This window comes from Coffea arabica, chromosome 10e, assembly GCF_036785885.1.
Source record: "Coffea arabica cultivar ET-39 chromosome 10e, Coffea Arabica ET-39 HiFi, whole genome shotgun sequence".
Lineage (NCBI taxonomy): Eukaryota > Viridiplantae > Streptophyta > Magnoliopsida > Gentianales > Rubiaceae > Coffea > Coffea arabica.
Window position 1 is genome coordinate 43,169,266 of NC_092328.1, and position 69,888 is coordinate 43,239,153.

Genomic DNA, 69,888 nt, shown 5'->3' on the forward strand with positions numbered 1-69,888 from the left:
TTTAAGAATTGAAATGTCCCATTTTAAAGTCTAGAAGCTAAAATAAGAATCAAGATATAGTTTAGAAACTTAAATGTCACAATTTAAAGTTTAGAAACTAAAGTGAGAATCGAAAGAAGAAAAATGAGATTAACCCTTTGCCGCTCATGTTAGCTACCAATACCTAATGTTTTAGATTGTAAACTCTAACCAACATTATTGGAGATTGACGGTTCGCATACCTTGCATGCGGTTCATACGGTAGTAGGTTAATTACTTTTAACTGCATAAGGGTTATTAAGAGCCCGGTACCTTCATTTCAGAGGTTGCCCTCCCCTGAAAGTGAAACTCGTTCTTAGTATTAAGTTAAGGCGGATTAGGTCGGTTAACAGTGTCAAGTTTGGCGGATTAGATTTTATTTCTGTGGTTAGAGAATCATTTTATCAAGAGTGACGACAGTTTGTTTGGTTAAAGATTAGGAAAAGACAAATTGAAGTCTGTTAGGATGATTAAACAGCAGATGGTACTGTTCTAATATTCAAGAACCAGTTAGATTAGCAAAACTAGTTGCATACTAGTCATTTGAGCAGCATGGTTGCATGTTCCAAGGTCTAGAAGGAAAATTGGATTAAATTATAACAAAAAATTTCAAAATTAGAGGGAAGAAATGATTTAGGGGATCTGAAGTGAGAATCATGATATAATTTAGGGATCGGAGTGTTCCATTTTAGAGTTTGGGGACCAAAATAAAAAATAAAGTATAATTTATAATTTAGAAACTTAAATATCACAATTTAAAGTTTTGAAACTAAAGTGAGAATAGAAAAGGAAAAATGAGATTAACCCCTTGCTACTTGTGTAAGCTGCCAATACCTTATTTTTTGGATAGTGAACACTACGCGACTTTAGTAGAAATTGACGGTTCGAATGTCCTGAATCGGTTCGTATATTAGTAGTTTATTATTATTATTTTTAATAGTATGAGTAAGAAGAGTCGAGTTCGAAATCTCTTATTTACACACTCTCTCGTTCGAAGCACCCAATTCATCCCTCCCTCCATATTACCTTTGATTGCATAAGGGTTGTTCAGAGCCCTGTACCTTCATTTCAAAGGTTGCCCTCCCTTTAAAGTGTGACTTGTTATTAGTGTTAAGTTAGGAGGACTAGGTCGGTTAATAGTGTCAAATTTGTCGGATTAGCTTAGGTAAAGACAGTTTGTTTGCTTAAAGATTAGGTAAAGACAATTTGAAGTTTGTTAGGAGGATTATACGACAGATGGTACTGTTTTAATATTCAAGAACTATTTCGATTACCAATTATCTACTCAATAAAAAAACAAGAAGAAAAATGGAACAAAATAGGAAGATGCTGAGCCTGTAACTACAAGTACAGAAACCCACATTTTTTTAAACCAAAAAATTGTCTTCCTCAAAGGGTTAATTAGGAAAAGACACAGTTTCAAGTTTGTTTGTGACGGCTAATTGATAAAAAGATCTATCAACCACAAGAAAAAAAAAATCAAAAAGCAAGTGGATGACGATGTGACTGGAATGTGCTCAAATTGTGAAAAGTGTGGAATGAATGCAAACTGTATACTAAGCACTTGTGGTGCATGCGGGCCAGAGTTCATCTTATAAATGCTTCCTTCTACTGCAAGCGTTGCAATTCTCAGCGGCTATCAGCTAAAAATCCCATAAAAAGTTTCTTCAGCTAAGAAAAAAGACCAAAGAATTTCCAAGAACTTAGCAACTATAATGATGATCTCATCACTAAATCCCTTATTCACTACCCACAGAAGTGGTGTTATAGCCCAACAATTTTTTGCATCTTCAGCTGCAGCCTCAATTAACAGTGTCTCATCTCTTAAAATCGCAGCATGCAGCAAAACAAAGCTTGTTGATCAGTCACCATTAAGACAATCAGGAAACCACCAGCTTCTGAGTTGGGATTTCAATCATTTGCAGTCACTAAGGAATGACTATGCTGTAAGTAATAATCATTTCCAACTTCTTTAATAATTTTAAGTTGTAATTCGTTGTTTTCTTTGCTTAATGATGATGAAATGCATTTGCATAATGCAGGAGGAAAAGTACGTAAGTCGGTGTGAAGTGCTTAAGGAGCAAGTGAAGATGATGCTAGATCAAGAAATGGAGGTGGTAAATCAGTTAGAGTTAATTGACGACTTACAACGGCTTGGATTATCTTACCATTTTGGAGACGAAATCACCTCAGTTTTAAGTGGAATTTACAACCGGAAGTCGATGAATAAAATGCGGAACCAATGGGGATTATATGCAACATGTCTTGAGTTCAGACTCCTTAGGCAGCATGGTTTTGATGTCTCTCAAGGTTCGGATATACCTCCCATGCAACTTTCATTCTTTCAACCAACCTAATTAGGAGTATTTCTTGGGAAAATTTTGAAGCTGTAACGTGTGCGTTATGTTTCCAATGGTTGCAGAGATTTTTGATTGTTTCAAGGATGAAAAAGGGGATTTTAGGCCTAGTCTTTGCGAGGATTCGAAGGGAATGCTGTACTTGTATGAAGCTTCATACCTCGAATCAGAAAATGAAGAGAGCAATCTGGAAATGGCAGGAAAGTTTGCTGCAAAAACTCTTAAGAAGAATTTAGATGAAAAGAGAGTTGATCAAGACCTTGTAGCATTAGTTCAACATGCCCTGGAGCTTCCACTCCATTGGAGGATGATGCGTTTGGAGGCAAGGTGGTTCATAGACATATACGAGGAAAGATCAAACAGGAATCCTATTCTGCTTGAGCTTGCAAAACTAGATTTTAATATTGTCCAAGCAGCACATCAGAATGATCTCACATCTACATTAAGGCAAGAGTTTAATCATAAGCATGTAGGACAAAAGTTTCCATTGCATATGCTAGAATTTTAGGTATATTTTAGCGTATGATGAAGCCTCTTGATTTTGGCCAGATGGTGGAGAAGTACATGTCTAGCAGAAAAATTGACATTTGCCAGGGACATGATGGTAGAAAATTTCTTCTGGACTGTCGGAATAATTTCAGACCCTCAACATGGAAATGGTAGAAGACTATTGACAAAAGTTGTTGCTTTGATAACTGCTATAGATGATATATATGATTGTTATGGTACTTTGGATGAACTGGAAATCTTCACTACTGCTGTTGAAAGGTCAGAATTTTATCTAAGCCACTTGGTTTCCTTCTGTCCAAATCACTTCATTCATTTTTTTTTTTTTTGTCTAACTAGCTTCCTGTTTTCATATACAATATAATAATTGCATCATAAATTTCATGATGAATTGTTTTGAGATATCAAGTGTAAAAATTTTGCTTTTGATTTGTCAGATGGGATGTCAACTCAATTGATCAACTTCCAGATTGCATGAAAATATGTTTTCTTGCACTCTACAACTTTGTCAATGAAATGGCCTATGATGCTCTAAAAGAACAAGGAGTCAACATCATCCCATACCTAAGAAAATCAGTTAAGTTTCTTTTAAATTGAAATTTTTTTTTTTTTGGTGAATTAATGCTTTCTCCTGCTAATTTTCTGACTCCAACATCATTTGATATTTTAGTGGGCCGATTTATGCAAAGCATACTTGCAAGAGGCAAAATGGTTTTTCAGTGGAGAAGTACCAACCCTACAGCAATACCTCAATAATGCCTGGATTTCAATATCAGCTCCAGCATTTCTAGTCCATGCTTATTTTTGTGTTGATTATCCCATCAACAAGGATCACCTGCAATACTTGGATAACTACCACAAGATTATTCGTTGTTCAGCAATGATTTTACGGCTCACAAATGATTTAGGAACATCTCCAGAATCGGTATGTGCGAAGGCCAGAGTTTTAGTTTGTTTCATAAATTTGAAATCCTATTAAAATTATCATTATCTCTACTTTCATTCAAATCGAATATGCCTTAAACTTGATTGACCACAGGATTTACCAACGAGTTAAAAACTTTGTTAGTTGAAAGTTTAGAAGAAAGCTAGAATTATGCTGGTGTACCATTATAACTAGTTAAAGTTTTAAAAAAGAAAGTTGGGTGAGGCTAATCCGTATGCTTATAAAGTATTTAAAGAAAAGAAAGAGATTTCAATCAAAAGCCTCTACTCAAAGAAACTGAGTATTGTCTTCCTATGCATAGAGTGGGAGGAAGAGGTTTGGTGTAAATAGACCGTGTCATTTAATGTATTGTCTAATTTACCCTTAATTTTAAAGTCAATTACATCATTTGAGCTGTTGACTTCTTTATAGCCATTTCAAATTTGTTGAATTAACTATCACTTTCTTAATAAAAACTACCATTTCTTTAAAGAATAGTTTTTTTTATACATTATCAGTGTATGCACAAATAGGTGTAGATGCATGCCACGTAGTCCAATTTTAAGTTTAAAATTCACTTTTTGCATAAGTGGCATGTATCTACACCTGTTGGTATAACAAATCTACTATGCTGACAGCGGATAAAAATAGAATTCTTCTTTAAAATACTAAAATGTTGTTAAACTATTTTAAATCACTAATATTCAACTAAAAAATAACTCTAATCTTATTTAATATTTTTTTTTAGTTACACACACATTGGATGTGGCTCAACCACCAGTTACTATCATTGAAACTCAATAATACATGTACCTTATTTAATTTTTTTTTTTTTTGGTGAAAAGTAACTTATTTAATAACTCTCTATTTCAGGAGGTGTTGAATGTCGGTGATGTACCAAAATCGATACGATGCTATATGAAGGAGACAGGTGCATGTGAAGAAAAGGCACGTGAACACCTAAGGTTTCTGATTATTGAGGCATGGAAGCAAATGGAAGAAGCTCAAACTTTAGACTCTCCCTTTTCGTCTACATTTAATGGAATTGCAGTTAATCTTGCAAGGATGGGACTATGCATGTACCAGCATGGAGATGGCCATGGCCATCAAAATTCTGAGCCTAGGGATCGTATATTCGCACTGCTCTTTGAGCCCATATGTTGTCTTGCTTAGGCCTAATTTTGGGTTCGCAGTTAAATAACAATTTTCAGGAAATTGAATAGCTTTTAAATATATGAAGAAACTAAGTTCCTGTTTGGATAGCAAGTCTTGGAGTTTTTATAGAAAAATATATTGTAGTGACGTTAATGATATGATGTATATGAAATAAAAATGTATGTAAAAAATATATCGAGAGAATAAGATTTCCTGTACGTGCCCCCCAGGGTTAGCTCAGAAGGTATCTATAATCTCCTCTTTAGGAGCAGGTCTCAGGTTTGACTCTCGGGAGCTACCGTGCTGTGATTCTTGGGGCGGGCTCTTACAGTTTGGAAGAAGTAGCCTGGCCCGCTCAGGTGATTCTGGCCAAGTCAGGATGAAAAAAAAAAAAAAAGATTTGCTGTACGAACAATAGGTGGCAACTTTTGTATTGAACGAAAATTGGCTGGCTTTAAGCCTTTACCCGACCAGGCTTTTATAGCCCTTCAAGAATCGAATACATGACATGCTTATTTAATGCACTGAAAACTATATTCAAACGAAATAATATGTCCTCAAATCAATGAAGAGTAGAACTACTTTTCCTCTTCATGCTAGGTGCCTTATCTGTTCATTAATCTTGAATCCCATCTTGACACTGTTTATTGGTCATGAAAACATATTTTCTTGCACTCTACAACTTTGTTAATGAAATGGCGTATGATGCTCTAAAAGAAAAAGGAGTCAACTTCATCCGATACCTAAGAAAATCAGTTACATTTTTTAAATTGAAATTTTTTTTGGAGAATTAATGCTTTGTCCTGCTAAACAATGATCCTTGGAATACTTGGATAACTATCACAAGATTATTCGTTGTTCAGCAATTATTTTACGGCTAGCAAATGATTTAGGAACATCTTCAGAATCGTATTTGCACAAGCTAGAGCTTTAACTTAATTTGATTCATAAATTTCAAATCTGACAGATGTCGAACCAGTGCAATAATAAATACCTGCTCGAGAAAAATATAAATTATCTGTGTATGGTAGTGAGCAGGGTCGAATCCACAGGGACTGGAAAAAATTCGATTCTTTTCAAGTTCGAGACACGGGGGATTTTTATCAGAATGAAACTAGAAATAATAAAACAATTTACCCAAAAATAAATGATTAATTAATTAATACGAATGTAAATAGAAATTAAATAAATAATAAATAAATTCTAGCCAAGGATATAACTACGCAGACACGGTCCATTCATCTGATCATTGATTCAAAGAAGGTTCACTTAATTTTATTAACAGGTTAGTTATAATCACCAATAAACTTTGACGACCAGCTTTTCCTTAATTTATTGATAACCAAGGTACGACCTTGATTACTCCTAACCAGGAAATACTCCTAGGTACGACCGTAGGAATTAATTTCCTAATTGCCTTAAAAACTAGAAAAGCCTAATCCAAATTAATAACACGCTACGAGGGTTATTTAAATCAGATTGCACGTTCCCCTAGTATGTGAAAATACTAGTTGTCACTAATATTAACCAATTAAACAATTACGGATTTAATTGATTAATTTAACAGGAGATTAATAAGTCAAATTGCACATCGGACCCTTGATATCCAATTAACAAAATAATCTCATGAAAATTAAAATAGAAAACATGCAAATATTAACAAATTAAGGAACACTTAAAATTAATTAGATCTCACAGACATTTGGGACTGCGTCTTCGCGTTGATCCTTGACTAGATGAGAAAATTAGCCACGCCTCACAAGAAAATTCCCACACAATTTAATTGAATTCAAAGACATAAATAACTCTTGAAGAAAACCTGCACACCACGAACAAGAGAAGGAACAAGTTCCTTTCTAAAAACTAAAACTCCTATCTTTTCCTCCGTAGAGAGAAAACTAGTCTAATGTTCTCTGCAAAACATAAAACAAGCCAAATGAAAACTTCACTCTCCGTCCACAAAAGAAACCATTCTTTTTTTCTATCTAATCAATCCCACCGAAAACAAAAGCCAACTTTTGTTTGTCGGATATCCTTTCACCAAAATGCACACGATTACAAGAAAGCAATTATCCTACTACTATAAGAAACCAAACAAAAGGCACACTATCTTCAGACAATACTAATTCTTCGCGGTCCCCACCAAATTGAGATGTTGGCCAGCCAAATGCAATTCAATTATTCTTCATCATAAAAAGGAATGGACGTTGGTTTACACCATGCATGTGGGCCAATTGTGTAGAGCTTCACAATAATCTTCTCAAGAAGGTTTCTGCTCCACTTTCTGAAATTGGGTTCAAATACCAAATATAAGTATATGTCACAATTAAAGCAATATTTGGCAAGGTTAAAGAGGAAAATTAATAATAAAATTACTAACAATTGACACCCTATCAAAATCCTATTAAAATTATCTCTACTTTCATTCCAAATTGAATATGCCTTAAAATTTATTGACCATAGGCTCTACCAAAGAGTTAAAAAAAAAAAACCAATTGTTACATGTAATTTTAGAAGAAAGCTAGAATTACACTAGTGTACCATTTTGAATAGTTTAAGTTTTAAAATAGAAAGCGGATTGAGGCTAATTTTTTGCTTATAAAGTTTTTGAATACAAGGAAGAGGTTTGCTTATAAAGTATTTTTGCTTCTAGTCAAAGAAACTAAGTATTATCTAATCTTACTGTGTATAAAGTGAGAGTAAGAGGTTTGATATGAACAAATTGTGTTATTTAATGTATTATTTAATCTATCCTTAATTCCAAAGACTATTAAATCATTTGGACTACCCATTTTAATTTCCCTATAATCACTTCAAGTTCCTTAGCAAAACACTACCACTCCTCTAAAAATACTAAAATATAGTTGAACTATTTTAAACTATTATCTTCTAACAAAAGAATGATTTTAATCTTATTTAAATTTTTTTCTTAGTTGAACCCAAATTGAATGTGGCTCAACCACTAGTTATTATTACAGAAACTCAGTGTTGAAAAGTGCAGATGAACCAAAATCGATACAGTGCTAGCTATATGGAGGAGACAGGTCCATGTGAAGAAAAGGCACGTGAACATGTCTAAACGGACATGATGATTACTCACCATATCAATCATCACTTTCAGCCTGGTGATCTTCAATCTACTTCCACCGACAAGAAGTTTATTCACCCTCATTAATCATCACCTTAGTGAAGCACTCAAGCATGAGCCTAATTTAGCTGGGACTCGAATTGTGGAATGGAGAGACAGAGAGAGACAGAGAGAGAGAGAGAGAGAGAGGGGTGGCGTAGCCACATACAGGAAGCAAAGAGAAAGGCAAAAAAAAAAAAAAAAAAAAGAAAAGGAAAAATGTTGAGGGGAAAAAAAGGACGAGGGATAGGAGATGGGGAGGTCAGTTGGGTGGTGGCCTACTGGGGAAATAAGAAAGGTTTATTTATAATTTCATTAATAACAAAATATAAATCAAATATATATGAATATTCGATTAGACTCGTGAGCACTCAAGACTAGTATTTTTGAGCTAAAGGATGACTCGACTTTGTTAATTGAGTGATTTAAACCTTGACTTGAATTATATAAAATTAAGTTGAATTGAGTTAAGTCGAGTTTTTTTTTTTTTTTTTTTTGAGTCGAATACGGACTTACTCATCTCAGTTCACTTGCATGCACAAGCCCGCCCATTGGTTTACAAACGAAAATGAAAAGGTTTCAGTTATTCTTCTATACATGCCACAAAAGAACATATGAGCTTTTGGGTTGAACATTTAAGACCGTAGCGTTGGATTCAATTATTGTTGCCTGCAAATAGGAATTATAGGATGATGCTTTGCATGAAATTTCTTTATGTATTGTTTGGTTGTACCCTAGCCTAAAATCCATTTTGACCAAACTAGAATTTTGATAAGTGGGAACAATTTTGATTAAATTATAATTCTATTAAAAAGGGAACAATCTGCGGGTCTTGAAAGATGAATTTTGTGAAAGTAATACTTTGGCCCTTTGTTTTTGAAATAATTGTACTGGCGTTGTAATTAACGTTATTTTTCTTTAATATTTTTGGTTAGTGCCTAAAATTTGTTTTTTTGGTTAACCCAATTTCACAAATTTTGGAGACAAGAGAGGGCCATACGTATGATAAGTGGACGGACCATTTATTTGAAGGACCTTTTTAACTTAAAATTAAGACCTAATTACCTACAACGTGCACTTGAATTCAGGTGAATTTGGATTTCAAATCCGGTTATTTAGATAACTTAAGAAAATTTTGAAATTCTACCTTCTCAACTACTTGTCTCTCTAAAATAAATTCTCTCTTTCTTCTCTATAAAATCTCCTTCCAACACTTCTTCCCATGGAAGAAGGACCAAATTCATTTGGACTTTATCCATGGAAGAAGCCCTCTCTCTAGTTTATTTTGGTTTGTTTGAATAAAGTTTCTCTTAGGGTTTCCTATTAAGAGTTTCATTTCCCTTAGAATATCCTAGGGAGTGTTTCTTCTCTTTTAGTTCAGTTTAGTTTAGTGTGAGTTTTATTCTCTTCTAGATTTCTCGGTGAGAATTTTGCTACTTTTTGAGTTATTTTTCTATGGGATCTGAGATTTTGCGAATCTTATTTTGCAATTATGGATTTTCTTTTGGCTTTGAAACAATTTTTTTTTATCAAATTTTACTGGTAAAAAACATGTATAGATTTATTGGACTGCTGCGATTTATATGGCTTGAAGATATTTTGGAGTTTACAGTATTAATTTTAGAATTCTTATTTTTTCTTAAATGTATTGTATCTCATGATTTTTAGATGTCTATATATCTGTGGTATGTTGAGAAGAACTTGAATTTGAAAGCTATCAAAATCTTTATCAACATATAAGACTAACAGCCGAAGGATGGTTACTGTTCATAAGCTTTTCGTCGTCCTCACGTGCCGAAGGAAGGTCCTCACGTGGTTCTTTTTTTTTTTCTTTATCTTCCCTTTCCGTCTCGTCTCATCTCATTAATGCACCCACCTGCTTTTCCGTCTCCTCTGGTTCTTTTTCTTAATATCTTCCCTTTCACCTCTTTTCATATCTTCCCTTTCACCTCTTTTCATCTCATCTCATCGATGCACTCGCATGCTTTTCCATTTTTTTATTAGACGATGGATTTTATCCTTTGGATTTATGGCCTCCGTCTTTTACCTGAGATTTCTTCTCTTCTACCCAGCAATTGGAGGTATCTCATTAATGCACTGCTCTGGTTCTTTCTTAATATCTTCCCTTTCACCTCTTTTCATCTCACCTCATCGATACACCCGCATGCTTTTCCATTTTTTCCTTCTCCGTCTGCTGTGGTTATGAATGAGTGTGTTGAGAATCTTTTTCTTATTAATTGGAGTAAGGCGTATTACACGATGGATTTTATGTCCTTTTCCTGGGATTTCTTCTCTTCTGCCCAGCAATTGGAGGTATCTCATTAATGCACCCTCGTTTTTCCCACGTGCTTTACCTGAGATTTTTTCTTTTCTACCCAGCAATTGGAGGTACGATTCCTTTTTCTCCTTCCTATCTCAGTTTTTTGGCTCTTCCCTTTCACCTCTTTTCATCTCACCTCATCGATACACCCGCATGCTTTTCCATTTTTTCCTTCTCCGTCTGCTGTGGTTATGAATGAGTGTGTTGAGAATCTTTTTCTTATTAATTGGAGTAAGGCGTATTACACGATGGATTTTATCCTTTGGATTTATGGCCTCCGTCCTTTACCTGGGATTTCTTCTCTTCTGCCCAGCAATTGGAGGTATCTCATTAATGCACCCTCGTTTTTCCCACGTGCTTTACCTGAGATTTTTTCTTTTCTACCCAGCAATTGGAGGTACGATTCCTTTTTCTCCTTCCTATCTCAGTTTTTTGGCTCTTCCTTTTAATGATTATGATATTTTTCTAGGGTTCCTCTCCCAACTTTTTGCGTTCTTCAACCTTACTTTTTTGTAGGAAATTTCTTCTGTGCTTTTTTCCTTTTTTTGTTGTATTTTCGCTTGCATGCTAAGTTTTACAGGTGTTTTTTTTTAATTTTATTTTCTAGGCTTCCTCTTCTAGCTGTTTGCGTTCCTGCAAAGGTTGATCTTTTGTCGGAATTTTCTTCTGTGCCTTTTCCATTTTTCCCCTCTTTGCCTATTTTACGATTGTTGTTCTTGTCTTTTAATTTTTTTGCGTTATTTTGTTATTTTGTAATTTTTTTGCGTAAAGGTACTGTTTTTTCCCGCTTATTTTTTTTGGTCATCGTCTTTTCGTACGGTCTTATCTGTGCCTTTTTGTTTTGCAGGAATGGCAACTGCTGCTGCTTCCACTGTTAGTTTTGTACCCGAGCTTGGTGCCATTCCATGTGAGCCTTTTGACGCATCTTCAGGTTTTTATGTTTTATAGGTTCTGTCTTAGTTGCCTTTGGGTATGCTTGTCCTATATATTTATCTTATTGCTGCTATTGCTTCAGCCGTTGCTGCTGCGCCTAAGCTTCTTCGCATATCAAATGTCTCTGAATCTACACGTGGTTGGATGACCTTGGTTCATGTTGTTGAGGCTGATCGTGTCAAGGTTGCTAGCCATGGATCGATTTCGAAGTCGTTCCGTTTATTTCGGTTTGGCGATTCGCAGGTGCCTTTGATTTGTTTCTTGATGCATGCTTATTTGATGCTGTCATTTTTGTGCTTGCTTCGCTGTCTAATATAATTTTCCAATTAGGGTATTAAAGTGTCTGCCATTGTTTATGATGACAACGTTCCTTGTGTGGATGGGCTTCTTCTTCCATTTAGGAAGTATTATATATCGAATGCTGAGATCCGCCGGCTTGCCGAGCTCCCCCCAGATTGTTTTTATCCCTTTTACTGGGTGATTAATTCTGATACTTCTATTAGAGAGGCTACTGATGTTGGGCTTCCTGTTCTGCCTTTTTATTTTGGCCTGCGCTCTTACGATTCTTTGCACTTTGTTGCTGACACTAATAACCTCATAAGTAGGTTCTCTCTTCCCTTTTCTTGCTTTTTTTTTATTCGTTGTTTGTTTTCGCTTCATTCACTCTGTTTTTTGTCTTGCATGAACCTAGATATCATGGGGGTGGTGGTTAATTCTTTGCCTGCACGGGACGTTTATGTGGAAGGAATCCTTCGCCGTGAGAGAGATATTATTATAGTTGACCAGGGGTAATCATGTTACTCTGTCTACATTTTTTTTTTCCTTGCTCTTTGTTTTGTTGCTCTTATGATCTTCTTCTTTTATTTGTGTCGCTGATGTAGGAAGCGTCCCATCATCTTGACCCTATTTGGTGACTATGAATCTATTGAGGGGCGAGCTATCGAAAATTTAATGCATGCTATGCCTATTATCATTGCTATCAGGGTTAGGGTGACTACAAAAAAATGTATGCTTTTCCCTTTCTTTGTTGGTTTTCTTTTTATCTTTTTTGGTCTCTTTTATGCGGATCTACTGTTCTTTACTGTTGGGTGTTTGCTGGTTTGGTTTGTCTCTTTTTTCCTTAGGTTTGTCTTTGTCGATTCATCCCTCATCTATTGTTCTTGTTTGTCCTGATGTTTTGGAGGCAAAGTTGCTTGATGCTTGGTAAGTGTTGCTTCTTTTGTTTGTTTCTCTGGTGTATAGGATGGGTCTTTTCCTAAGCTGTGTACCCTCTTGTTTTGTTTTTGCATTTAGGTGTACTGATAACATTTCTGAGTTGGTTCGTTTGGTTTTTGACGAGCGCGCTTACTTGGACCCTACTGTCTTGCTCCCCCCTGTTCGTGATCTCACTGTTACTACCATTGCCGATGTTCTGTCCTGTGACCCCTTCGTTAGTGCTTTTATTGTTTCTTGTTGCTTTGGTGTCTTTTCTTTATCCTGTTGTTCCCTTCCTTCATTTTCAGTCGTTGGATGTCAGGATTGGGGAAATGCGTGGATTAAGGGCCATGTTGAGGTTGCTTGGCCTTGTGCTCGCTCTTGGCATATGGCATGTCCCCATTGTTATGAACTCTATGATTATGCTACAACCCTTGGAACTCTATGTCTTTCTTGTGGCCTGGGAATATATGCTTTCCCTAGGTGCGTTCTGTTTTTTCATTAGTTATCACAGGATTTCTGTCTTCCTTGTTTTGGTTTTTCATGGTGCTGTTTTTAAGAGCAGAGCATGGATTAGGCTTACTGTTCATGATGATACTGGGTATGTGAATGTTATTGCGCTGGGCGCTGAAGCTGAGAGGCTAATTGGTGTTAGTGCCGTTTACATGTATGCGTCTACTGATGATGAGGTAGTGTGCTGCTCTTTTCTTGTGTATGCATACTTTAATTTGATGGTCGCTCCTTTATGTTGCTTGTCGTTCATTTCCATTGTTATTGATGAGGTTTTCAGTTTCTTACAGAATTTTGCGTTGTACTGCCGTGTGTCTCGGCAAATTAAACGCTCAAAGCTCTTGCTCTACATTAAGCGTTCTACTGATGTGATCAGAACAGAGACCACAACTAGATACACTGTTGTTGCCTGCTACCCAGCTTAGTCGAGCTATTTTTTGTCTCTCGAGCGTCTATAAACTCATATTTTGTAATAGCTCTTAGGTTTTATGTACTATTCAATTAGTTATGCTTGCCTCTTGTAATTAACTACCTATGTGGCCAACAGGAAATTGTTCTTCCTACAGGAAATTGCCTCTGATCTTGTTCTTAGCCAGGAAATGTTGTTCTATTTTTTGTATCTGTCTTTTCCTCTATATGTATGGCTATTGAAAGTTTCTGTTTGTTTATATTCGATTGGGCCGCGTGTATTAACCATTCCCTCTTTTTATTTTTTATGAACATGGGAAGCCTTGCTCTTGTTCTTGGCCTTACGAAGTGTTATATTTGTAAATGCATTTTTCCCCCTTGGATGCTAGGCAACATTTTATATCAAGCTAATTGGTAATCAATGGTCTTTGTTTTGCCTTTAAAAAAAATAGTACTGCCCTTCAAGATAGCATATTATCCTCTGCGCATTAGTCTTGAATTTCGTGGCCCAAGATCGGTATTCAATGGTCTTTACTTTGGTCTTTAAAGAAAGTTTTCCTGCCCTTCAAAATACCATATTATCCTTTGCGCATTAAGCTTGAATTCTAATTGCCTATTTGCGTTGGAGGAAAAGAACTTTTCTGCGCCGATTTATCTTTTTTCCCAAAAAAAATTATCGCTTTGGGTAATTTCCCTTTGGACTACTTTGCAATTGTATCTGACCAGCTGTCTTTTCTCCAAACGTAGCTCTTAGGACCTTATTAGATTGATATCCCTCCATGCACTGTCCGTGCATTGCTCTTTCCATGCACCGCATTGCTCTTTTCATGCAACGTAGGTACGTGTGTAAGGAAAGAAAGATTTAACAGGTCTTCATTTTTTTTGATCTTTCCTGTGCGCTTCCCTTACTTTCGCTTTTGTTCGCGACTCTTGATTCTGGCGCCTTCTTGCTCTTTGGGCAGTGTGCTTTCCTTCAAAATGCAATAATGCCGTTGTTAACTGGGTTGTTTATTGGACGATTCATGCAATTTGCTACTTGGACGATTCATGCAGTGACCTAATTTTTTTTTTCCCCTCGAAAAAAAAAAAAGCTGTTGTCCCGAATTGATACACGACTATCCCTATAAGATCTCGTTTCTTTGTTAATATCATTTCTTTGTTGTGTTGACTTTGCTTTTGTATACTCTCCTGTTCTACCGGGCCAGCCTTTTTTCCCGCCACATTGCTGAGCTCTTGTGCCTTGTTATACCATTTTCACTGTATCCGCTGTCAATTCCTTTCTGTTTTCATGCAATATTGATAGCCGTGTAAGGTAAAAAAAAAAAAACTCAGCACTCAGCTGCCTTTTTAGCTTTGTCTCAGCTCACCTTTCTTTTTTTACCTTTATACAAAAAACTTTCGTTTTCTGTGCTCTGTTTCTTTTGCTGCCGGGTACCTGCAGCGTATATGACCGTTTAGTTTGTTCATGAGACTCGTTTGCCCTGTGGTTTTTTTCCCATTCCTACGTATGCAGAAGCTGTAGTTCGCTTCTGTTTTCGTGCAATATTGATAGCCGCCTACGAGAAAAAAAACTCTTCGATCTACTATTTGGTAAATTTTCTTCCAGCACGGCCTTTCTTTTTGACTTTATACAAAAGCTCTCGCTTGCTCTGCTCTGTTTCTTTCGATAACATGTTTCTCTAGGGTATATCACCGTTTACTTTGTTGCTGAGCCTTTGTCTATTCAGAATCCATTGTTCTTAATCCTGCTATTCTCTTTCCTCGGGTATACTGCTCTTATGCTTTGCTCTGTGTATTCATCCTTTTTCCTTTTTCCCCCGTTCTTTTACCATTGTTTTGACTTAGTGCTAGCGGTTGTGGTGATCCTTTTTCCTCACTTCTTTGCTCTTTTGCAGTGTAGCTTCTTTTGACTGCTTCCGGCTCTTGTCCTTACTTTCAGTTTGTGTCTTTATCTCAGGTATAGTGATTATTATGATCTTTATGATTGCGCAAACCGCCCTTATATGCTGATAATTCTATATTTGTTTATCTAAAACTTGTTCTGTGTTATTACATTATTATAAGCTAGATCTTGATTCCTAACTCCATGGACCGCAACTCTGTTCGCCGTATGCGTTATGCTAAGATGGACAAGGGGAAAAAGGATGCCTTGTTGCAGCGTAGGCGAGATGCCTACGCGGAAAAAAAATGTACTGGCCATTCTTCTGCTACTGACGCTCTCGGTGCATCTCAGTTAGAGCAATGTGTGCACTATAAAAAAGATCCTTTGTCTACTTCACAACAAGTGGATTCATTTGTTTCCGTCTCTGATTCTTTTGCTCAAGATATCCGACTACCTTCTCATACTACTCCTCCTACCGTTCGTCAAAAAAAGGTATATAAAAGTAGGCAAAGCAAACGCATGCCCGGTGCCTCAAAAGGTTTGCAGGAATCAGGTGCTTTCCCGTCTGCCGCAGGAACTCTCCCCCCTGATAACCATGTACTTGTCAACAGTGATGATGCGTTAGCTGACATGCTTGATGCTACCGCAAACAAACTGGCTTCTAAGCTTAACCCGCAATCATCGTCTGTTGAACCATCTCCTTCTATGATTCTTCAGGCTGTGTCTTCACTGTCACAAGGTATATTCCTTTGACAGTGTTCCTGTTTATTCACTATGTTTGCTTATTCTTTTTGCTTGGTTCTGTTGCTCTTTCGAGGTGCAATCCTCGTTACTTTTGGAGGCTGCTGCTCTTTTCAGCTCTTTTTCCTTACCCTTGTGACAATATCGCATTCATCATCCTTTTCTGCCAGCTCTTTCTGTTCCTCCTATAGAAGAAGGCACCTGTGTTATTGACTTAGGTAGAGCGGAATCATCTGGTGTTGCAAACAATGCACAAATCCTTGTTAGTACACATGCTCTTAAAGAAGGTTTGTGAACGTCCTTAATATTGCTCTGTCTGCTTATAGCGACTGTCTTTACTATCGAACCTCGTTCCTTACTCCTCTATTAAATAATCTTTGCTTAACCGTCACGCTAGGGAGAAAAAGAAAAACTAGGCGCACCGCGTACTCTCGCTTGGAAAAGATCCCTGAACATTCTATTGCTTTGCCAAATGCTCCAAACTGTCAACATTGTGGAGCAAAGAGATTTCACTTGGAACCTCCAAAATTCTGTTGCGCGGGTGGTGACGTTTCTGTTGTTGTGCCCGTCATGCCTTATAGTCTTTATCGTCTTTTTTCTGGTACAGATGAAGAGTGTGTTGAGTTTCGCAAACACATCCGTACTTATAACAATAATGTCGCCTTCACTACTTTTGGTGCAAAGTATGACCATGATCTTACAAAGAACACCAAAGGAGTTTATACCTTTCGCGTTCAAGGTCAGGTTTATCATTTGTTAGATAGCTTAATCTCCTCCGGCAAGCAACCTACAGGCATACAGTTATATTTTTTTGATGAGGAGGAAGAGCTATCTACGAGGCTTCGTAATTCCCCTAGGCTTCGTGAGAGTACTATGAAGCTCTTAATGCGTATTCTTGAGTCTAATCCTTACACTAGATTCTTTAAGAGCTTGCGGGATGTGGCAGATCTGGAAAATCACAAGATTGTTCTTAACTCCAATCCTAGCTTAGATCAAAGGGTCTATAATCTACCAACCTCATCCCAAGTTGCTGCAATCTGGACAGAATCTGAGGGCGAGTCGCTTGAAAAAGGTCCACAAATTCAGGTTTATTCACACTCAAACACCAGCCATCGAATACATCACTATTTTTCCTGCTATGATCCTTTGCAGTATCCTCTCCTATTTCCTCACGGTGAGTGTGGTTGGCGTCATGGGATACTAAGAAATTGTGACTCAAGTAAACGAAAACGTGATGCTTCTGATGATGCCAATGTAATTGATGCTTCTTCAATACGGACTGCCTCAGATTTGATTCGCATGGAACAGGAAGGTAGTTTTATCTAATCTGATATGCTTGCCCTGTGGTTTGTCCTTTTAGTGAATTCTTTATAAAGCTATAGATAATATATATATATGTTATATGTTCGTGTTTTGTGTAGCTTCTGAAAACGGCAGAAAAGAACGCCGCACTGTTTCTGCCCGAGAGTATTATTGTTACTTACTCCAGATGAGAGAAAACGATCGTTCCATGTTATTGCATGCAAGGAGGCTCTTACAACAGTTTGTTGTTGATGTCTATGTAAAAATTGAAACATCTAGGCTTGATTTCCATAGGAAAAAACAGAATGACGTTAGGACAGAAATTCTACAGGGTGTTATAGATAGTATATCTGTGGGTCAGCGGCAAGGAAGCCAGGTTGGTCGGAGAGTGTACCTTCCAGCTTCGTTTATTGGAGGTCCAAGGGACATGCGACGGCGTTACATAGACGCTATGGCTTTGGTTCAAAAGTATGGCAGACCAGATATTTTTATTACTATGACTTGTAATACTAACTGGAAGGAGATTCAGGAAAATCTAAAGTATGGAGAAGATGCACAGGATAGGCCTGATTTGGTGTCCAGAGTTTTTAGAGCAAAATTCGAAATGCTTAAATCTGAGATACTAAAGAAAAAGATCTTTGGAGAGGTCCAGGCTCTTGTTTATGTTATTGAGTTTCAGAAGAGAGGTCTACCTCATGCTCACTTGCTCCTGATTCTTAAGCATGAATATAAGCCGTTGAATCCTGAGGCTTACGATCAAATTGTTTCTGCTGAGATTCCGGATCCTGATAAGCAGAGATACCTGTATTCACTTGTCATCAAACACATGATGCATGGTCCTTGTGGACAATTGAACAAAGATAATGTTTGCATGAAAAATGGAACGTGCAGAAATCATTATCCCAAGGATTTCAGTGAATACACTATCCATACAGAAGATAGCTATCCGCATTATAGAAGGAGGAGAAATGGTCGAGTTGTAAGAGTACGGAATAAAACACTTGGCAACCGTTGGGTTGTTCCGTACAATCCTTACCTTCTTGCATTATTTGACTGCCATATGAATGTTGAGATTTGTTCAACGGTCAGGTTAGTCAAATATTTATACAAATACGTCTACAAGGGGCACGACCGTATTAGCTTTCATATAAATACTGGTTCTGCTGCTGAAAACATCGATGAAATCAATGACTTCCAATCCGGACGATGGGTCGCAGCTGCAGAGGCCTTTTGGCGCATATATAGGTTTTCTTTAAATGAAATGACTCCTTCTGTTTACGCTCTTCAGGTACATCTTCCAGGCCACCAGATGATTTCATTTCATAAACATTCTGACCTTGCTGATGTTGTGAACCGTGCTGATTTTAGCAAGACAATGCTTACACAATTTTTTCACATGAATAAGACCGATAAAATAGCTCAAAACCTCAATTGCCTTTACCGTGACTTTCCTGAGTTTTTTGTCTGGACTCCCAAAACAAGAAACTGGACTCCCAGGAAGCGGAGGTCGGTCATTGGCAGATTGGTAACTGTTAGCCCAACTGAGGGAGAACGTTATTATCTTCGATTACTTCTATCTCATGTTCATGCTCCAACGTCATTTGAGGATCTACTCACTGTCAATGGTAAGCTTGCTCTATCATATAGAGAGGCTGCCTTCGAAATGGGTTTGCTCCAATCTGATACGTACTTAGAGGATGCTCTTACGGATGCAGCAACATTTCAAATGCCATTCTCGCTCAGAACTCTGTTTGCAGTTCTCTTAGTCTATTGCTCCCCCAGCAATCCAAGGCTTCTTTGGGAAAGATTCGAGGGTGAGCTTTCCCAGGATTTAAAAAGGAACTCTCATTTGACTGATTGCGATTCTGATCAAATAAGAATGCGTACTCTCCAAGAGATAAACAGAATCTTAGAACAGATGGGAAGGAATGTGAGTGACTACCATCTTGTTCCTGAAGGATTTTCTCTTGTATGTGATGATCGGCTCACAAAGGAGATAGAGAGTGAGAGAAACATTCCATTCACGGAAGAAGACTTGCTCTTATCTTCGAAATTGAACGAAGCCCAGAAACATGCTTACGATGTTATTCTAACTGAGGTTTATTCTTCTGGGAGTAAGAGCTTTTTTGTTGATGGTCCTGGGGGGACTGGCAAAACGTTTTTATATCGTTCACTTCTTGCAACGCTTAGATCTCAGGGCTATATTGCGATAGCAGTTGCATCGTCCGGCGTTGCTGCTTCTATTCTTCCTGGAGGAAGGACTGCTCATTCAAGATTCAAGATTCCGTTGGATGTGTCAGCGAGCAGAACCTGCCAAATCAGCAAGCAGAGCTCTATAGCTAAGCTGATTTCGCTAGCCAAACTAATTCTCTGGGATGAGGCTTCGATGGCTAAAAAGGATACTGTGGAAGCATTTGATCTATTGCTGAAAGATGTGATGGATTCTGATATGCCTTTTGGTGGTAAAATAGTAGTTTTTGGTGGTGATTTTCGTCAGACTCTACCTGTTATACCAAATGCATCTAGGGACCAGCAGATCGAAGCTAGCTTTGTTAATTCTCTTTTATGGAATACTCTGACAAAGCTTTCTTTATCAGAAAATATGCGAGCCCTTTTAGACCTTCCATACTCAGATTTCCTTCTTAGAGTTGGTGAAGGCCGTGAACCTGAAGATCTTGAAGGGAAAATATCTTTATGTGAGCATTTATTAATTCGGTACAATAACAAGAATGAATCACTGAACAGGTTAGGAAAAAAAATTTATCCTTAAGGCATACTGCTCTTATAGGTGCATTTTGTGTATACATATATATATATACACACTCACACGCTTCTAATCATATTCTTACCTACTCAGGTTAGTGGATTTTGTATTCTCCGATCTCTGCCTTTATTCATTAGATCCATACAGCATGATCAACAGATGCGTTCTTACGCCAAAGAACTCCTGTGTCGATGATATTAATGAGATGATGATTGATCGATTCCCTGGACAGGCCTATGTTTATATGAGCACTGATAGAACTCTAAATGAAAGAGATCAAGGGGACTACCAAGACTTTCTGAATTCTTTAAATCCCAAAGGTTTGCCTCCCCATAAATTAGTCCTGAAAGAAAACTGTCCTATCATTCTTCTAAGGAACTTAAATCCTACAGAAGGATTATGTAATGGGACAAGGCTCATTTGCAGAAGCTTAAAACAGCATGTGCTCTGTGCTGAGATTGCAGTCGGTGAGCATCGAGGCAAACAAATTGTTTTGCCTAGAATTCCACTGCAAACATCTGATGCTGAGAAGATTGGAATTCCTTTTAAACGTATTCAGTTTCCAATAAAGCTTTGCTTTGCCATGACCATCAATAAGTCGCAAGGTCAAACATTGGATCGTGTAGGCATCTATCTCCGCGAGCCTGTTTTTTCGCATGGCCAACTATACGTTGCTTTATCTCGCGCTAAGATGGCAACTGCTGTTAAAGTTTTGATAATGCCACCAACTTTTCATGATACTGTCGTTGAGGTTAAAACCCGAAACGTTGTTTACCGGGAAATTCTAGAATTAGCTAAAAGATGACTACATGCATTGAGGTATTTGCACACTTGTAGCTTCACCTACAAAGATTCTTTATATTGCCTGCATTCCACTCACTGCGTTTATTATTTACTTTCTATTGTTATTTGTTTAGGCTTAACCTTTATATAGATTTGCTTCATCTTTAATGCAGTATGGGTGATGTTCTGTTTATTGATGATATAAAGCCTGGAATGAAATCATGGACAGCTATAGTAACGGTGCAAGAAAAAATGAATATTGGGTCTTCGTTCTCTACTCCAACCAAGTACCAAAAGTTCATACTTGCTGACTCAAAGGTAACCTTATTATACTAACGACAGCTGCTATAGAAATTTTCCAGTGTTTAATATATATTATATACTTTATGCTTTTTTTTCCTAACTCTTCCTTATTTACTTTCCTCTTTTTTTCTTGTTAAATCCTTCACACTGATCTCTCTTTTGCAGGGAGCTAGAGTTCAGGGGATACTTTTTAATTATGCCATAGAAAAGATGGGTCCAAAGCTGAGGCTATACAAAAAATATCGCATCTCTAATGCAGATGTTAGGCATACTGCTGAAAAGTTTCGAATTGATGATCTTAAACTTCAATGGGTTATAGGAACAGACACAGTTGTTGAAGAAATTGATGAAGATGATTCTGGTGTGTTGCCGTTTCGATTCACTTTTACAGAATATAAAGATCTTGGCCATTATGCAGACTCTACGAATGAAACTGTTGGTCAGTGCAATGCTCATTTTTCTTTATATTATATTTATGTAAAACTCGAAATACCTCAATGCAGATGTCATTGGCGGCGCTGTTTAACAAATTCTTTCCCTTAATGTAGATGTCATTGGCGTTGTTGTTAATGCATCCTCTATCATTCCAGTCCATAAGGATTCTGGTGACTCGTCGGTGCAGAGATTTGTGCTTGTCAATGAAGAGTTAAGCATTGGCTTCTTCAATGAATCTGTTTGTCATGAATTATATATCTGTTCCTGTTGCAGCATCAGCTTTTACTGCAGTAATAACTGTTATCTTTTTTACTCTCCTTATGCATAGAATGAATCCTGTTGTACTATCTCTCTGGAACGAATTCATCGAAAACGAAGGAAAGGCAATTCTTCAGCAGAAGGATAAGTTTCCTGTTGTCGTATGTCGCAGGGTTAAGGTCGTCACATATGATGGTTAGTGGCACTGTTGCTAAGTATGCTTATTAGCTTTTCTTTCGAACTTTGTAACTATGTTATTCTTTAACTTGATAATATCAACAAAATAGGGATCGCTTTGTCAACTAAAAAAGACACAGCCATTCTTGTTAATCCACCAGTGAGAGATGCCAACCAACTCAAACACTGGTAGCTTCACTATTAAACTTCTTTTTCTTACATCTTATAACTAATCACTGCTATATTGAACACCCGTATGCTCTTTTTTCTGAGTTTTTGTAGGGCTGTTAGGCATGAAAAATACTTAGCTGATCTTGTTCAGGATAAAATGACTTCGAATCGTAGCCCTCAGATGTTTTATCAGTCGCAGCAAAAAATTACTTCGCTTATTGATGTTGTTCCCACTCAAAAGGTTATATCTTTTTTTATAGCTCTCTTTTGTTCTGATTGTTTGGTGTATTATACAGATTATTTATTAACCATTCTCTTTCAAAAATTTGAATGTATTTTTTAAAAAAAATATCTCAGCTCTCGTGGGTAAAAGCAAAGTTATCCTTTCAACACATTTTCCAGAAGTACTATTACATGGCTTGTACCAAATGCCATCGCATGACATCGGCAAATTTTGCTACTACTTACACCTGCAACCACTGTGATGAAAAGCAGAAAGCTTCACCCAGGAAACTAATCTTACCTTTCAGCTATTTATTTTTTCAGAAATTCCTTAATCTCTATATGAATTACCATACTAACGATGCTTTTATTCTTATCTAATGTAGATGCCGCTTTGATGTCGATCTCACAGACGACACAGATACACTGACTGCGTCGATCTTTGGCGAGTTGGCTGAAAGTTTGCTCACATTCACTGCAATTGAAGCTATGGAGCATCAGAGGAAGGTCATACATATATGAAAAACTATCACGTACCTTTCGTTAGCTTGCATCGAGATGATAACAACCATACAATTTATCAGTTGAATGGTTCATGCACTGCTATAAGAAATCAAGATACTTTATTATTATTCTGTTTTCTTTTCCTATAGAATATAGAGTTGCCGCTGGAAAAGGTTCATGATAGTCTTCAGTCAAAGATGTTCATTGTCCAGTTAAAGCCAGTAAATAATAGAGATGGGTCATCTCACCAACGCTATACAATTGTCTACTGTTTCGAAAGTGATCGCAACGCATTGCCCCTCCAACAATCCGGAGAAGTGGGAGCCCTGCCTAATTCAACAGTGCAAGCTTTGACGCCAGGTCTATTCATTATTGTTACGGCTTGTCTCATACGAGATCTTTATTAAATACATTTACTGATGGTTTAGAGTTATTTGTCATTCAGATGAGCCTGGTTCTACATCAAAGGTCAGAGTTCGCCTTGATACAAAATTCTCTCAGGTTGAAGAACCACAAGTTGAAGAAACTCATGATAAGCCACGCGACGCAAAAAAAGCAAAACTTGTCTGATCATGCTATTTTACTCTTTCTTCTAAAACAATGCACCTAGCTGGTCATGTGCCTTTATGCATGCTTTTGTTCTGAGTAAACTATGTCTACTCTTTTGTTTTGGGACAGTGCATTCAGATGGCGAAATAGTAGCGTCTGTACTTTTGTTTATTGCAGAACATCGTCTTGCCAGAAATCTCTGAACCTTTATTTTCTTATTTATAGTCCCTTGGCTTTGTTTCCCTTAACTATTCTTTCTATTAAACCATATGCACTGTCTTCTGTATATAATGCCAAGTCCTCTCCGGCTCAGCAGAAGACTTCCATATAAAAAGAGGAAGGTGAGCCTTGAAACAGAGTCAGGCAGTGAATGCGATATTTACTAATAAGTCTGCAATCGTTCTTAATTGCTGCAAAGGAGGCCACATTTTAATCTTTGGGGATTTCTTACACATTTACACGCCTTCCAATTATTATTTTTTCTTGTCTCCCGTTGCAAATATGTAACAACTCAGCATGATACCATGATGGCTAACAGTTATTTCTCTACCTATATAATTTCAGCCCATTTATTATAGGCAGAGCAACTCTATTGCTTAATGTATATCTGTGTTTCGAAGAAGCCTGTATTTCACCTCTTTCATCTTTAATGTTCCCAGCGGCTCTCTTACCTTTGCATTTAATTGGGTTACCTAATATTTCACCGTCTTTTTATACGTGCTCTGGAACAACTCTTCATTCATACTCTTGCCGAAAAACATTTCTTTTTTCCTTTGCTCCAACCTATCATCTTTTTCCATCACTACAAATGAATCGACCAAAAAATCCTTTCAAAAAATGGGAATCAGTTCAGCTGAAGACGAAAATACGATTTTACCTCTTAACATTTGATCACAGAAAGATTCATGTAGCCACTGCTGCACAGAAAGGCTTGGGAAACATGGTATGCTATCCAAAAAATGCCTTCCTTGAAGCTTATCCTATGATTCTTCGTGCGCTAGGTGAACCATATTTGTATTCGGTTGAATCGATTCAACAGTGGTTACAAACTATCACCCACATCTCTTCATCAGCATTTGTAAAAACAGGTACGATTTCCCTTTGAAATGGTATTTTTGTTAGACCCTTTATCCGCTCCTACGTAATCTAATATACTTAATCTTTATATTTTGCTTCTAGAACCAGCTAAGAGCTGTAGAATTTCCAATGGACAGCAATGGTGTTATGTACTATTTTGCACAAACATTGAAAAACAGGTAGCTTGTTTAATTATTCACTGCTTTTCTTTTATGTTTCAGTTTATCCAATATGTTTTTTTGCTTTCTCCAGGAAATACCCGATGATATGTTTGAATCCAACCGTTTTCAACATGGACAGACTATAGTTGTTCAGCATGGCTTGGCTCGGTGGAACTTAGAAATCAGAAACCGTTGTTTTGAAGGAGAATGGATGACTTTTTGCTCAGATAACTATATTGCCGAGAATGATATGATATTTTTAAGAAATAGAGGGAGTTTTACATATGACATATTTACTTTTGGGTTTGATCAGAGGCTTGTTTACACCCGCTGGACATTACACCTTCCAATGATCCCTTCTAAATTATCCACTTCAGAAGGAAACTTATTCAGTCCCCTAATACGTCTTTTCCTTTCAGAAAAATATACATTCTCACATGCTCTTTTTTCTATTACAGGTTTTGCTAATAATCAATCAGATTTGAAATTAATCACATCATCAATCAATCGCTTTTTTGCACACAATTTAATGGCGTTAGATACCTTCTATCAAATTTTTTCCTCCGAGTTCAAGTACTCCATGGTATATATATGCATATTTACTCAAATGTTTCTCAGTATACACTTTCTATTTGTTCCATACTTGTTACAATTATAAGTTATTAATTTTTATAGCTTATTTGTTTTGACAGAAGATTCCCCGCTATGTAACTTCCAGATTACATGAATCCAGAACACCATCTATAGTCTTGACAAGTGGAATCAAGATTTACAACATTGGAGTGACACAAAATAGATTTCATCAAAACTGGAACACTTTCGTTATTGATCATGACCTTCGAGAGGGAGAAATCCTTTTCTTCATGCCGCAGTCACGCACTTCACTAGCTGTTTTGATCTTCGGAACAAATGGACTCGAAATCATGTATCCGTGGCATCATCGGTTCCACATTTAGTTTATTTATTGCTTTAACTGTAAAAGCTTCCTTTGCAATTTTTCCGCTGGAACGTGTGGCTCCAGAACGGTATATTTTAAATTTTCGCTTCCTGTTATAACGTTTAGCTTTTACTTTGGTTGTTGGTTCTTTTATTGTCTCTTATTACGTTCTTTATTACAACCAATACCCTCAACTTTTTACTTTCCAAGGGATATATCTACTTCATATTTTTTTCTGGGCATCCACCATAAGTTGTTGCCGCGCAGAGCGCGGCCCATGCCTCCTAGTTTAACCCGAACATCAAATTTTTGATTACGTCATGCGTAACGTTCCCAATCAATCAACATTCACACTAGATATTATTATTCGTCATAAATTGGCGATGCCAATTGCAAGAGTCAAACATTACCCCAAATTATTGTAGGAAAAGACAGAGATACTAATCAAAATTGGGAAATTAAACACGTTTCTTGTGTGGCTGCCGTACTATAGAGGCAACCAATGCCCCCCTGATTGCGATAGGACAAGCGGGATTTGTTTATGAATATCTTGAAGGTTTATTCAGACTAGATATTCTGCTGGGATTTGTTTGGCATGGAGACAGAAATTTAAGGCACGTGCGTGCTAACTTCTTCTCCGTCAAGATGAGTTTTTCAATTCAGGATCTGGGGTTGAATATCTAGTCTAGTTTGAATAAACCTTGAATGTGTCGAGGAAGCATTGACCACAAGATCAACATGAGAAATAGTTTCATGAATCTGACCAAGTAGATGTCGTCCACGAGCTATGAAAAAATCAAGCCACTAAAAATCAAGCCAATACTTGTGAATCAACCCCCCCCCCCCCCCCCCTTCAACATTTGAGAAACACACTACTGATCACTGCACAATTGAAGACCAAAATAATACATTCCACGTCCAAAACCTCCGAGCCCTCGAATTCCTTGTAAAAAGCAAAAATTGCTCTAACGGAATGATCCCATAACACAACCCCTTCTGGTGCAGATGAACCTTGCACGCTCGTATCCGAATTTAACTTAAAATTTCCAATGCGAGGCATATTTCAAACAATCTTCGTCAAAACTCTAGGAGCAGCCCGGACTATGGAAAAAGCAGCGAGAAAAGAACTTTCATAACCCTGAATGGGGAAGAAAATGAAGAACGGAAAATTCAATTTCAACCCCTTAACTTTTCTACTATTTAGTTTTCACCCCCTTAACTTTTTGTTAAATTAAATTCCATTTATCCTTTAACAACCCTCGCCGAAAATCACTAGGGTCGACTCAGTAATGAGAGAAGGATTCTTAGAATTTTTTCCACTATCAGATTTAAAGTTTAAATCCTATGCCTAACAATTAAAAGTGTGGTGAGGGATGACAAGATAAAATAACAATAATAATAGTAATAAATAAAGCCCCTCAGCGAAACAATAATGTATTTGGATCAAGTATGAAATCCAATCAACTCAAATCCATTTTGTCAAATTCCTCATTGAATTTGATTCCATCCTTCCAAATGGGCCCAAAGTTAATTCTAAAGCCCAAAATTTTCATATTTATTTATTAGTGGCCCAATAATAATTTGATTTTAAATAAAAGCCTGAACTCCATAGCAAGTTGACTTTCAAGAAACAAATGATCCAATTATAATAAACCAAATCTAATCCAGCCCGAAAACATCATACGAGCTCAAGTTGAATAGGATGGCCCATTTTGGTTCACAAACTGGAACTGGCCGGACTGGGAAACTTTTTATTTCAGGATACCTTTGATTTTGGAAAATCATTCATCAAAATTTAGGTAAATGTGCAGACACATACTAGGGATTTCTGAAGAGTAGATTAATATTCAATGGTTATATTATGTAAGGAAATGATGAATACTCACTCTATGTGTATATTATAGGGTTTAATGAATTCCACGAAAACACATGACCGACTCGATTAGCCAAATTACATGAAAGGTAAGTGGTTCTTACCTCTATGTGATTTTTATCACTGTTTTATAACAACCATTTTGTCTCACTAATTATGATTACTTTGAGTGGGCATGTTTTATGATAATCCATGTTATGCATGATATTTATTGGTAAATTTTATTAACCATTGTAGACTCTAAACAGATTTGAGATAGTTGGTAGGAATGATAATTACTGTTTAACATCATGTTTATATAGATCAAGTGAAGGCCACAAAAATTTTGCTTGATTTGTCCCTCCTAGATTGAGGTTTAATTTTTTTTTTTTGTCGACACAGGGGTGTCCGGGTCAATCGTTACGGGGCCCGACTAATCCCCTGCGGCCCGAGCCCGACGCCCCAACCTGACCAAGGCACGATAAGTGCACAGGCGTCCCCATAGCGCAGTTTCGAACCCGGGACCTTAAGGTCCTAAGGGAACGCTGCTACCATGTGGCTAAACCCGTGGGAGATCCTAGATTGAGGTTTAATTGCTAGGCTGAATACTTAAAACCGATGAGAGCATGCACTAGTTTGTATTTCTAGGTATAAGGTCTTGTATGTCAAAGGTAGCGAGTGTTGGGCGATTAGCCGCGAGGAACAAGGCTAGACTTTGCATAATTTTTGAAGGTGTCCCAAGTATCAAGTATATCTCCATCTTGACGTAATTCGCACAAAAGTAGCTCATTTAAGTTTATTAAATCTTGATATTCACCTTCTTAATGCTGTTGGAAATGTTTGAGTTTTTAGTAAATTAAACAAGCCATGATCAAGATGCTTTGTATATGGGAAAGTAAGGTTCCATAGGTAGAGCGTGCGGCGTCTTGATACCAAGTAATGGACCCAATTTTGTGGCGTGACATCATTGCTGTAAAAATGTTTATTGATTTAAGCATAAAAGCTTCTCTCAAGGATAAAACTTCTTCTCACTTTACAAGTCATATTCAAGTTAGAAGATAGGCCAAATATTATCAAGGGTTAAATCACACTTAGCCCCCTAAACTTGGGGGATAGTCATACTTTACTATTCTCAACTTTAAATACATATACACGTTGCTCATCATGAAAATTAGTCAACGTTAAAAATCTTAATTTTGGCAAAATTGTTAAAAAGGGCACATATGCCTTATCTTTAAATTTAAGGACAAAAATAGAGATCAAATCAAACTTCGCTTTTTTTTGGGGCAATCAAAGGGCAATAATAGTAAACTATAAATAAGTTCAGCAACAAAAAGGCACGTTTCTCATAACACTTTTTTTTTTCTCCCTAAAAGAGTTAAAATTTCTAAGGTTGACTAGTTTTCATTGAGGGTAAAGTGTATATTTTAAAGTTGAGAGTAGTAAATTGTGATTGCCCCCAAAACTCAGTGCGCAAAGCGTGATTAACCCAAATATCAAATTTTATTGGGTCATACATTGCAATTAACATTCAACTTTTTTTTAAAAAAAAAATTTGAGTAAATTCGACTTCGATCACTGCCACAAAATAGGACATTTCCATTTTATAAAATTTTTGTGTTTGTTTTATGCCACAACACCCAATTCGGTTGGCAAAGTCTTAGTCCGCAAAGCAAGAGAAATGCCTCCAATTCAACTTCAACGCTAGCCCATCACAATTTGGGTGACAAAGCGGGTGGCAGGAAAATCCAACATTCACAGTATTCCTCACATTTTACTCGATACGTTGACCAAAGTCAACGCTGCTATTATTCATCATTCATAGCAAAATCCAACATTCACATTTTACTCGATACGTTGACCAAAGTCAACGCCGCTATTTGTCATCATTCACAGTAAAATCCAACATTCACATTTTACTCGATAAGTTGACCAAAGTCAACACCAACATCCACGCATTTTACTCGATACGTTGACCAAAGTCAACGCTGCTATTTTTCAGCATTCACAGAAAAATCCAACATTCACGTATTCCTCACATTTTACTTGATATGTTGACCAAAGTCAACGCTGCTATTATTCATCATAGGCAATAAATTAGCGATGTCAATTGTAACAACCAGCATTAACCTAATCATTGTAGGACAAGTCAGAGATACCTATCAAAGTTTCGAAAAAAAAATAATAATAACGTGTTTCTTGTGTGGCTACTGTACTGTAGAAGTTATTTTTGGCAATTAGTGCTACGATAGGCCAAGTGTTTTTTTTTTTTTTTTGGAAGTTGGAAAATTAAGATATTTGCCTTCTTTGGTAAGGGGACAGAAATTTAAGGCACTTGCTAACTTCTCCGTCAGGAAAGATGGAGATGTGTTTAAATTCAATATTATGTGGTGAGTAGCTGATGGATATTGCTTTTCTTTTTTTTTTTCTTTTAGGGTCAGCCTTGCGAGCTAACCCTTGGGGGGGGGGGGGGTTGGTATTAAAATAATTTCTCTTTACCACTCTTTCAATAAATTTGCATAAAGTGAATTTTTCCATTTCAAATTCTAGTTTCAATGTTTTGTCGGTCATTATTTGTGTTCAGTAAAAAAAAAAAAATTGTCTTTTTTCATAAAAGATATTCATTTAGAGTTATATAGGAGTACCTAGCAACATAATTTTTTTTTTACTAAAAAAAGAACTAATAATCGAAATTGATGCTAATTGCCAATATAGAAAATTTGTAGATGTTTATAGGGCAAAAATTGCATATAAGCTAATATGTACGTCTATTAATGCCCCTAAATGTGCATCTTTGTATGGTATCCTTATACTATATAAGAATAAATTATGGTCAAAGTGGGGTTTGAATTTCAACTGCAAGGACAGTGACTTTTTCGCAATGTGGAATGTTATATAGTCTTTTTTTAAAAAAAATTTGGTACAATTGGGGGCAGCATATGTTTAGATATATTTACCGAAATACCCTCATTTTGGTACATTTAAACCTTTGATTTATGGAGACATTTAGATATTTCTGGAATATGAAATTATTTGACAACCGTTTTTGCATCGAGTACAACTCATATAAGATTATGTGTTGGTGTAATTGCTAAAATGGTGTTATAGCCACATTTAATTGAAGTATGGCTTTTGTTGTGCAATTAACACAAAGACATATTAACATGTTGTGCAATTAACACGTTGTTGTAACTAACCGTTGGATAGTATTCATTTGTCTTAAATAACTTATGTCTTCTCTTAGGCGATTTTCACCTAACATATGTAGGAGACTTTTGGGAATGGTAAAATTGTAAAAGTATTGATAAAACAAAGAGTACAAGTGCGTGCTGTCGTTAGAATGTATTATTATTAGTTTTGTCATATTTGATGACTATTTCTTTCCAGAATGTACTGTTATTTGTCCAATGAAAAATCCTCTTTAACTACATGTACCAAACACCCACACGATGCGTGGGCACTCCCCTAGTCTTGCTCTATAAATAATTGATAATAGCATCAGATTCCATTTTAAAAGTCATCGATTTCTGCAACACTAATTCAAATTGCTCATATGATCGAATGAGTTTCTAAACAATAAGGAGGTGATTACGCCTCAGATTTGAGGAGAAAGCGAGAACAAGGTTGAATTGGGAAAGATGGAGTATTGGACAACATCCGTTTCGTATTATTTATTTTGGGTTGAGTCATCTTCCTATGAGGACTCTGTTTGGATTGGTAATATTTTGAAAAACAAGTTTTTTAACTACAATGCTATAGTAATACACAAACAAAAACAACCTCAAAAACACTAAAAACAAATACAAAAAATCCAAAAAAAAAACAGCCTAAAAAATATAAAAAATAACTTTAAAAACACCAAAAAGCATTAAAATAACCTTAAAAAATACCAAAAATAAAAAAAATAACCTAAAAAATAATCTCATCTACAGTAAAAAATTTTCAACTACATTGTTACAATAAAATATTTCAAAAATACCTCTAAAAACAGTTAATTCAAACGGAGTTCTAGAGATATTTTAGAAAATAACCACATGTGTTTGGTTGGAGATGGAATGAGATGGGAATACTTCTTTATAGGCCAAAATACCCTTGTTGGCAAACCTATAATTAGTTGTGTTCCGGTTTTGGAAAGTCCAAGACGCATATATATAAATATATACTGATCGATTTGAAGTGGGGCCTAAAACTCTTCTATTCTCGTTGTTTATATAGATACATGTAACCAACAAACTAAAAAATGTACCAAGTACAGATTTATATATTGAAATATGTCCACATACGGTGGATTTTACTCTTTTAAAAATTGAAATCTAGCTTGCCCTATTAGATATTGAAGGTTGAAACCTTGGACCCAGTACATAAATATGGTAGGCTAATTTACGCCTCATATCCAAACTTGCTTTAGAGAGGATTTTAAATCCCTCCCCTTATTGTCATATATAGGAGGTGATTATAAAGTGAGACATTTTTCTCTTTATTATTATCATTTAATTCGCTTAGTAATAGTCGTATGTTACATCATTTTTTCATAAATTATTAGGAATCGGTTGTTTTTGTCCTCCCCTTACCGTCAACGTGTGTCCCGCTCTTATTGTCAATTTAATGATGTTAGATTTTTATTCCTTTGGTTGGAAAATCATTTTCTCAAGTGACCATTTTTTGTCGGCTTAAAAGTTTCGTGAAAGAAAATTTGAAGTTTGGATGGTTAATTAACAATAATGAAATGAAGTGTTAATATTGAATTGGGTTTGGATTGTATTTTCCATGATTTTTCATAGGAAAATTACTGTAGTGATTTGATGTATGTGAAGGAAAAAGATAATAGGAAAATGTGATCACGGAAAATGACGTAATTTTTCGACGGAAAATAGCAATCCAAACAAGGCTGTTTTCTAAAAAAGGACAAAAAAAAAAAAAAAAAGATGACCCTATCTTGAACCAATCGGAAGATGATGTGACTAGAAGGTCTCAATTAACGTGTCAAATCTTCTGACTTGTGTCAAGCTGATGAAACATGTGCATGTGAATGCATGATAATTGAGGAGCCTCCAGCATTGAACAAGTCAACAACTAGTTAGAATGATGAATGATAATCTTATAAATATGTCCCTTTTTCACCACCTTTCCCAGAGGTGGAGGAACCCAAGACAAAAATCAGTGCTTCTACAGCTGAAGCCTCTAGTAGCCGAATTTCATCTGCTAAAATGACTGCTGATGGCACTATCAAGCTTGGTGATCAGTCACCTCTAAAACAATCAGAAAAGGACCACCCTGTCAGTTGGGATTTCAAGCTTGTGCAGTCACTAAGAAATGAATATGCAGTAACTAACCTAATAACTTTCATCTTTTTGTCTTCCCTTTATCATTTTTGGATTAACAAAAATGCCTTGTACTTCATTATTCTCTTGGACTAATGCAGGATGAAAGGTACATAAGTCGGTCTGCAATGCTGGATCAAGAAATGAATGTGGTAAATCTGTTGGAGTTAATTGATAACTTGCAAAGGCTTGGCTTATCTTACCATTTTGAGGACAAAATCCGCTCAATTTTAAGTGGAATTTACAACACGATTAAAATGCGGAACCCAGAGGGATTATATGCAACAGCTCTTGAGTTCAGACTCCGTAGACAACATGGTTTTTATGTCCCTCAAGGTTTGTATTCCTACCATGCAACTTTTGTTCTTTGAACGAAGTTACGAGTATTTCATAGGCAAAACTCTGTTCATATTATAGACGCGCTTGTCAAGCGGATCTTTTGGACCGGGGTTTGGTTAGACCGAGCTTTGATCGGAAAACAAAAAAAAAAAACTCGTATTAGGGCCCAATCTTGGCTCGTTTCGACTAAAAAAATATCGTAGTGCAAACTCAATTTTTGAAATATATATGTACATTTTTAATTATGATATTATAAACACCGTCAGTAGCGTATATATGTGATTTATTCTATAATATATATGTGTTTGTGTCTATAAACATACAAAAGTTAAATTTCAAATTCAAGTTTTGTATAACTGTTATTCATCCAAAATTGATAATATATACATTATTCGTGTATAGAAGATTAATCTTATATTGTATGTATATATCTATATATGTATATACACGCCTATGTCACAAATTTGTTGAATATCTTTGATATTAATCCATTCACTCCTGATTTTGGATTCGTTAAATTATTAATGTTACCTTTCAAAATTAAGGGCCCGTTTAGGTTTGTGGTGGCATATCAAAAAGCTTTAAGCACTTCAATTAATAGATCTTTTGGTCAAAGTATTTATTAAGTGCTTAATCATATTGTTTGTGTGCATACTTAAATAAGTACTTTTTCTATTTGATATTGTGCAATTTTGGATTTCGAAAACATATTTATTTTTTCATTTAGTTCAAACTTTATGTTAAATTTATTTATTTTTTTAATTTTTTTGAAGCACGAAAGCTGATCTAAACGCAGCAATTTTGGCTTTGTGTTAAAAGTGCTTTAATGTCCAAAAGTTTTATCGTAAATTCAAAGAATGATACTCACTAGACACATTAAAATTGCTTTTGTCCTCCAAAAGCACTTTTGTTTTCAATTTTGTTAGCGTAAAACTATAAGTGGGAGGTCTCAAACCCTGTCCAGTATTATTCAACTCATCTCTCCCTCCTCCAAAAGCACTTTTTTAGCAAAAGTACCACAACTCTAAAACGGCCCTAAACATACAGGCATATAGCCTTATATCTTCTATAACTTTGTATTGCTCAAAGTTGGCCCAATTTAATGTCACTCGACCCTTTTAGCCCATACTCAATTCGGCCCATCAATGAGTGTAAAGACTTGTGGTGATGTGAACTTTTTATGTGAATTTTTTTGAAATCTCATTTTAAGCCCTCATAATTTGTCATTAACATAATCCACCTCCAAAATCAACCACTTCATCCAACTCTAGAATACCCCACGAACTAAACCAATTTTCCAAAATTACCTGTTGGGTTGGATATCAAAATCCAATTTCCCTTTTGGAACACATTTGGCAGCAAAATTTCGCAAAAATCTGAATGAAGCAGTGAAATACAAACTTCGTCAAATTAAGTTTTGAAAGGGCAATGTTCATTCTTGAAATATTTCATGTATTCCCTCCTAGCCAACTCTAGTTTGATCTAGTTTGATAGAAAGGAAAGCAACTCTAGTTTGATCTAGACCTTCAAAATTATATGTTTTTTAACTTTGGATATTTCTGAAACTCATTTAAACCCTTAGTGTCATTAACTTGCACTTCTTCCAGTTGAAACTCTTAAGAAAATTATAATTAGTCCTCCTGTCTGCTCACTTGCTTAATAATAGTGATTGCAATTGTTGGTTTGCAAGTGTGGTGATTTATTATAAATCATCGCTTTTACTCTTAAACTCTTAGAAAGAGGACAGGGTGAAGCAGTTGTAATTGTCGGAAGGTGCATGATTCCCTGTATGTACCTTGCGAGTTTTCCTCACTAGATTAAAAAAAAAAACATTTCTAATCTATGTATAGGAATTTTTTTGAGTAAATCTTATATACACTGACGGTGTATACACTATCATAGTTTAATTTATAACATATGTGCAAAAGTTAAATTTCAAATTTAAATTTTACATAGTTGTCATTTATCCAATACTGACAGTGTATACACTATCAGTGTAGGAAAGATTCATCGATTTTTTTTTGTTGTAAGTTTTTGAGCTAAATTGGAACCATGGTTTTAAAATTGAATCCTAGTTTGCTTTTTTGTGAAAGTCATAGGAAAAATAGTAGGCATGATAGTAGAATAGTAAAATCCTACTAAAAAAGTTCAAAAAAAATCAACATTTTATGTATTTATAAACTTATTTTTCATGAAACCATATGCAAATAAATGTAGAAAATACAACGTTATAAGAAAAATGTAAAGTTCTTCAACCAAAATGTATAGTTTCTAGCATTATATGCAAATAGATGAAAGTTCAAGTGACTGTGCAGTTTATTATATTTTTTGGCCAAAATTTTTGAGACATAATCGTTTGAATACAAATTTATTAAAACATCTCTTAGTAAATGTAATATGTACTTAAATCAATAAAATTCTGGTAATTTAACTATAGTTTTGAAAACTCCAAGATCGTATTAGGGTGCAGATTGAATTTATAGGTTTAGATTGTAGAATTCTAAGATCATAATAGCAAGACCAGAGGTTTAAAAACTACGACTAAAACCATTATTTTTCCTTGTGCATTGTGTGTCCAATGGTTGCAGAGATCTTTGAGTCTTTCAAGGATGAAAACGGAGATTTCAATCATAGTCTTTGTGAGGATTTGAAGGGATTGTTGTACTTGTACGAAGCTTCATACCTCGAAAAAGAAAATGAAAGCAATTTGGAAATGGCTAGAGAATTCACAGCAAAGCATCTTAAGAAGATCTTAAAGGAGAAGAGAATTGATCAAGAACTCGAAGCATTAGTTCAACATGCTTTGGAGCTTCCACTCCATTGGAGAATGATGCGATTGGAGGCAAGGTGGTTCATAGACATATATGAGGCAAGATCAGACAGAAATCCTATTTTGCTTGAGCTTGCAAAGTTAGATTTTAACATTGTCCAAGCAATACATCAGAATGATCTCGAATGTACACTAAGGCAAGAGCTTCATCCTAAGCATAACTTAGTCAATACTTTTACTGCATAAATGGGATTCTTAAATTATTTTAGATTATGAAGAATTTTTTTTAATCTCTAAAAAACATTTTTCATGTTTTCCTGTCCAGATGGTGGAGCAGTACAGGCCTAGCAGAAAAACTATCATTTGCTAGGGACATAATGGTGGAAAATTTCTTTTGGACCGTAGGAACTATTTCTGACCCTCAACATGGAAATGCAAGAAGACTATTGACAAAGGTCGCTGCTTTGGTAACTGCTATAGATGATGTATACGATCAATATGGTACTGAGGATGAACTGGAACTCTTCACTAGTGTTGTTGAAAGGTTAGAATGGACACCTTATGATAGTTGTGCAATTAATTTCACGATGAGTTTTTTTTTTTTTTTGGTCCAAACGTGAATTTTACTTCTTTTTCTCTCAATTTTTCAGATGGGATGTCAACTCAATCGATCAACTTCCAGACTACATGAAAATATGTTTTCTTGCACTCTTCAACTTTGTTAATGAAATGGCTTATGATGCTCTAAAAGAAGAAGGAGTCAACATTATCCCCTACCTAAGAAAAGCAGTTAGATTTCTTTAACTTGATTTTTCTTTTGGTGAATGAATGCTTTGTCCTAATAATTGGCTAACGCATTATTTGATATCTTAGTGGGCAGATTTGTGCAAAGCATACTTGCAAGAGGCAAAATGGTTTTTCAGTGGACATATACCAACGCTACAGCAATACCTTAATAATGCCTGGACTTCAATTTCAGCTCCTCTGGTGGTAGTGCATGCTTATTTTTGTGTTGATTATCCGATTAACAAGGACCACGTGGAATACTTAGAGAAATGTCACAAGATTATTCGTTGTTCATCGATGATTATACGGCTAGCAAATGATTTAGGAACTTCTCCAGAATCGGTATGTACACGAGCTGGAAATAAATCCTCTATACTTTATTTAGTATAATTCAAATTCTATGAGAATAATTGATATGTTGCATAAGTATTATACACGTATAAAATTTTTGGGAGAAGATTTCTAGAGTACTTTTCACTACCAAACTTAGGGTTCAAATCCTAAATTTGACAGTTGGAGATGTGAATTGAAGGGTGGGAGATGGTAAAAAAATTGTATAAATTTCTTTTACCACATGCTCAAATGAAGAATTAAAAATTTTGTGCCTGGTAATCTAGGAAAAAGCTAGTATCTTTTTTTTCCCCTCCTTATAAAGTAGTTAAAGACAAGGATGAGTTTATAGTCGAAAGCTTCAAGCTAGAGAAACTAAATATAACTGCTACTGGTGCTAAAAAAATACAGGTTCCATATTTGATTAGGATAAGTGAAAATTGTATTTCAGGAGGTGCTGAAAAGTGCTGATGTACCAAAATCGATACAATGCTATGTGAAGGAGACAGGTGCATGTGAAGAAAAGGCACGTGAATACCTGAGGTTTCTGATTATTGAGGCATGGAAGCAAATGAACGAAGCTCAAACTGTAGATTCTCCATTTTCTTCGACATTTAAAGGATTTGCAGTGAATGTTGCCAGGATGGGACAATGCATGTACCAGCATGGAGATGGCCATGCCCATCAAAATTCTGAGCCTAGGGATCGTATTTTGTCACTGCTCTTTGAGCCCATATCTTCTTTTGCTTAGACCTAATATTCGGTTTATAATCTAATAATCGGAATTGGGTGGCAGTATCTGCAACATCTTGCACCATCCGATTAATTCTCTTCTCCTTTAAGATCTTCTTAAGATGTTATAGAGTTAATTCTGCTTTGCACCCTTTAATTATATTCGAAATTTCACTTTGGTCGCTAAATTATAAAGTGTGACACTTTAGTTCCTAATGTATAAAATTTGTCTTATTTAATTCTTAGAGTATATAATCTATCTCACTTTAATCTACAAAGTATAAAATATGTCCTAATTTAGATCCAAATGTATAAAATTTGTCCCACTTTCATGCGATTTTAGCTAAGTGGAATAAATTTTATATTTGACGGGCTAACGTATTTGATTAGAAATCTAGAGAACAAACTCAGAATGCAGGTATAATTGAAAGGTAAAAAATCAAATTAACTCGTTAAACTGGCCATCTCCATGCAAACTTCTCCTCCCCATTCTCAAAGTCTCCTATTTCGAGCCAATCTCCACCAATTCAACAACCCTGATCAATCCTCATCCAAATCTCATCTTCTAAGAAAAGCCAGATAGTTTGCAAATTAACGACAACAATTACAAATTCTTGTACAATCCATTCTGCTGTTAAGTCTATTTCATTAGTGAGTACAAAAAACAAAAAAATTTCGAGGTGATTTTTCAATTTATTGACTTTGTCTCGCAGAATACATGGCTACACTTTTTGATGGGATTTTAATATACGTACAAGTTAAAAAAAATCGAATTACACCCGTTCACTGCAAGTATACAAGTCAACTAGTAGTTTAGGGTATATATTGGGTCGATCCCACAGGGAAGAGTGAACAATTACCGGTATTACTAAAACTTCTCTATTATTTAGACTATCAATGAATTATAACAAATTTAACCTACTGAAATTATACAAAATAACAAATAAAAGCTCCTTAGGTTGTGGTATCCCTAACTACTTATGCAAGTGCTATATTTGGATAATTGAATATTATATCTAGACTAGTTATGGTGTAATTTCCTTATGCATTTGAATCCTACTTTCGTAGTGAATCAATTATACTTATAACTAATCCATACCTATTCTCATGGTTATAAAATTAGCTACAAGTTCATTTCTTCAGTGAAATTACATGAAATGAATCACTAAAAACCATATAGGTGCACCTCTACTTTCGTGAGTGTACTCCTTATGTTTAGCACTTCTTGAACTAGTGTTAAATCTCAATTTTCATTGCAGAAACAACACCTTAGATAATCACAATCAATGGTACCAGATTAATCATGATTTAAAGAGCCAAAGTGCTAAATAACTTGCTCAAATCATAGCAATCAAATAACCAAATAATAAACACTAATAATTATAGAAAGTTCAACCAAACCCAATGTATAAACTTTAGAGACACATATTGAACACAAAATCTAGAACTTGCATATCAACTAAACTTAGAATCCAATACAAAAGATAAAGAGTTGGAAAAGAGATAACCCTTGTCACATGAGTTTCAACTCCTCCTTCTTCATCTCCATTTTCATCATAATCTAGCTAATATACAAGAATGGAAGAGCTACACTATTCTAAACTAAACTATCCTACTACACAGAAAGTGTAAGAGCTACATCTCTGCACTCCAAGTTTCTCCCGTATGTCTCTCTATTCTCCCTTCAATCTTGCAAGTTTTGGCTATACAAAGATAAAAGAAGTCAAGAAAATGAGGCCTACACTTCCCTTTTACAGCTGGTAATGTTTCTCACATGTCTAGCATTTCATGTGACTTAGTGGAGGTGAAATTGAGTTTTTCGCGTAAAGAGCAGCCTTCTCTGACCATAATCCGGCCACAAATCTGGCCACAAATCCGGCCAAGTTCCGGCCGGATTGCTACAGTGACGTTTTGTGCAATTTCTGTTCAATTTCCAGCTCTACTCTGATTTTGTCTCAACTTCAACCGAACTTTTCTTGATGATAAAAGCTGATTTAGCTCTTGACCAAAACATGAAACTTGTAGGCCTTTGAGTTACTTTTGAATGCATCAAGAATCACCTCATTTGGATTTGTGTAGGCTGAGAAATGACCAAAATACCCTTGACTGCTCACTGCCCTGTTTCAGCTTCGACCAATAGAAATTAGCTACTGTAATTCGGCTTTTTGACCTGGAAAACCTTCAAACTGGATTCAGATGTCTTCACCAAAGTTGTAGATCTATCTCTTATGTTCAAATTGGTTTAATAATCATCTCAATCCGATCATTGTAACTCAAGTTATAGCCGAAATACGAAAATGTGTCAAAACTGTCAAAATGCATAAAATCCAAGTAAAAAGTGATAAAAACCTCATTTAATCACTTGAAAGCATTTTTCACCAATTATAGCTAAAATGATTTATTTTCTTCCAATAATATAACCAAAGTGACTAAAACTAATATAAAATGTCATACAATTATTATATAAATTAGTCACTTATCACTTTTATTGCTTACAAGAATCGAATACGATAATGTTTAATTAAAAGTCACCGAAGAGTAGCCTGAAAATCTTTTCTTCTTCATTTTAGAATTTTAATCATTCTTTACTTTTTCATGCCAAAATCTTGTGGACATCATGGCTTCTAACACCTATAAATTCCAATGTAATTGTGCAATTTACTTGAGTTCTTATAGTGGTTAAAATTACAATAAACTTTCTTTTCTTTTTTATCTTGATAGAACAAGGAATTACATGTAAAATTAGAACTATTCTTTTTTTTTTTTTTGACAAACGATACCAATTTTATATATATTAACACTTGAAATTACAAGAGTTAATTACAAAACGGGGTAACTACCCCCATATCTTTCCTAGCTAGTTCTGATAACCAAGATGGGAATGATCCCTCCCATTCAATTATCCTAACTGACTTAACTGCAAATTGAGCCAAAGCATGGCTACAAGTATTAGCAGTCCTGGGAATAAACAAAAACACACAACCGTCAAAGTTCTTCTTCAAGTCTTCAATGTCATCCAGGATCGTTTGCAGCTTACAATCCTGTCTATTGCTTGAGTTGATTAGGCTTACCACACATTTGCAATCAGATTGGACCTCTATTGTAGTCCATCCTGCATTTGTGGCCATTTCCAACGCACTCCTTATTGCCATTGCTTCCTCGATTGCTGGTACTCCTCTCTTCCGTGTCACGATGCCTTTAGCTTTCACTATCTTTCCACGCCAATTCCGCGCAATGATCCCCAGGCCTGTCCGGACCATCTTAGCTGAGAGTGCCGCATCCGTGTTTATCCTTATCACCCCTTCTTTAGGTGGTTCCCATTTCTGTTGTGATTGCCCATTCTCCTCTGCTGGTGTAGCTGGTCTTCCATTGGTTTCATTGCAAGCTTCATACTCAAGCCATTCACTGTGAGCTTTGTCGACAATCAGTTTTGCATTCCCCCTCTCAGCTTGGAAAGTCATTTTGTTTCTAGCCTTCCACACTTGCCATAAAATGCTAACCGTAAGCTGGATTCTGTCCAGGCCATGCGCCTCCTTTGCTGATTGCATCACAACAACCCACCAGTTCCAAAAGTTGCCTTGTAGTTCAGCTATCCCGTCCCATTTCACTGGAGCAAGTTCCCATACCACTTTGGCAGTTGGGCAAAAGAATAACATATGTTCAATGGTTTCAGCATTGTCACCACAGCAGGAACATATGTTACTTCCCTTTCCTATCCTCTTAAAAAGTGTTTCATTTGCAGGCAAGGCATTTTGTAGGCATCTCCATAGGAAGTGTTTTAGTTTCAGCTTGATATTCAAACTCCACAGCCTTTTCCATACCGTATGTTTCCTAATTTCCCAACTCGTTTCAGGTTCATGTGCCGTTTTGCTCCTCATGTTGGCAACTGTCCCTTTTGCGACAGCATAGCCAGTCTTTACTGTGTAACTTCCAGATTGGCTATACTGCCAATAAAACCTGTCTTTCCTGCCAAAAATACTAAGAGGGATGCTGGAGATGAGAGTGATGTCTTCACTCCTAAACCACAGCTGCAGGAGATCAGATTTCCACCTCCCATCCTCAATTAATTCATGGACATATACGAGTGGGCAGCTTGTTGGTCTTGGAGTTGATACGCAACCATTGGTCGATCCAGGTATCCACTTATCCTCCCAAACCCTCACTGTTCTACCATCTCCCACCCTCTTCCATAGCCCTTGTTGCAATAACTCTCCCCCCTTGTGGATACTATTCCAACACCAAGAAGCCGTGGGCGGGGGTTGTGTTTCTATCCAGTTTCCCTCTTTCATGTACTTTGCTTTCAAAACTTTGCTTACTAGCAAATTTGGATTAGTGATGACTCTCCAAATTTGCTTCGCAAGCAAATTTGTAAAATTAGAACTATTCAATTGCTTGAAGTACTTCTCAGAAAAAAGCATTGTATCTGCTGCGATACCCTATACATAATGGTTCTCCCCCCAGCACACGAGACTTTTTGTCCAAAAACCAGAAGGCAACATTTATTGGTGGAAAAAGAAAACATGAATTAGCCCATTCGAGGTGCATCATCGAACAGATGAAGCCAATGCTAAAAATGGGTAAATAAGTTCTAGCAGGCATCAACCCCAAAAACAATTTCTTTCAGATCTATCATATGCCTTGTAATTTTAAGCTTTTTTGCTCCTTGCATCCTTTTTGGTGAGAACCAAGCTTGGAAAGTTACAACACATCGCCCCCAAAATTTGGGGAAGACCTATAATTCAGATGAGAACGACTCCAAATTGAAGGAAAGAGAAAATGTAACACTAATGTTTAGTCTCATAATTTTCTCTATTTAAAGGCAAATAAAGTGTTCATTGATCAAGAAAAGAGTGATAGGTTGTATAAAGGTATAAACCAAATATTTGTGTGTTTGGATTACAGATTATTTGGAATAATATTTTGAAAAAATACTGTAGCACTTTTTTTTTGGATTAATGTGTATTTAAGATAAAAAAGTGACTGAAAAGATAAAAAAAGTTGTTGGAAAACGTGTTTCTGATGTAATCAAAAAAATCTTTACAAATAAACTTCTATCCAAGCACATGTTTTAAACTTACTAAGTATAAACTCAAACCATGTCAAGACACTTATGCCAAATATCCCACTCCATTAACAAATTATAAACATGATTAGGTGGGAATTTGGACTTTTTTTCTTTTTAATTTATTTATTATCAATCCGTTCTAGTAACCAATTTACCTTCTTTAGATATGACTTCAAGCTAAATTACCTAGAAAATTGGTACGTAAACCATCATTAAAGAAAAGAAAGATGAGTATTTCCACTTACTCCAACATAAGGGGAGAAAAAAGATTTCTATTGAACTTTTCGGGGAAAAAGTTTACGCACAGGAACGTACAATTATTAGGCCACAAATTACACGGGAGAGACAATTTTGGAGAATAAAACATCTCTAGTTTCTTCTCCCTTTGAAACCCTTTTTAGATACAATATAAAAGTAAACAATTTTATTCAGGAAGAGTAATGTCTGCTAAATCTTCTCTATGTGGAATACAATCTCCATGATGTGGATTAGGGTTCCCATTTTCCATATCAACTTGAGCATTTGGATCAAATGTTATTGGCTCTTTGAATGTGACAGCATGATCTTTTCTAAACATAAGATAGATCACAGCAAGGATGTAGGCTGCCATCAAAGGAAATACTAGGATTCCAATAAATACATTTCCAACTCTTGGTAAGCTGTTGTTAGTTAACCATCCAACGAAACCTGTGCTTAGGTAGTAGATGTTGATGCCGATGATTCCTAGTCCCAGTATCCATGAAACAATAATGATCTGGATGAAGATTGAAGAGTATTCAAGACTTTTATAAACATGTAATAAAAGGTTTGCCTATGATTTTGCCACAACTCAAATGTCAAAGGCAGAGAAATTTTAATGAAAAATGAGTTTACCCCTTCAATTCAAAACTTAAATCTTGACTTGAGAAGGGTAAATTTGGCAATTTTTTCAATAATGATTGTGCCACTAAAATTTGAACATTAACATCTAAAAGGTCTCAATTGGCCAAATAATTATTGGGTATCTCATATCTTATTTATTATAACTCTGAATGAGTAAAGAAGTAGAAAATACTCACATATATAGAGTTCTTGTGTGGCCCCATTTTGGAGGTACTGCTACTAAATTTAAGGAGAGGCATGAGAGAAAAGGGTAGTTCAAATGAAAGTATCATCTGCAAAGTTCACATTAGAATATTCAAAATTTAGTCCAAATCACAAAGGAAAAGGTTAAGTTTAAGTAGACATTAATTAAGAAATAAATGTCTAAAGCAGAGTACAAACTGAAGCAATTATAATAAGTCGGCCTGCTCCAGAAGATCCACCAATGATTGATACAATCAGACTTGGCGTGATTGCAATGCTCCTAGTCATGATGTTCCTAAGCCATATCTTCATCTTCAAGTCTAAGAAACCCTAATTTAATTTTTTTTTTTTCAAAAAACAAACAAAAAAATATTCTTGTTAAAATTATATAGATTTGAATCTTAATTAAGGGATTCTGTAGAGACCAATATTACCTGCATAACAAACTGTCCAGCATATGTGCCAGTTATTGCAGAGCTCTGTCCTGATGCTAGCAAAGCAACTGCATACAATATAGAGCTCGATTTTCCTAGAACATTCTGTTGATAATAATCCATGTCAATACCAACTTAAGTAAAGTACCCAGATTTTTATAATTAAATCGAAATTGGAATAAAGTGGACAGTATGAATAATCTATTGTCTTCATGATTTCAACTCTATCCCGAAATGAATTAAATTTTAGCTTTTAAAAATCATATTTGTCTGCACCAATTTAGTCCTTTGGTAGGTATTTTGCAAAATGTTTCTATACAACCCCAAAAGCCAAATGTGCTAGAAGAAGGAGAATTGTAAATTTTTGGGATTTAGACACCAAAAGCTATATGAACATTTTCTGAGAATTATCAGAATCGAAGAGTTTCACTAAATTTTTTATGATTATGCAAACTTTAACTCTTTTCCAGTTTAAGATAAATACTTTCATAGTAAAAATATGGAGAGTGGCTTTGTGATCTAGAATAATAAATTCTTCTAAAAAGGTTAATTTTTTTTTATTTGATGATAAAAAGCAGCATAATCTTTGAGAAAAATTCGGCGTACCCTTTGATTCGGATAAAATTTATAGTTCGTTGTAATACAATTTAATTAAAATTGAAATTTAACCTTGAGAAGGAAAGAGGCAGAATTGAGTGTAATATTATTGCAACTATCACTTGTTTCCTGGGAAAGGTTGGTCGCGGAGCAAACGGCTCCAGTTACGGAGATGATAGCCACATTGATGAAAAATGCCACAAGTAATGCAAGTCCACTTTCAATCAAGAAAAATCGACATGCATCCTGCAAAGTCGGTCGATAATCAAGAAAATTAACAAATGAATTAATGTTAAACAATATTTTAAGAATTAATAGCAATGTATGCATTCTCACTGTTAAATACATGACAATTAATTTGAAATTCAAATTTTTTTCATACGTCATGCATTTAATTTAATGATGATGGTATAAAAAGAAAGAAAATAAAAAAAGGTACGCCTTCTCTATAACAGACAAAGAAAGAAAATTTTATGATTTTTCACTTATAACACACAAAGAATGACTGCAAAAAGAAATAAGCAATGCTTTCTACATATTCTGGTCGCGTTTCTGTGATGCTTTACGTTCCTTTTCTCTCTTTTTGATTTGTTGGTCAGACTATAAATCCACATGCCTACATTTCTTTGGCCTGTATACTTTAAATGCTATACACATACTACTAGTATGTTAGCTTCCAATAGGACCATATGTTGAATTTTTTTTCCCCCCCAAAAACTCTCTTCATTTTGCATTTCATAAAAAAAATAATAAAGAATAAGTAACATAAATCCTGCAATTGTGGGACACAAATTTGAAATTTACATATATTTCAACAACAATTCGATGTGCAATTGATTTTCTTCCTTTGTCTGTTTTATTATCTTCTTTCTTCCTCGTTGACATTCGTCACATAGACCAAAAAGACATACACATGATGCCCACATGACACAACAGAAAATCTAATTTGACATCAGATTTTGCTATCCTTCTCTAAAATGTCTCTCATCTGGGGAGGAGGAGGAGAAAGGAAGAAGCAAGAAGGGAGAACGAGAAGGTTAAGAAATTGACCCATAGTGAGCAAAATATGGGTGTTTGTGTGTGTCTATATATATATATATACAGTATATGTATATAGTCATTTTTCTCTATATCTAATCATTTGAAGCTAATAAACTGACGAAGTGCAATGCAAAAACTGTATCCAAGGAACTTAGACTACATATTGGACTGAACCATATGCTTTTTCAATTAAATGGTCCGTATTTTATCTGCCATATATTTATGATTTTAATGCTAATGCTTTGTGTTAATTGCCATTTTCTAGAAACAAAAAATTAAAGAAAACTATATTGTGTCTATCATATGTATACTTACATTGATTCCCCGCACAGAATTTGGTACCTTGCGAGAAAGTACAAGACCCGAATGAAGGAAGAGGTTATGCCTGCAAATTTTAAGTATTAATAATATTTAAAGAAAATAATACACACATATATATATATATATGTATATATGTATGTATATATGTGTGCACGCGCGAGGGTGCGTGTTCAGACTTACGGCATAACAAGTGCACCAATTAAGGCGATGGCATCACCAGTGGCACTATGACCACTAAGCTTGGGAACAAATATTCCTTTAAGCACATCTTTTGCTGGGGGCTTTACATAACTCATCTCTCCAAAAAAACATGCAGCCATGAGAAATACTAGTATTGAGACCACCAATTCAAGCTTCCTCACCTACTCACACCCACAATAGCAAATTAAATACATTAATGGAATAAAATATATTTTTTCTCTCAATAATATGAAAAAAAAATGCTTTTCACCTTTAAAGTTCTTTGAAAACCTTCTGTATTCCTGCCCTCCCATGCCGTGTTAGGAAAATATGGATATGATTTTCAAAGTTAAAGACCATTCTTAGCCACAAAATTTTCCTAAACCTATCGCTATCTTATGACCTTATCCATATATTTTAAATATTTTAACCCCTAAATTTTAACGTCCAAAACAATACAAGTATTTATTTTTTGGAGTCAATTTCAACGTCTACGTTATTCCTAAGCTAAGCGATACAAGTAACAAAAGGGAGTTGTATATACATTTGTAACTTTCAAAAGTTATAAGACATAGGATCTATGACTTTACGAGAATCCCTTTAAATACAAGGTTTTTATTTTTTGTCCAGATTTGTGCTTCCAAGGCATAGAAATAGTACACTTAAAAAACGGGTTGTTATACAGTATTATTTGAAATACTATTTGGAATAATTACTGTAACATTTTTTATGATGTGATGTATATGAAATAAAAAGGTGGTTGGGAATATAAAAAGATGGGTTGAAAAATATGTTTATGATGGAAGCGAAATATTATTTGGGATAATTTGCTATCCAAACACTACTATAAAATTCTGTTATTATATCAAAGGCCTAGCTTCATCGTTAAACTTACCCCATATCTTTGCAAACCAAGCAATAAGAGAGTGCTGGAGCCAGTGCAAAGAACTCCAGCCCAAAGTGGGATATGGAACAATATATTAAGGGCAAATGCTGTCCCAATCACTGTTATATTTCCAACAAAATATAAAAAGAAAACAATAATTAGAGAGTCATATATACTTTTTATATTTAACATTTAATATTTTAATTTTGGATCATCCAATTGCTTCAATCTCAGTATTAACATTGTATTACCTTCAGGGATGTCAGCTGCAATGACTGCAACTTCCGCCAGCACCCATAGGCAGTATATCACATACTTGGGGTACTCAGCCCTGCAGACCTCTGCTAGATGTTTCCCTAGATGATGAAACACAAATATGTTAGGCTTAAATCCTATGAGCTAATTAATAATGACTAAGATGGCATTAATTGTTGATGTACAGATTGTCTTACCAGTGGTTACACCAAGATTTGCAGCCAATGATTGAATTATAAGAGCAAAAACTAATCCGATTAGAATCACCCAAAGTAGCTGTTTGAGTACAATAAGATGTTAGTGCCATTTTCAACATAGCATTTCATCAATTTGCTCTAGTATTGTTAGCCTTATTTTCGTTAGAGGGTGTCATGATCAATTTATTTCATTTTCAACAAATGGATCAAATTTAGGACCATCCAAATCCTAGAATATATTGTACGAATATAAAGGCTTAGAAAAATCTTTATTGAAGGGTTTATCTAATGAGTTTCGCTAAGAGATGTCTCGACTCCCAAGTGTCAAATTTTTGAAAAATTAAAGTTACCTAAGAAACGTACATATTTGAATGCGAGAGGGACGATGGATGGTAATATATTTTCACATGGTAATTTTGACATAAATCTGGTAGTACAAGTTTGTGAAAACCCTTGATTAAATTACCTCGTATCGATGGTCTGCTCCAGCTTGCATATCAGTTTCCACTGCAAATTGGCACCTTTAATTAACTCAAATCCGTATTTAATTAATCAAAATCATCCGACCTTTTTATTCCTTTTTTAGTTGAGGGTGAAAGAGATGGAGACTCACTGTTTCCGGGGTCAAGATATGCCATTGAAACAAGAAATCCTGGCCCCACGAATGAGAAGAATTTTCTCCATCCAGGTTTCTAACAATTAAATTGAAGAAATTAAATAAACATTCATGTTAAATCTTTCCTAACCAAAACTTGCTGGAATCAGCAGCAATCAATTAACCTGATCAAAATGTTTGCCGGGATCGGTGGGTGGTGGACTTTCGTCAACTGCAACTATTCTTTTGCTGCCTTCGTTCCCATGTTGTAGCTGCAAACTATCCATATTACTACAATCTTGAATAAAAGAAGGAATTGGGATGCTACTTATTTCTACTGCATCAGACCTTTTATAGTGAAGATTTAAGGGGTGGTTTGACCGCATGAGAAAAAGGGAAAATGATACAGAATTAAAGAAAAAAATTGATGGAAAAAGCCATGGCAATCAAGCATTCTTCATGCTGTTTTAATGCGTAAGTAACTGAGGAAGTTTTCATCGAAGCTAACTTCACTACTTGAACTGCCTCAATGATTAATTAGGAGCAAAAATCTCACTCTCGTTGCCATCTTTTTCTGTCTACAGTCTTCCTTTCTGATCAACAGATTCTAGGGTTGAGAGTAATTATTATGCAGTCAAATTGAATTGCTTCATAACAGATACGTAATCATTATGTATGAAATCCACATAACCAGTAATAAAATATTATACCTCTATTATAAAGATATACAAACAATTTAATTTAAATTACAATCTGTTCAAAAATCCTTATACTATTTTGAATGGTTGTTACTGACAACCGTCTGTGCCCCTGTCTATTAATCGCTACATCGGATTTGAAGCCACTTGCCTGCCTCCTAACTTTGATTCAACCGGAAATTCAATCCTGTGTGCTTTGGATCTGGCCCTGGATCTTTCCACGGCGGCCAGATGAGATTTTTAGCAGTTTTTTTCTTTATTTCGTTTCCTTTTCTGTTTAGTTGTTTTAATAGCTTGTTGTTAGTTGAGTAATTTCTCTATGTTATTGTTTCCTATTCCTTATTCCTTATTTATTTCGAGTAATTTAGAGACTACAAATAGACCTAGTTGTGATAGTGCATTATTGATCTTTTGACAATTAAATCGAATATTAACACTATTTGTGTTGGGTTTTATACTACTTTTTGAGTGCGTTCAAGGTTAAGATTATAATTGACCTTGTTATTTAAGTGTTCGATCGTGTATAGCCCTTGATTTTTTTTCTCTTTTAGAAAGAGTTCGTGAAACCTTTCATGGATGTAACTCCCCCTTCCGCGTCATCTTTTCTTTTCTGGAAGAAAATTTGTACATTACTGCCCTTGGATACAATGGGACGAAGAATAAGGCATGGAAAGGGCAAGTTTTGTATAGTTAAGATTTGGGGAGTTAAGATTCTTCTTTTGTTTTTTATGTACTTTTTCTCATGGCTCGATTGTCTGATGAAAAATGCTGTCCAAGCACAATGACTGTTCCGGGCACGTCTTAGGAATAGCATTTGGATTTCCCTATGGAAGTCAACAGCCTGATTCATTAGTTAGTGGTTTTATCTCTACTGGGTATAATGAGTAGAAGTCATATAGATTTATCAAAATATTAATTTTTTGACCGGAAAATCATAGAAATGAAATAATAGGAAATTACCCTAAAGCAGACTTATTTTAAACTAGTAGCAAGATCAAAAGTCTGACCAGGGCAATTGTCAAACAAATTAGGTTGTTTGAATATTTTCAAGAAAGTCGAATAAAAAATTGATGGAAACTATTAATTGCTTTTCTTTCCATTCTACAACAAGAATAAGAATTTAGAATCTACTAGATCCTATGTAATAATGGAGTTAAAACTAGCATTATGGATGAAAATCAAGTGTTTTCTTGTAGAGAAGGATTAAATTTAAGAAGTGGAAAGGGGGAAGGGGATTGAGGTCCTGAGGCCTCAACTCAACTAAATGTGTTTCTATTACATTTCATTCAACATCATGGGCACTTGAATTGAACCTAGGTAGTATTTGACTGTCAATTTTGGATAAAATAATTTCTTTCGGATCCCAAAAGTTGGGAACAATATACCATGATAACAGAATTGAAAGTCTATACTAAACAAACAAATATTAATTAGCATGTATGTGTAAAAAAAAAAAATCAAAGTATATTGTCAAATTAAAAATACAAATATTATGTGTATATCAAAGTATATTAGTCTTGTGATGGAATCTCAGATTATTTATCATATATTGTGTCAGAGCTGTGTCTTGTATTTATTCATCGACCCATTTATGATTACACCCGTGACTCGGATCCCTTTTCTTTCCAAAGCCTCTAGGGCTCCATTGTCTCGTTTTCATTACCCAAGGAATTCCGGCCACATTACTAAGTTCGAAGGCCAAGTTGTTTATTTGTTGGAACCTAACTAATTGTTTATTAAGTCATTTTATTTTTTTAGTTTCCTTCCTCAAAAAAATAAAAAAATTTAGGCTCCCATCCTGACTAAATGAGTAACACTCCAATTACTCCTGGCTACTTCTAGGTGAAAAGTTCTCTTTGAGCCCATTGGACTAATGGCTTTTCTGTTATACAATTCTCTATTGCATTCCTGTTACACTCTTTGATTGGTATAAATCTTGCAATATTTTGCGTGTCTTTCCACTTGGCGAGTCTACCTCAAAATTTACGCCAATTTGTGTTTTATTAGTGTAAAACTTGTAATATTTGGGGTCATTTTTTATGTACACTGAGCCTGCGAAAAGATGCACCAAATATTTTAAAATTTATACCAACCAAAGAGTGTAAGAGAAGTGTAATAGGGGATTATGTAATAGGATCCTAAATGTTGGACTTGTGTTGTGGGCCAGTCCATTTGTGGGCCAATCCACTTATGCAAGTGCTTGAGGGTTTCTCAACCTAAAATACTTTTTTGCAGCCGTCGCTTGCTCCTTGAGATCGAGAGAAAAGGTCAGCCGCCATCTTCCTCCTTTTTTTGAGAGAAACGAAGAGAGAGATAGAGTGAGAGCTAGAGAGAGAAAATTCTTTGTAACTTTGAAGCCTCAGTTGGAAGGCGATTTGAAATCCGATTGAGACGAAATTTTACACACGCGATTCTCTCGTCAGACTCTACTCATCTATCAGTTTAGATTTCGAATTTCCTCTTCGTATGGTAACACCTTTCTAAACCCACTTCTTTGACAGTTATAATTTTTGGAGGTGATTTTGTAGCAGATTGGCTTGGTTGGTATTGGTGATACTATTGTCACTCGAATACTTCGGGTAGACCTGTGTATTCCCATTATTGTTATAGTGGAGATTTTTTATTGGACTAGGTCCAGTGATTTTTTCCAATTTGGATTTTCCACGTAAAAATTCTGATGTCATGTGCCTTTTATTTTTTTTACATTTTATTATCACTGCTTTATTCCTATTTTAACTAGTACTCGGGGAAAGAGTTATTTATCTTGGGCTTACTCTGACATTGTGTGCCTGCACTTGTACCCCCTTTCCCAACAGGTGGTGTCAGAGCAATCAGGTTGGACTGCTCAGCTGTACTAGTTAAAAATGGATGATTCGGATAGTGGTTACATGATAAAATTGAATGCTATTAATTATTCGATTTGAAAGTCTAGAATGGAAGACTACCTGTATTGTAGAGATTTGTTTGAATCTGTTCTAGGGGATAAAGGTAGACCAAGTGATATGAGTGATGAAAAATTGGCTGTTATGCACAGAAAAACTATTGGTAATATTAGAAAATGGATTGGTCAAAATATTTTTCAACATTTTGCTAATGACACCAGAGCTGATGTATTATGGAAAAAGGTTGAAAGTATGTATGAACGGAAGACTGATTTGAACAAGGCTAGTTGTCTAAAGCAGATTACTCGCACGAGATATAAAGATAAGGAAGATATGATTGAACACCTGAGTAATTTTCAGGAATTGATAAATCAGGCAACTACGTTAAATTTGAATTTGGAAGATGAAGTGCAGGCTTTATTATTATTCAGTTCACTACCGGATAGTTGGGAAACCATGGTGGTCTCTGTCAGCAATTTAGCTCCGAATGGTGTATTGACCATGGCTATTGCAAAAGAGGCCGTGATGAATAAAGAGTTCAGGAGGAAGGAACAAGAAATTGTCTATGAGTCCCAAATCCTGGTGACAGAAAAAAAAGAAAGAAGAGGGAGAAGCAAAAGTAGAGGACCCATAACAGGAATGACAAATCCAGAGGCAGGTTTGAGTCGTGATAAAATATTGCATGCTATTATTGTAAGAAGAATGGACATTATATGAAAGAATGTAGAATCCTAAAACGGGAACAAGCTGAGAAAAAGGGTAAGGCGAAGGAAAAAGGTGATGAAGAGACTACAGCAGTTGTGGCAGCTCATGATGATATGTTTGTGTTCTGTGATGACGGTCAAGTGAATATTATTCATTATGACAGTGATTGTGTTGTTGATTTGGGTGCATCCTACCATGTTACTCCTCACAAGCATTTCTTCTCAACCTACACCGAAGGGGATTTTGGATATGTTAGAATGGGAAATGAGGTCTCATGCAATGTTGTTGGCATGTATTTGGATACAAATAACGGGTGCTAACTGATGTTGAGAAATGTTCGACATGTCCCTGATATTCACCTTAATCTTATCTCTACAGGAAAACTTGACGATGAGGCTACTATAGCTCGCAAGGTGGAGGCAAATGAAAACTCAGCAAAGAAAATCTCGTTGTTGCCACAGGAAAGAAGCATGGTACCCTCTACGTGATGCAAGCTGAGTTGAGAAAGGGAGAAGTGAATGCAATTCGTGATTCCTCAATTGATCTTTGGCATAGGCGACTTGGACACATGGGTGAAAAAGAGATTCAGATATTTGTTCACAAACAACTCCTACCTGAAGTTAGAGGTAATGCACTTAAACAACACAGACTTACATTTCAAAATTTTTCTCTATCTAGAAAATTGAATCCGTTAGAATTGGTGCACACTGATGTTTGTTATATGAAAGATAAGTTTCTTGGTGGTGCTGTTTATTTTGTAACTTTTATTGATGACTTTGCTAGAAATGTTTTGTGTTTTGCTTTGAAATCCAAAGATTAGATTTTGGATGTGTTTAAAGACTTTCATAGCAAAGTTGAAAGAGAAACTAGTAAGCAGTTAAAGTGTGTACGTGCTGATAATGGTGGTGAGTATAGAGGACTATTTGAAATCTATTGCAAGTCCCGTGGGATCAAATTGGAGAAAACTGTGCCAAAAACTCCTCAAGAGAATGGAGTAGCAAAGAGGATGAATAGATCCATCACTGAACGGGTCAGATATATGCTCTCTAATACTAAGTTGCCAAAATCCTTTTGGGATGAGGCAATGAGGACTGCAGTTGATTTGATAAATATTTCTCCATCAGTTCCTCTAAATGGTGATATCCCAGAGAAGGTATGGACGTAAAAAGATGTGTCCTTTAAGCACTTGAGAGTTTTTGGTTGTCGGGCATTTGTTCATATTTCCAAATATGAGAGGTCAAAACTTGATGTAAAATTAAAGCAATGCATTTTTTTGGGTTATGGACATGAATATTTTGGTTACAGGTTGTATGATCCTATTGAGAAGAAAGTGATCAGGAGCAGAGATGTTGTCTTCTTTGAAGATCAAACCATTGAAGACATTGATAAAGGTGATAAGTCAAAATTTTCAGATGACATTCCTGTTAGCTCAAATTCAGATCCAGATCCAATTCCAATACCTGTTGATTTTAATCAAGGGGGAGCTGAGACAGAGCAGAGAGAGGATGTTAATGATGGTGATAATCCTACTGCTGATGAACCTGAGCATGAGGCACCACCTACTCCACCACCACCACCACAGGATGAGTTTAGAAGATCTACCAGAGAGAGGAGACCTTCTAGTAGATATAATCATCATGAATATTTGTTGTTAACAGATGGAAGAGAGCCAGAATCCTACTGTAAGGCTTTAGAGCATGAGAACAAAGAAGATTGGTTGCGAGCCATGCAAGAAAAGATGGTGTCCCTGCATGAGAATCACACTTATGAGTTAGTGAAACTGCCTAAGGGCAAGAGAGCTCTAAAGAATAAATGGATTTACAGGTTGTAGAATCAAGAGCACAGCTCACAACCAAAGTACAAAGCAAGATTGGTTGTGAAGAGATTTAGTCAAAAGAAGGGTATAGATTTTGAAGAAATCTTCTCTCCTGTGGTAAAAATGTCATCAATTCGAGTTGTTCTTGGTATTGCAGCCATCTTGAATTTGGAGATTGAACAATTTGATGTGAAGACAGCCTTCCTACATGGCGACTTGAAAAAGGAGATCTACATGGAGCAACCGGAGGGGTTCAAAGAAAGTGACAATGAAAATCTTATATGCCGTTTCAAGAAGAGTTTGTATGGATTGAAACAGGTACCGAGACAGTGGTATAAGAAATTTGACTCCTTCATGACAGATCATTGGTACCACAGGACTACATCTGATCACTGTGTTTATGTGAAAAAATTTTTAGATGGTGATTTTGTTATTCTCTTGCTATATGTTGATGACATGTTGATTGTCGGCCGTGATACTATAAAAATTGACAGGTTAAAAAAGGAGTTAAGTAAATCCTTTGCAATGAAGGATTTGGATCTGACTAGACAGATACTGGGGATGAAAATCTCACGTGACAGGCAAAATGGGAAGCTCTGGTTGTCTCAAGAAAAATACATTGAGAAAGTACTCAACAGGTTTAACATGAGCAAGGCTAAGGAAGTCTCAACTCCACTTGCAGGTCACTTTAAACTGAATATCAAGCAGTGTCCTACAAGTGAGAAAAATAAAGAAGACATGAAGAAGGTTTCTTATGCTTCGGCTGTTGGTAACTTGATGTATGCTATGGTTTGCACCAGGCCAGATATTGCTCATGCAGTTGGAGTAGTCAGTCGGTATATCTCTAATCCTAGTAAGGAGTATTGGAATGCTGTCAAATGAATTCTCAGGTATCTCAAGGGAACTTCTAGATTGTGTCTATGTTTCGGCAATGGTAAAACTATGCTAGATGGATACACTGATGCAGATATGGCAGGTGATCTTGACAATAGGAAGTCCACATCTGGGTACTTGATGATTTTTGCAGGGGAGCAGTGTCATTTGTAGGGGAAGCAGTGTCATGGCAAAATAAGTTACAGAAATGTATCGCCCTTTCTAGTACGGAGGCGGAGTACATCGCAATTACTGAAGCATGCAAGGAGACTCTTTGGTTGCAGAAATTCCTTCAAGAGTTGGGTATGAAACAAGAGAAGTATAGTCTTTACTGTGACAGTCAGAGCGCTATTCATTTGTGTAAGAACTCTACATTTCACTCTCGATCCAAACACATTGATGTGAGATATCATTGGATTCGAGAAGTACTGGATTCCAAACTGTTGACACTTGAGAAGGTGTATACAAATGATAATGGTGCTGGCATGTTTACTAAGACATTACCTAAGGAGAAACTCTTGTTTTGCAGACAAGAAGCATGTCTAGTCGAACCCCCCAAATGAGCTGGAGGGGGAGATTGTTGGACTTGTGTTGTGGGCCAACCCATTTGTGGGCCAACCCATTTGTGGGCCAACCCACTTATGCAAGTGCTTAAGGGTTTCTCAAGCTAAAATACTTTTTTGCAGCCGTCGCTTGCTTCTTGAGATTGAGAGAAAAGGTCAGCTGCCATCTTCCTCCTTTTTTTGAGAGAAACGAAGAGAGAGATAGAGTGAGAGCTAGAGAGAGAAAATTCTTTGCAACTTTGAAGCCTCAGTTGGAAGGTGATTTGAAATCCAATTGAGACGAAATTTTACACACGCGATCCTCTCGTCAGGCTCTACTCATCTACCGGTTCAGATTTCGGATTTCCTCTTCGTTTGGTAATACCTTTCCAAACCTACTTCTTTGACAGTTATAATTTTTGGGGGTGATTTTGTAGTAGATTGGCTTGGTTGGTATTGGTGATATTGTTGTCACTCGAATACTTCGGGTAGACCTGTGTATTTCCATTATTGTGATAGTGGAGATTTTTGACTGGATTAGGTCCCGTGATTTTTCCCAATTTGGGTTTTCCACGTAAAAATTCTGGGGTCTTGTGCCTTTTATTTTTCTTGCATTTTATTATCACTGCTGATATTATTACTTGATGATTTGATTTATTCCTATTTTAACTAGTATTCGGGGAAAGAGTTATTTATCTTGGGTTTACTCTGATATTGTGTGCCTGCACTTGTACCCCTTTTCCAACAACTAAGATTCATTATGAAATTTACACCGTCTTTGGGTTTATATTTTTGCATGGACAAACTCCACTTTGTACCCTCGAATTTGTATTACTTTTTTACTTTGCACACTAAACTTAAATTTTGGACACCTTGCATGTTAAACTCTCAACTTTGTCCTATTTAAGTCAAGTCAATGACAACTTTTACAAAATTAATGTAATAAAGAACCCAAAAAATTAATGATAATGTGTTGAAAGTAATCAAAAGGTGCCAAAGTATTGTAGCAAAAATAAATTTAATATATTATCATTATTTTGTACCATCTTTTATCTTGTTAATTTTGCACTATCTTTTATCTCGTTAATTTTGCGAAGATAATCATTTATTAGATTTAAATGGAATAAACTTGAAAGTTTAGGTGTCAAGTGTTTAAAATTAAGAGTTTATGATGCAAAGTATCTCAAATTGAAATTTAGAGTACAGAGTGAAAAAGTGATACAAGTTTAAGGATATAAAGTGGACTTAATCCTTATATGTATATCTGTATATACATATATTTACACACACTTGCATCATGAATGAGTTGAATATCTTTGATATTAATCCATTTAAACTTGTTATTGGAACAGTTAAATTATCGATGTTAAAATTAAATATATTAATGATATTAAAAATTCCTAGGAATTGTCCAATTATAATTTACTTACTAAAATTTGATGGGTTCTTTTATTCTAGACACAAGATAAAAGGTGAGTTTTTTTTTTTTTTTTTTTTTTTTGTAAGTAGGAGGTCTTGAACATAAAATCTCGCACTTATAATCTTTTTTCCTTACCACCTAACTCAACCCTCCCCTCCCCTCAAAGATAAAAGATTCAAATGTTAGTTTTTCGAAAAGTGCAGTTAATTTGGAAAAGTATCTAAATACTGGACGTGCATTACGGTGTGTATTAACATGATCAGTTAGACCTGTTTTGGATGTATTAATTATTGCCCATTGAACAGAAATCCATAAACTTTTGGTAGATCTCCTTTCCAGATTAAAAAGTCAACTTAATGGGGCTAATTTGGAAGTACGTACCAAGCGACCTGCAGGGAAACCAACAAAAGAAATCCAAAATCACCGTTGTAAACTTGTACTGCCTTCTTTAATCGTTTCAATATGAAAGAGCTAAAATTCCAAGCCTTAATATTAGGAAACAATTAAACCAAACGTGATGCGTTAGTTAAGGCCACTAGTCATTAGGAGATTGATTAGTAAAGTGAGTTGTGGTCATTATGGAATTAATCCTAAACTAGTGTTAGTAGACGTGTTAGTAGAGGTCAGCCGAACATACATATATTAGAGTAGAGTAGCCTCGGAATTTTTTTTTATGGGTGGAGAATTGTCCGTCGTCACTTTCATTTCTTTATATGCTTTGTAAAAGGGGCCGCAGCCTCGTTTGAACAATAGAGAGAATTTTCCTTTACCTTTTAATTAATTTTTTGAATATTTTTCTGTGGATTTATACTTGATTATTGGTTTGAGTCCATCAAAGTGGTACCAGAGTTACAGTAAATTACAGTATGACAAATCGTAACCCCAATATTGTTTGTTCTGTCCAAAAAATCAAAATGAAAGTAGAGTTTAATTTTTGACAAAAATAAATGATAACTTAGCTAAAGGCACAAGAGTTACATCAATATATTGAAACAATACTTGTTCAGCATGCTAGTGAAGGCAAAAAGATGATGGATAGTTTGGTGTTGTCGCCGATTCATCAAGCAGTTAATATGTCTATTTTTGGAAAAATTGTTACAACTGATACGAAAAAGAAAGCTTGGGATATATTGGAGATGATATACAAAGGGATCAACAAGGTCTAACAAAATAATTTATGATGTTAAAGAGGAAATTTGAACTTGTGACAATGGAGAAGTTAGGATTTATTGAATCTTATTTTTCTTGTTTGTCAAATTTAAAAAATGAGATGGCACTTAATCAATATGACCTCCCTGTCAAAACATATTTTGAGAAAGTTCTCAACACCCTACCGATGAAGTTTGATCATATAGTAGTTGTGATTCAGGAAATGAAAATTTTGGAGAATTTAAGTATTGAAGATTTGCAGGCATTACTAATTCTACATGAATAAAGAATTAACGGGAAGTTGGATGATGCCTTGTATAAGAATATAGTAGAGAAGGGGTTGCAAACGCGGTTGAATTTGAGAGGTAATAATGAAGCCAAGGAACAAGGTAAATCCTGTCCGAAGAATTCGAGTTACAACAACATAGGGGCTTACAACAATAGAGATGGTCGTGGCTATAACAAGAGAGGCAGAGGAGGTACGTCAAATCTTGGACATGGTAGAAATAAGAATTTCACTTTTAGAGGTGATTTTGGTAGAGGCAGAGATGATACTTTTGCCAAGAAAATAATTTTAATCAGGATAATTTTTAGAATAATTTTGGATAGAGGATTTAATGTTATAATTGTGAAAAAATTGGCAATAGATAGTTTGAATGTAGATTTGGAGAAAATGTAAATGGGAATTTTCAGGTTAATGTTGCTAATAATCAGATTCAGGATAATAATCAAAAGTCAAAGACTTTGTTGTTGGCTTGTAATTCTGGGGACGTGGTTAATAAAAGTAAATGGTACTTAAATATGGGTTGTAGTAATCGCATATCTGGCAAGAAAGAATTATTTGTTGAATTAGATGAATCTATCCATGGTGAAATTAAATTTGAAAATAACACTGTTTTACTAGTGCATGACAACAAAAAAAAAATCCCTATTGGCCTAAAAAATGGGTCTACTTGTTTTATTTCTAATGTTATCTATGTTTCTAGGTTGCATCATAATTTATTGAGTATAGGCCAATTGTCTATGAAACTTGTACTATTTTTGACAAAAATACTAGGTTTACTGCGAATGTGTCCAATTTTGACATGCCAACTTTGGATGTGGTGGAAACGTTGTATACGAAACATTTACACTAAGCTTGTTTGGAGTCAAAATAACTGACTAAAGGGCTTGGCCTTGAGGATACACTTATGTTTTGAGGGAGACTTCTTAGCCCTGAAAAACTCCTTGTCAATGACTTTAAATTGCTTAATTTCATTGAATTTGAATACTGAAAAATTATTTTGTCTAAGTACAATGATAGATAACATAATTAGCTGTGACATATGCGATTTGGTCATCTAAATTTTGGCAATTTAAATTTTTACTAGTAAAAGAATGGTTGGTGGGTTGTCTAGTATCAAGAGTTATGATAAATTTTGTAATATGTGTATTTTGGGAAAGAAACATAGGGAATCATTTCAAACAGGCAAATCCTAAAGAACCAAAAGAGCATTAGAAATTATTCATTCAAATTTGTACTCTATGAAGGTGTCTTCTGGTAGTGGTAGAAGGTATTTTAATACCTTTGTTGATGATTTTAGTAGAAAAGTTGGTTGTATTTTTGAAGTAAAAATCTGATACTTGTGACACTTTTAAAATTTTTAAGAATTTTGTTGAGAAGCAAGTGGGCTGCAAATTAAAATTTTGAGAACAGATAGAAGTAAAAAAAAATAAAAAGTGTAGAGATTGAAGAGAGCCTTGTATGAATTGAAACAAGTCCCTAAGACATGGTATCTAAGGATTGACTCTTATTTTCTTGCTTGTGGTTTTTAGAGGTGGCAGCATGAGCACACTTTATATATTAAATCTTTTGTCCGTGGTGATATTCTTATGGTGTGCTTGTATGTAGATGGTTTGATTTTTACAAGAAATAATTTAGAGATAATTGCGGAGTTTAGGGAAGTCATGATTAAGCAATTTGAGATGACAAATATGAGTCTCATGTCATTTTTTCTTGAGACTTTTATTTCTCAAAAGAAATATGCAAGGGATAGTTTGAAGAAATTCAAGATGGACACAATGAACCAAATCTCAAATCTCAAATATCATTTCAAGATGGGCATAGCAAGCACATTGATAGCAAATATCATTTCATACAGTAGTTAGTTGGTTCGAGAGAAAGAAATTGAAACAGATTAGTATAAAACTGAAGAGTAAGTGGTGGATATTTTTACCAAACCATTGAAAATGGAGACATTGTCAAGTTGAAAAAGATGTTGGGCATATTTATGTTTGAGAAGTTTGGGTTTAAGGGAGGCAAGGTTAGAAATAAGTAAACCAAACCTATTGTATTAGTTGAGACGTGTCATTAGGAGATTGGTTAGTAAAGTGAGTTGTGGTCATTGTGGGATTAATCCAAAACTAGGGTTGGTAGAGGTCAGCCGCACATATATACACACACACATATATATATATATATATATATATATATATAAATATTAGAGTAGAGTAGCCTCAGAGGTTTTTTTTTTTTTTTTTTTTTTGTGGGTGGAGAATTGTCCATTGTCAGTTTCGTTTCTTTGTATGTTTTATAAAAGTGGTTGCGGCCTCGTTCGAATAATAGAAAGAATTTTCCTTTGCCTCTTAATTAATTTCTTAAATATTTTTCTATGGGTTTATGCTTGATTATTGATTTGGGTCCATCAATTAATATTGTTGAGTTAGATTTCAATTAAGGATTTTTTTTAAAAAAAATTTTACACCAAACAATTGGAAGGTAACAAGTGTCAATTAAGCTGTATAACTTTTAGTAGCATGATTATTTTTTACAGGATTACTATGTTTTTTTATTTAATCTTTTCATCATTTGATTTTCAGTCCTATTCTGTTTTTCCAAGAGATATTTGAAGAGAGTTGTATCAATACAAGGCCATATCGTATCATGGTTAACGACGTTTGAACAAAAACAAGGAGGAATTATGTTTGGACTTCTTAACCATTGTTTCGAGGAAACTTTTGTGTATTTGATCTCTTTGGTTTGAACAAAGGTTAATTTACCCTATTCCTTGTGGAAGATTTTTATTGCCTCACCAGCTACTAATTTAAGATTAGGGAAATTGCATTAGTCGTTCTTCATATATCACTAATGTGAAAATTTAATTTCTTAGAATGAAAATGAGTAATTTGAATCCCTAATAAATTTTGTAATGTACCGTTACGAAAAAAATCCTTAATAAATAAAAAATGATCAATTTTGATCCCTAATCACTTTTTCGTTAAAATTTTGCCGGAATTAATCACGTGCGCATCATGTGACCAATTTTTAAAGGGTAAGATTGGCATATCACTCTAATGTTAGACTAAAATGTAAGGGATCAACGACTATTCTTCTCTTATCTCCTCCAATTCTTCAATTTTCTAAACCTCATTACCACCGCCACCAGGCCCACCACCTCAACCATCACCGTGGTAATTGAAACTCTATCATGAACTACCTGCATCGTGGCAAGAGCAAAGAGTGCAATCCCAATATTCCGATGATTAGAGTACTAAAAACCCTTAGATTCACTTCCAAGCTTCAAACCGGTGCCCCAACCGGCAACCCCAATCACATAGGCAAGATAACTGCCAAAAAACATGAAGATGAAACCACACCACAGGGGGTGTGCGCAAGGATATGTTCTCAAGTGCCTTGCTATGATGATACCAACAGGAAACAATAGTCCTCAATTGACAACATTCAGGATTCCATGAATCTACAACAAATTTTACCTACCTTAGTTGATATCTAAGGCATAAACTAATACTTTAGTACCATTATTCATGTTCAAAAGTTCCAAAAACCCGAACTGAAGACGAAGAAGAGCCACAGTTATTACTCTGCCCACTCAAAAAATCCAAGCTTCCCTTGGCATTAAAATTTGCTAGCAAGAGTTCATGCTTGTCAGGCTAGCCGTTGGTAGCCGACGCTTCCATCCGCCACACATGATTCAAAGACTGTTTGCTTTATCCGGCACGACCAATGTGGCAAACAAGCGCATAACACCACCAGAATACAAAATGGTGGTCTTTCCCACGAGGTTGTCACGGAGCCAGGCTGTTTCCTATGTGTCGTTCCACTCGTTGTCGCCTGTTTTAGTGGTGGAGAAGTGGTGGACCACTGCCGTAGTGGTAGTGGGGTTTAGAAAATTAAAGAATTGAAGGAGATGGAAGAAAAATAGTGGTTGGTCCTTTACGTTTTGGTTAACACTGAGTGACATAGCATTTTTACCCTTTAAAAATTGGCCACATGATGTGTACATGACTAATTCTGCTAAAAATTCAAATGGAGAAGTGATTAGAGACCAAAATTGATCCGTTTTTTTATTTATTAAGTACTCAAATTACTCATTTTCATTTTGAGTTTTCACTTCAGTGATACGTGAGGGACAATTAGCGCAATTTTCCCTTAAGATTATATATCGACTTTAACCAAAATCTAAATAAAAGTCACTCTAGTGATGAATTTGACCATTTCATTGCACGCATAAACACATAGTAAATTAAGTTGTGCTCCATTTTTAAAGTAAAGTAAATGGGTATGAATGAAGCCAATTTATTGGTGGATTATATGACACACACACACACTATAATTTATGACATATGAGTACTACGATTTTGTGTTACTGTTTATAAGACTGAAAACTTGCCAATGCATGGGAAAAATGTTCTTCCTCTATGCTGGCAGTTTGATGCCTAATTTGTCCTGAAAGCAACGAAAAAATTAATAGAAACAAAAAAGAAAAAAAAAAGATCGATTTTTTGAAGCAGTATCTGATTAGGGTACTCAAGTAGCATCCCGAAGTAGTCACTTTCGAGTTTTTCGAGTTCATTCAAGTTCTAATATTGGTAACAGTCTTCAGCATTTACAAACACAGTTCTTGATAAATATTTGATGTAATAACCAGTATGGCTTCTTTGCATCTGTCTGAATAAGCATCCATCCAACCAAGCCTAACTACTTTAACTGAGTTGTAAATTGTGATTTAATAACCAATATAGATTAAACATACTAATTTTTTTATAAGGAAAAAGATCTAATTTTGAAGAAAACAGCTATATATGATTTACTAATATTTTTTCTCTAGTGTTGTGTCCTCTGATTCTCTGAACTGCTTCTTGCTTTGGCACTTGGTCTTGATGTTGTATGCCTGTGCCATGTCTGTTTTAGATAACCAGAGTAACTCAACCCCCCTTTCCTGTACAGCTACTAGAGCTTTTCCTTTTTCTTATTTTTTTGACAAAAAAGCAAACTAGAGCAACAAAGTGGAGTAATTGATTTCTTAATACATGCATCCCTATTGTTTGAAAGGTGAAGTCACTCAGGATGATCTTCTCAAAAATTCTGTGACCAACTCTGAAAATGCTGAATATTTATTGTCAAACAACCGTGCTGGAGTGTCGTACTCAACAATTTTTCCTGCATCAACAAAGATGACCATAATGAGGAAATTCAAAGCAAATCTTCATATATGCACAATGCAATTGGAGAGATATTAGTCATGGTTTAGTTCACTTCACTTTCTTCCATTTGAAAAATTGTGCCTGTTGCATCATGCTTCAATGAACTGTGACTCAGTGATGTGTGTTACAAAAACATGGCTAGACCGCAAGAAATCTTCGAGACAATTTAGTTATATAAAGTGACTTTCCTGCTCAATCTGACTAAAGTCAACCATATTTTGGACCTTTGCCTTAAATGCATATGAAGGTGCATGATCTAGTTTGTTCAGCTGAAGTTTGCTTGTAAATTTTGGCTCTGGCTTTATTTTCTTCAATATGCTTACCTTCCCCAAGAACCAAAACAATGTCATTGTCAATAACTGTGGGTATTCGATGAGCCACAGTTAGTACTGTGCATTGACTTGTTTCTTCTCTTATCGTCTTCTGGATCACATTATCAGTCCTAGTATCCACTGAAGATGTTGCCTCATCCAGTACTAGTACTCTCCTCTTCTGTAACAATGCCCTAGCCAGGCAAACGAGCTGCCTTTGCCCTACACTCCAGTTTTCTCCACTTTCTGCAACTGTTTCAGGTGACTAGATATAAATCAATCGAGCAAAATAGTATTGAAATGTGGCTAGATGTTTTGATTCTTTCCATTTCCTTTTTTGAGTGTGTACATTCCTTTTTTAGGTGAGGATGATGGATTACAGAGAAAGTTTATTCATCCCAAGCAGTTAAATCATTTATTGGAAGCAGACCTGGTGCATCAAGAAGCCTTTGATCCAGCATTACTATCTCTGCTAGATGGCATTTGCGCAAAACCTGATGGATCAGCTTATCCTGTGATGATTATTTTCCACATATATGGTTCCAGATTGTAAAAATGAATCACAACTTTTCAACTTACCTCCCAGATGTCATGATCCGGATACTGCTGTAATGGATCGACATTGCTCCTTATGGTACCTTGGAACAAAGTTGGATCTTGTGGGATTATACTCAATTTGGATCTCAAATCCTGTAAACCAATCTTACAGATATCAAGGCCATCTATCATAATCCTCCCATCTGAAGGCTCCACCACCCTGAATAGAGCTTGGATCAAAGTGGACTTTCCACTTCCGGTTCTTCCGACAATTCCAATTTTCTTTTCAGCAGGAAAAGTGCAGTTGATTCCTTTAAGAACCTTTGGAAGAGAAGGACTGTATTGAACATGGAGATTTTCAATTTCAATTTTTCCATGGAGCGGCCATGCAGGTTGTGGTCTGCAATCTTCAATCACTAAGGGAGCTTCACTGGGAATGTTAGTGAATTGAAGAATTCTCTCTACACATATCATTTTGTTCTCAACATTGCAGAGGTTCCATATTACCCAAGCTTGGAGTACATTTAAACTTAAACCATAGGTGGCTGCGAGTCCTGCCAAACCTGTTACCGCCAGAGATAATTGGGATTAGGAATTGGTACAAGAAACCAAAAGTCAAGGTCAGGTTTCAACAGTTTCCTCTACTCATCGAAGGGGAATCATCCCGTCTTAAGGTAGAATCAGGAAGAAATATTTTTAAGAATACTAGAACAAAAGTGTGCCTGCAAATTTGTCTTGGATTAGTAATTTCCCTCTCGTAGTTGTTTAATCTAAATGGTTTTATATTTATCAGCCAACTAGACGCAAATTAATGGAAAGGAAACACTTACTTGGGTCAATTGCAGACCGTGGAAGGTTCACCAAAATGAGGAGGAGAAGGAAGAAAACAAGATTGAAGAGGAAGTTTATCCTGATACTGAGCCATTCCATTGTTGCAGAGTTGTAAAAGGCAACACGAGAATAATTATCAATGAGATCTAAATTCTTTTTTAAAAAGCGATCCTCCTGATTGAAGCAGCGAATTGTCGCAGCCCCAGCAACAGATTCTGACAAGTGATGGAGGATTGGAGCTTTCTGAATGCCAACCATCCTCGCTAGTTCTCTAGCTGTACTAATGTAGTAATCCTGCAAGAAAAGCATTGGCACTTCACAAATCACATTTTGGTGAACATATATTATACATTGATAGTATAGAACTTTGTCATATTCGTACTATCACTTCTATGCAACAAGTTCTGGAATCTGGAAGAGAAATTTATTTACCTGATACCATATCGAAATGGCAAGAATAATGAGGAACGGGAAAATGACTTGCCATGCAACATGGGACATAAGGACAATAACACTCAATAGCTGGATAAGAGCAAAGGCTAATCCAGCTACTCTGTAGGGAAGATCCGTGTCCACAGTGCTTTGATCTGTTGAAGACTAATGAAACATTTTCGGAATGATTTTTAGCTGAAAGTGCAAATATTGAGGAAATAGTAACAAATGAACTTCAATAGTTAAAAAGTTTCTAACCCGGCTAAGAATTCTGCTTGAAGGTGTAGAGTCAAAGAATGACAATGGCGCACGAAAAATGGAAGTTATCATTCCAAGGAAAAGGCGCTGAGAAGTTTCAATTGCAGCGGTTGACAGCAAAATTGCCCTGCCCAAAATAAAGAGGGAACTTCCAGCAGACAACAAAGCAAATATTCCAATCAATCGCACACTGCTGACCCTGCCTTCTTCCCCTGTTGCCCAAGCAATCCAGTAATTGCTTCCTATCTGCAATCCATAGAAGAGGATATGACACAGAAGGATAATAGGAACCAGCATTCCTTTGTATCCGGAGGTGATAAATGTTGAGTAAACATGCCATTTAACCCGGCCATATTTTGCTTCTTCTTGCTGATTCTTCTCCAAAAGCCTGGAATTCATATTGAAGTCTTTAAACTTTTTTCCGGTAATTTCATTTTGATTGTCCTGATGGTTGTCCTTGGGTGATCGATTAAACTGTTGGACTGTGGTTACTTCATCCAGAGTTTTTGTGTGAGCTGCGATTTGTCTACTAAGTTCACTGTCAGGATCAGCAATTAAATCATGATAATTTCCTGATTGTACAATTTTTCCATCTTTCATCACCTGTATCCAGATTATGCATATAAAGTAAGAAATAGTTATTGAATTTGCATAAACCTTAGACCTCATTGAACTAACTGTTAACTTACCAGAACAAGGTCAGCAGCATCCAAAAATTCCAACTGATGAGTGACATAAATTACAGTCTTAGTAGCCAAGAGTTTCTCTATACATTCCTGTTAAACAATTGAATAGTTTAAACCAGATCTATTTAACTTTGCAAGCAGAAAAGAAAAAGTTAGAGCCAACTGAATGGTAGTCAATTATTTAGAAGACTTTTTCTTGCCTTGAATATGTGAGTTCCAGTATGCACATCAACAGCACTGAGTGGATCATCAAGTAAAACTATATCGGTGTCACTGTAAATTGCTCTTGCCAATTGAATCCTCTGCTTTTGTCCTCCGCTGAGATTAATTCCTCTTTCCCCCACTCTGCTCAAATCTCCATCAAGCCATATCTCAAAATCTTTGTTCAAAGCACATGCTCTCACAACTTCCTCGTAAAAATCTCTATCCATTTCCTTGCCGAACAAAACATTATCCTGGATGGTTCCCGTTTGAATCCAAGCACTTTGCGGCACAAAAGCTTTTGTTCCACAAGTCTTAACACTTGCACCAGAAATCCTAGGAATCTCTCCAAGTATACTGAAGAGTAAGCTTGATTTACCAGATCCAACAGAACCACAAATAACCACTGTGTGACCTTTCATGATTCTTATTTTATCAGTGATCGTGATCGTGGCCTTCTTTGCATCATCTGTTCCCCATGCATATTCTGCAGCTTCAATTTTAACTGCTACTCCTGATGAATTAGGAGCAGGATCACCTATTGGCAAGTTTTCATCATCCTCTGCTGTGATGAAGTTCTGTATCCGGTCAACAGATACTTTTGCTTGAGCAGACATAGAGACAAGCTCTGGTAGATTGTAGATAGGATCTTGTAGAATCCGGAAAGTTGCAAGAGCTGAAAGAACCGTGTTTGATGTTAATGGTGCCTTTAAAATGATGCATACCCCAAATGTGACAACTGAAATCAAAGTTGGCGATGCCCAGAAGAGAAAAGCAACTGCTGAACATGTATATAAGTACTTCTTTACCCAACTTCTCTCAATTCCTCTGAGTTGAAGCAGCCTTTCCAAAAAAGTTGACTCCCAAGATTGAAGCTTCAAGACTCTCATGCTCTTCAATGTCTCTGAAGTGGCTCTGATTCTTGAGTCTTTGGCCTCCATGATCTTGGTATGAAACTGCTTTTGCACTTTAGCCAGGGGAGTGTTGCTCAACATCACAAGAATCGTGGTTAAAAGTGCAGCAAAAGAAGGAACAGCACCAAGATTCCAGTACAAGATTACCAAGGCCAAAGTAACTTGAACTGGGAGCAACCAAATCTCATGAATGTGCCAACATAAATCTCCAACCCTTTCAACATCTCCGTCGATCAAGTTAATGATTTTCCCAGTGCTCATTCCAACATACTTGACTGACAAAGATTTTTTGTATATCAGCACCATAAGAGCTGCCCTGAGTCTAATTACAATTCGATGAGCACCGAAATACCACTGCCGTTGGGACATTGATTCCACTGTTTTTGCAGAAAAGAAGATCAATGCTATAACCAAACCCTGGTGCCAGTTTTCCGAAGCATCATCCTTTTCTGATAGAAACTTTACGAAGCTTGTGATCAGCAAGGGGCCGATATACGAAGAAATTGTGTTGGCACCTAGAAACATATTACAATGATCACACAGGCAAGTTAGCAAACTAAAGTTCAATTTCATGGTAAGGTTGAATGAAGATTTTTGCTATAGTAGTTATACCGGCAAAAATAGCATTCAGAGCAAGAGGTCTCCAGAGAGTATGGAGTATGGCTTTCCACAACGAGGTTTTGTTGGGGTTCTGTTTACCAAGAGACTCCTCCAGTGAAGAAAAAGCTTCAGCAGCGGCCTCTGATTGTGGGATGGTAGGAACATGCTGAAACTCAAGTCTTTTAAGATGCCCTTTCTTGAACAATGGATTAAGCCAGAGGAATCCAAGTTTGCTCCAAATTCCAGCAGTAGAGAATGCATCTTCGTCTGCAGATTTAAGAAACGGTTCTTCGTTATCATTGCACTGCTCTCTGGAATTTCTGCTCAAAAGGGCATTAAAGCAGGACAAAATCTTTGGAAATACAATTTTCATCATGGCAAACTACAAAAAGATACTAAGAATTCCCCATGCATGTCTTCAATTTCTTTTTATATTTTTTTCAGAATAATAAAGACATGAGAGAAGTTCCAAGCCAACTAGTCCTGGAAACAAGAGTAAGGAAGATTAAGGAAGGGCAAAGAAAAGTGAGATTAATTTATCAAGAGGTGTTACGCTTCCTATGGGGCTTTAGGCTTATTATATAGTACTTGCTTTTTATTTTTCTGTTTGGGAAATAAGAAAGTTTAAAGGCAATATATAGTCATCCAAGAAGTATGGAAAGTTTTAGATGATTCCTAATTGTACTTTATTTTTCGTTTTTTCCTGTTTTGGAAAATAAGAAAATTTAAAGGCAATATATAGTCATCCAAGAAGTATGGCAAGTTTTAGATGATTCCTAATTGTACTCTGTACTTTTAATGGTAATTCATATTATGTTCTTTCCTGTCTTTGGCAAATTAAAGATTCTGGCGATGCATTGTCTTTGGCAAATCAAAGGTTATTTTTCTAGAAAATTGTAATTAATTTAAAAAAGCATCTAAATGCAGAAGGTGTATTAATTGCGATTCTGTGTATTAACATAGTAAGTTAAATTTTATCTGGTTGTGCTAATAAGTGTCTATTGGGCATCCATTAAAAAAAATTCTATTTTAATTTTAAATAGCCTAAGATTTTTAAAGATTT

The 69,888-nt window shown here is 35.7% G+C and overlaps 7 protein-coding genes across 17 annotated transcripts; 5 read left to right on the forward strand and 2 right to left on the reverse strand.

Annotated features, from left to right (window-relative positions):
- Positions 1-1,662: 1,662 nt before the first annotated feature.
- LOC113712927 (linalool synthase TPS3, chloroplastic-like) lies at positions 1,663-5,022 on the forward strand. The gene is made up of 7 exons (XM_027236565.2): positions 1,663-1,964; positions 2,061-2,328; positions 2,441-2,822; positions 2,925-3,143; positions 3,320-3,458; positions 3,553-3,807; positions 4,681-5,022. Exons 1-7 carry the CDS (start codon positions 1,734-1,736, stop codon positions 4,978-4,980), a joined length of 1,794 nt encoding a protein of 597 aa, XP_027092366.1. The 5' UTR covers positions 1,663-1,733; the 3' UTR covers positions 4,981-5,022.
- A 4,804-nt stretch (positions 5,023-9,826) lies between these two features.
- On the forward strand, positions 9,827-13,714 carry LOC140014946 (replication protein A 70 kDa DNA-binding subunit B-like). 9 transcript variants are annotated; one of them, XM_072066654.1, is made up of 13 exons: positions 9,827-10,170; positions 10,333-10,477; positions 10,646-10,806; positions 11,257-11,340; positions 11,425-11,585; positions 11,673-11,943; positions 12,034-12,130; positions 12,224-12,348; positions 12,467-12,545; positions 12,636-12,771; positions 12,859-13,019; positions 13,102-13,225; positions 13,327-13,714. In XM_072066654.1, the coding sequence occupies exons 1-13, from the start codon at positions 10,071-10,073 to the stop codon at positions 13,372-13,374; spliced, it is 1,692 nt and encodes a 563-aa protein (XP_071922755.1). In that variant the 5' UTR covers positions 9,827-10,070; the 3' UTR covers positions 13,375-13,714. The 9 variants fall into 9 exon arrangements, with proteins under 9 accessions (XP_071922755.1, XP_071922751.1, XP_071922752.1 ...); XM_072066650.1 differs by having other exon boundaries at positions 9,828-10,170; positions 13,337-13,714; XM_072066651.1 differs by having other exon boundaries at positions 9,829-10,170; positions 11,257-11,316; positions 13,337-13,714.
- Positions 13,715-15,540: 1,826 nt separating this feature from the next.
- LOC140015251 (uncharacterized) lies at positions 15,541-20,948 on the forward strand. The gene is made up of 5 exons (XM_072067175.1): positions 15,541-16,075; positions 16,248-16,364; positions 16,475-17,389; positions 17,499-20,124; positions 20,237-20,948. Exons 1-5 carry the CDS (start codon positions 15,541-15,543, stop codon positions 20,946-20,948), a joined length of 4,905 nt encoding a protein of 1,634 aa, XP_071923276.1.
- Positions 20,949-24,276: 3,328 nt separating this feature from the next.
- LOC140015020 (uncharacterized) lies at positions 24,277-25,852 on the forward strand. 3 transcript variants are annotated; one of them, XM_072066816.1, is made up of 4 exons: positions 24,277-24,633; positions 24,725-24,801; positions 24,875-25,366; positions 25,476-25,852. In XM_072066816.1, exons 1-4 carry the CDS (start codon positions 24,354-24,356, stop codon positions 25,737-25,739), a joined length of 1,113 nt encoding a protein of 370 aa, XP_071922917.1. In that variant the 5' UTR covers positions 24,277-24,353; the 3' UTR covers positions 25,740-25,852. The 3 variants fall into 3 exon arrangements, with proteins under 3 accessions (XP_071922917.1, XP_071922918.1, XP_071922919.1); XM_072066817.1 differs by having other exon boundaries at positions 25,479-25,852; XM_072066818.1 differs by having other exon boundaries at positions 24,731-24,801.
- Positions 25,853-32,703: 6,851 nt separating this feature from the next.
- On the forward strand, positions 32,704-38,010 carry LOC113711778 ((-)-alpha-terpineol synthase-like). The gene is made up of 7 exons (NM_001426669.1): positions 32,704-32,896; positions 32,995-33,229; positions 35,821-36,199; positions 36,328-36,546; positions 36,653-36,791; positions 36,876-37,130; positions 37,570-38,010. The coding sequence occupies exons 1-7, from the start codon at positions 32,780-32,782 to the stop codon at positions 37,867-37,869; spliced, it is 1,644 nt and encodes a 547-aa protein (NP_001413598.1). The 5' UTR covers positions 32,704-32,779; the 3' UTR covers positions 37,870-38,010.
- Positions 38,011-43,169: 5,159 nt separating this feature from the next.
- On the reverse strand, positions 43,170-48,822 carry LOC113711500 (metal transporter Nramp7.2-like). Its single transcript, XM_027234662.2, has 13 exons — positions 48,672-48,822; positions 48,505-48,583; positions 48,358-48,398; positions 47,892-47,970; positions 47,691-47,795; positions 47,449-47,558; positions 46,554-46,735; positions 46,368-46,437; positions 45,084-45,257; positions 44,415-44,519; positions 44,179-44,310; positions 43,974-44,069; positions 43,170-43,669 (listed from the first exon to the last, which is right to left on the reverse strand). Exons 1-13 carry the CDS (start codon positions 48,771-48,773, stop codon positions 43,340-43,342), a joined length of 1,605 nt encoding a protein of 534 aa, XP_027090463.1. The 5' UTR covers positions 48,774-48,822; the 3' UTR covers positions 43,170-43,339.
- Positions 48,823-63,482: 14,660 nt separating this feature from the next.
- LOC113711795 (putative ABC transporter C family member 15) lies at positions 63,483-69,408 on the reverse strand. Its single transcript, XM_027234998.2, has 10 exons — positions 68,838-69,408; positions 67,311-68,740; positions 67,114-67,200; positions 66,425-67,027; positions 66,167-66,331; positions 65,734-66,028; positions 64,946-65,466; positions 64,797-64,860; positions 64,379-64,618; positions 63,483-64,011 (listed from the first exon to the last, which is right to left on the reverse strand). The coding sequence occupies exons 1-10, from the start codon at positions 69,199-69,201 to the stop codon at positions 63,914-63,916; spliced, it is 3,867 nt and encodes a 1,288-aa protein (XP_027090799.2). The 5' UTR covers positions 69,202-69,408; the 3' UTR covers positions 63,483-63,913.
- Between the last annotated feature and the right edge of the window lie 480 nt (positions 69,409-69,888).

Bases quoted from the DNA above. Each gene is read 5' to 3' on its own strand.
- LOC113712927 (XM_027236565.2), top strand. From the start codon at position 1,734: ATGATGATCTCATCACTAAATCCCTTATTCACTACCCACAGAAGTGGT. The intron at 2,329-2,440 runs GTTCGGATATAC...CAATGGTTGCAG, and splicing joins TGGTTTTGATGTCTCTCAAG to AGATTTTTGATTGTTTCAAG. The intron at 3,144-3,319 runs GTCAGAATTTTA...TTGATTTGTCAG, and splicing joins TTCACTACTGCTGTTGAAAG to ATGGGATGTCAACTCAATTG.
- LOC140014946 (XM_072066650.1), top strand. From the start codon at position 10,071: ATGCTTTTCCATTTTTTTATTAGACGATGGATTTTATCCTTTGGATTT. The intron at 10,171-10,332 runs GTATCTCATTAA...TATTAATTGGAG, and splicing joins CTTCTACCCAGCAATTGGAG to TAAGGCGTATTACACGATGG. The intron at 10,807-11,256 runs GTACGATTCCTT...TTTGTTTTGCAG, and splicing joins TTTCTACCCAGCAATTGGAG to GAATGGCAACTGCTGCTGCT.
- LOC140015251 (XM_072067175.1), top strand. From the start codon at position 15,541: ATGGACCGCAACTCTGTTCGCCGTATGCGTTATGCTAAGATGGACAAG. The intron at 16,365-16,474 runs GTTTGTGAACGT...CCGTCACGCTAG, and splicing joins TACACATGCTCTTAAAGAAG to GGAGAAAAAGAAAAACTAGG. The intron at 20,125-20,236 runs GTTAGGAAAAAA...TTACCTACTCAG, and splicing joins AAGAATGAATCACTGAACAG to GTTAGTGGATTTTGTATTCT.
- LOC140015020 (XM_072066816.1), top strand. From the start codon at position 24,354: ATGAATCGACCAAAAAATCCTTTCAAAAAATGGGAATCAGTTCAGCTG. The intron at 24,634-24,724 runs GTACGATTTCCC...TTTTGCTTCTAG, and splicing joins ATCAGCATTTGTAAAAACAG to AACCAGCTAAGAGCTGTAGA. The intron at 24,802-24,874 runs GTAGCTTGTTTA...TGCTTTCTCCAG, and splicing joins GCACAAACATTGAAAAACAG to GAAATACCCGATGATATGTT.
- LOC113711778 (NM_001426669.1), top strand. From the start codon at position 32,780: ATGACTGCTGATGGCACTATCAAGCTTGGTGATCAGTCACCTCTAAAA. The intron at 36,792-36,875 runs GTTAGATTTCTT...TTGATATCTTAG, and splicing joins TCCCCTACCTAAGAAAAGCA to TGGGCAGATTTGTGCAAAGC. The intron at 37,131-37,569 runs GTATGTACACGA...ATTGTATTTCAG, and splicing joins TAGGAACTTCTCCAGAATCG to GAGGTGCTGAAAAGTGCTGA.
- LOC113711500 (XM_027234662.2), bottom strand. From the start codon at position 48,773: ATGGATAGTTTGCAGCTACAACATGGGAACGAAGGCAGCAAAAGAATA. The intron at 47,971-48,357 runs GTAATTTAATCA...GTACTCAAACAG, and splicing joins GAGCAGACCATCGATACGAG to CTACTTTGGGTGATTCTAAT. The intron at 46,736-47,448 runs GTAAGTTTAACG...GGGTGTGAGTAG, and splicing joins TTGGTTTGCAAAGATATGGG to GTGAGGAAGCTTGAATTGGT.
- LOC113711795 (XM_027234998.2), bottom strand. From the start codon at position 69,201: ATGATGAAAATTGTATTTCCAAAGATTTTGTCCTGCTTTAATGCCCTT. The intron at 66,029-66,166 runs GTAAATAAATTT...CTTTTCTTGCAG, and splicing joins CCATTTCGATATGGTATCAG to GATTACTACATTAGTACAGC. The intron at 64,619-64,796 runs GTCTGCTTCCAA...CACCTGAAACAG, and splicing joins AAGGCTTCTTGATGCACCAG to TTGCAGAAAGTGGAGAAAAC.